This window comes from Chlorocebus sabaeus, chromosome 18, assembly GCF_047675955.1.
Source record: "Chlorocebus sabaeus isolate Y175 chromosome 18, mChlSab1.0.hap1, whole genome shotgun sequence".
Lineage (NCBI taxonomy): Eukaryota > Metazoa > Chordata > Mammalia > Primates > Cercopithecidae > Chlorocebus > Chlorocebus sabaeus.
The window spans coordinates 24,381,976-24,454,064 of NC_132921.1; the positions used below are offsets into that span (position 1 = coordinate 24,381,976).

The following is a 72,089-nucleotide window of genomic DNA, read 5'->3' on the forward strand; positions in this document are numbered from 1 at the left end:
GTGCATTGTAGGATGTTTAGCAGCAAGCCTGGTCTCTACCCACTAGATGCCAGCAGCATACCCTCAGCTGAAACACCTGAAAATGTCTCCAGATTTTGCCAAATGTCCCCTGGAAGGCTTGATGGCCCCTAACTGAGAATCACTAATGTAACCTGATACTGGATATAAAAGTTGCTTATTCCAGCTCTTTCTTGTTGGTAAACCTTATCTATTTTACTAGACTAAGAATTTGCAGGCAGGGACTAGCCTTATACACCACCCACTCACCCACCAGCACAGTGCTCGATCTTCAGACTTCACTTAAATACTTATTGCTTAATTCAAAACAGACAATCAAACTAGTTGGTTAACATTTTAATTTCTGATTTGTACTAAAATTGATTTAAATAAAGGTGACATCAAGACTAATTATTCCTGCTAAGCTTTGAAATGTCAATTACTTCAAAACACATCCTTTTCTTAAAATACATAACATAATTCAAACTGGGGTTATTTTTGTCTTTTCTCTGATCACAATTCCGTACATACTTCACACAATAGCTGGGATATATAAAGTTTAGTTTTAATTGCCATCTATTCATTTTCTTCTTTACAATGAATTGGAAATATCTCAAATGCACTGAGGACTTCTTTCTAGCGATCCCTTTGTCACTGGTGTCACGATGTCTGAATTTTAAATCACTAGAGATGCTCAGCCTAAGAAGAGGCAGGGGGATTTTGCTCTGTGCTTCACACACGGCCTGGCAGTGTCTGTTCATAATAGCCCTCGCAGCAATGCTCAAGGAAACTGTTTGTTCCCTTGTGAGGCTTATTAGCCTGACATTTATCACATTCTGATAAATACAAATTCCACACTCTGAATTTTGCTGCAATTTCATATTTTATACTTCTTTTTTTCTTTCAAATACGGGCACACATACGAATCTAAACACCGAGACGCACCCATGGGAATAAATGTGCATGACTATGCTCATCCCTACTGAAAACTGCTGCTCATTGTACTGAAGGTGTAAAGCTGTGACTGAGAAACACACTTGTGGTAACTTTCTACTGGAGTCCTAGAAAACTTCATAACATTGATGAGGGGGTTTGAAGGCATAAGTGTGAATTTCCAACAGACAGAGGTGTAGCATCAAGAGAAACCAAAGAAACTTTTGAGAGGGGGCATTTGCATAATGGACCTACTATGGGGTCAGGTGTGGCCCTCAGTGTTGGGGCTCAGGATTTGAGCTTTGCAATCACACTGATGGGGAGTGGTGTCAGAGACAAATTCACATGTCTGCAGGTCCCAAGGCGAGGCTATGCCAATAACTTGTTTGCAAGAAGCAGTGCAGTCAGCAGGGCAGCATCTTATCCCCCATCGGCATTGCTATGACAGACTAGGTAGTCATCAGAAGGGAATTTAATAGGCTTGAAGAAACTGTGGAGGGAAATAGATATATGGTCTAAAGATAGACTGCTCTCTAGCCAAAAAGCCCAAGACATCCATTCCCTTGACAGGGATACACATGCCACCCGTAACAACCAAGTGGAATTCTGCCCCTTAGGATCCTCCCCTTTGGCTTGGATGCTGGTGACATTTGACTCAAGGACACACCTTCACTGTTTCTGAAAGCCAACAAAACCTCTTCTGACTAATGCATTTTTTTTTTTCTTAAGGTAAGTTAGCCTTTAGATAGTTAATTCTCTCCTGGCATTCCACCCAGGAAGCAGAGAGAATGTGGGTGAACCCTAAGGCAAAGGAGATTCAAGTCTTGACCAATGTCCTGCTGAAAAGTAGGAGAGTGATTAAAAATATCAGGTCCATGCTGGACTGAAAAGAGCAAATTTGGACATCTCTTATTTTTTTTTTTTTCAAATTACTCTGAATATCTTTGCTTTGTTTCTTGAAGTGTAGAGTTGGAATTTAACTTTCAGAAGACATTTTATTTTTCTCTCTTTTAAATCTTTGTTTGAGGATGAAGATGGGAAGGAACCACATTTTTTACTTCTGTGACAATGAATGAATGTGTGAAGGGAGATGAAATTTATAAAGTGCCTGTCCCCAACAGAGGCAGTGCTGCAGAACTGTGAAGAGTGTGGACTCTTGAATTGGACTACTGGATTGTGAATCCTGGCTCTCTCACTTCTTACATTGGGTTAATCACCATTTTTATGTCTGTTCCTTCATCTTTATGTGAGACTAATGAGAACACAAACAAGGGTTATAGAGAGGATCAGATGTGTTCACAGAAATAAAAGGCTCAGATCCATGCCTGGTATATAGTACAAGCCTTTCAAAACATTATTATTGTTTTCTAATCTGATCAACTAAAAAATCTGACAATTTTTGATAATTTTTTTAGCAAAAAAAAGAAAGCCCATCATTAAACTTTGTTTTGAATGTTTTATGTGCAAGCCCGTATTGTCTCTCTCTCAAACACGGGTGAAGGTATATAAAATTACAGGTTCCAAGAGTCTTAGAGATCCTCTTTACTTTCCTCACTGTGTATCTCAGGAAGGTAGGAGCTCATGTTGAAGGTTACATAGCTGAAGTCAAGATGGGTGGGAGGACAGAAATAAAATTCATGCCTCTAGATTTCTGACTTTCCACCAAATAACTCTATCTTGCGCTATTGATGGCCACATCTGATGAAATTCACAGAGGAATTTGATCAGAAAATATCATGATATTAACAATTTTTCTTATTCCTCTTTATTAGACTTCCAGCACCAGAGAGAGAGAGAGAGAGAGAGAGACGCTCACTTAAGACTTTCTCATTGCAACTATGCCACAGAATGTGTGAGTTGTCTATGAAACCCACCAGTAATAGGAGCAACAGGAAAATGTGTAATCAGTAAGAAGAGGAGAAGTGAATGCTAAGGGGCACTGCTGTGACCTGTCTATAAGTAGGACATTATCACCTCAGGGTTAAGCATGTCTGCTCATGTCAGTACTTGATGAGAGAAAATAACAATATAAATAGATTCTTACCTGCACACGTTGCATTTAGAATGTATTTGGTGCTAGGATCTTAGGAACATTTAGAAGAATTATTTTATTTAAAGTCTCAAAAACTTTCTTTGAGGAAAAAAACAAATCTGAAAAGCCTCTTCTACCAGCAAGAACAGCAGCATCTGCTTAAGAACACATAGCAACCCTACATTCAGATTAGGACAGGAAATAAAAAAAAAATAACATATCCAATTGAAACTGCGGGAGGACACAGTAGACAGAATGTAATTAGTTGGGTTGACTGTCAGCCAAAACCTCAGGCAACCACCCCCTTGCTCTTATGAAAACTGCCTGGAGATTTTTAATGATGATGAGCAGTTAGGATCTCGGTTTTAAATCTTCTCTGAAATGCAGGGCGCCATCATTCCCTCCAGCGACGCTGGGATATTGGTTCTGGGTTGGCACTGAAGAGCTCTGGAAAAGGTGAACCCTAACTCCTTAAGCAGCAGTGACTTCTGTTGCAAAATGTTTGGTGTTGTCAATTCTTTAACTCTAACGAATCCAGTTGAATTTATGATGAGTTGGGTGATTTAAAAATGAAGACACTTTGGTCTATGGAATTTAAATTTGGGATTTTGGAACAAATATCTCCATTTTAGTGCTTTTCTCAGCAGCGAGTGATGGGAGGAATTCTGGATTAGGAATTACGGGGTCTATGGCCAGACCTGAAGATGCTCAGTGCATGATGTGCATGGGCAGGTGCCACCCAATTCTGCTGCTGTTCTTCCCTCAGGTTCCCAAAAGAGCCACTGGAGGGGACATAGAAGCCAGAACTGGCTTTGAATCCTTGCTCTGTCTCTTACTAGATATGTGATCGTGGGCAAGCCCCTTCAGCAATCTAAGCCTCAAAACAAAGAAGGCAGAAAAAGAGTTGGGCCTCTTAGATTTCTCAAATCCCTTTAAATGATAAAATATGTTACCTTTATATATATATACAAAGGGTGCTGTTGATGGTGCTTTCCTGTGCCTGAGATTAGAGATCTGAAAGACCAAGCTGATCCAGGCCTCCTTCCATGAAGATTGTGTGTTTAGTCTGTCCTATGGCTAATGACTGCAGCTGCTTCCTGCAGAGACTGTTATAAGATCTATAAAAGGCCGAGATATTATGGTTTCAGAAGCAGGTAATGAGCATACACAGAAATCACGTGGTTTTTTCTTTCCATTTGGATTTTTAGTTTGTAGGCTTTCTACACAGGAGTTCATGGGTACGATGCCAACTCTCACAGACAACAAGGATTTATTGTATTAATAATCTGCAAATTATGGATTGCAAAACCAAAGACATTTGGGGATTTCATTGAATTTCTACCAAAAAAGATGCCTCCATGCTGAGGTTTTCAAGTTTTTCACTGTGCCCAGTTGAAATTAATTATAAACTATACATCTATTTGCATATTAATTATGAAAACACACCATGGAATATATTTAGGATAAAGTACAGCAGGAAAAGATGGCAATTTATGAATACTGTGTACCAAATCAAATGAAACACCCAACTAAGAGTATTTTCCAAAAATAGACTTTAAAATGTATTTTTCTTCAATGCTATAGGAATTCAGTCCATTGAAATCTGCAAACAAAAAGTCCATTTGCTAATTTCTTGATTTCAGATTGTTTGGGACAGTATCTACTTGAACTATGATGGTAAACCAATTCCAAAATTAACCTGAATTTTTAAAAATTTTTTACTGATAACCATAACCATGGTCAAATCTGTTCTATGGATGTGGCTCCACAAATGTGGGTCAAAAAATATGAATCTAAAAATTGAATCCATAGTCAAACAAGTTGTGAATATGCTTGGTTTTTAAAAATGAATTCTCTTATTGCATATTACCTTTGATGTGCCATACATTATTTTAAGTATTATGTGAAGTGTTTCACAAATTTCTCTGACCAGGGAACACTTTTTCACAGAGCATCTTCCTGGACCAGTGTTCTTTGGGAAATCCTGGGTCTGATGACTTGCCATTGTTGTCATGTGTCTCCATTCTCTGGTTTCTTCTTGGCTTCCTAGGTTCTGCCACTGTGGCCATCACCTGGGATTGGAGAAAGGCAAATGGAACAGACCCACTCAGAATTACAGTCCTTGTTTATTTCATCAGAGGCTGGCCTAATACTTACATTAGCATTAGCTCTTTCTGGCTAGAGCTTCATGTTTCACTCACTGTCTGTTCACTTCTGACCTGAAACGATGTGACTGCAGAAGACAGAAGGAAAATATCTGGTGGTCAGGCCAACTCTGTATACCCTGTGATGAAGATGTTTTCCATAGGAGTTCATTGTCACAGGTGAAATTTAGTAGCCATAGCCAAAGATTTCTTAAGCCTTTCTTCCAATCAGTGTGCCACAGCTATTTGATATGTCAGTCTCAGCAGATGAGTTCTGGGAAGATTCATCCCTTTCGTGAGCAAAGGGAGAATGGAAAGGGAAATGATCCAACTCAAAGAGGGGAAAATAAAGGACAGAGGGATATAACATTTTTTAAGCTTCTAGTATGTAACCAGCACAGTGCCACGTGATGTGTATACCAATTTCAGTTCCAATCCCCATATTAGGACTGAATTTTAAAAAGCTACAGAAGTTAAGAAAAATAAGAAGAAAGAATGATGCGGAAGCTAAATGAATATTTCTGTCTCAAGGAAAGAACTGCGACACTTCTTCCAGAATTCCACCTGGGCCTTTTTCTGTCCCTTCCCACTGGGACAGTAACTTCTCCCTTCATTCATGTTCCAACCTCTTTTCTCCACTTCTTTCCCTCTTGCGCACTAAAAATCCAACTCCTCGTCATCAACCCACCACCACCTATGTCTCTTTATTCACATTAAAACACCCTCATGCCCCTAGTTTTCCACTGCCTTTTATGCTCAGCTCTCTGCAGTCTGACTTTGGCTCCACCATGTCATACCCAGTTTAACCAGTGGGATCCTCAATAACGTTTCAATAGCCAAATCCTAAGGGAAATATTAAGTTCTCCTCTTACTTGAAGGCTGTGTCACAACTTGCATTCTTGACACTTTGTTCTCTCCTGATTTATTACAACTGCTCCTTTGTATTTCTCTTAACACTTTGATTCTTTCTGAATCTTCTTGCCTGGTTTATCTTCCTTCTCCTCCCTTTAGATGTTGATGCCTCCAGAGTTCCTGTTCTTATCCCTCTTCTTATTTTACATACTGTCTTTGGCTTATCTCGTCCACTATTCTCTCTCTAATCTTTTAATCATTACAAGTTCCTAGTCTACAAATGTTGATGCCTTTTGGGTTCTGTCTTAATTTTTCACATGTTTGCTGGATATTGCCATGAGGAAGTTCCCAAAGCAAACCCATTTTATTTCCCCTCATTTTTTTTTCCTCCTTCAAGAATCCTGTCCTGAATTCAATGGAACTTTATTTGCCCAGTTACCTAAATCAGAAACCCACAAGTCCTCCCCAACTCCAATTCAGCTTTCAACTGCCTCTCCTCTCCCAAGCAAATCTGATCTTGTCTTTAACACACAATCTTTAAACACATCCAGGGCTTCTCCATTGCTTGCAGTTTAAAAAGCAGATGTCTTGTATGGCACTCAAAGCTCCTTAAAAACTGGCTCTAACCTATGTTTTCAGTCTCGTCTCACATCATTCTCATTCCCAAATTCTCATCATGATTTGCAGAACTTAAAACATCCTTCCCTGCTGGTAGCTCCCTAAATATTCTGGATTTTCATTCATCTTGTTGCATTTCCTGAGGATTGCTTTCTTGAACATGACCTTTTATGTGTATTCTTCAAGATCTACCTCCTCTCGGAGAAACTCTTCCAGTTTTCTCCTTCCTCTTGTCCCGCAAGTCCTGGGTCGCTCTGAGTTCTTTCTGAACCATTATAGGGAGTTCTAGTGTAGGGCTTCTTACATTGCATTGGAATTATTTGTCTGAGTGTCAGCCTTCTCAACCGGACAGTAGACATTCTTTCCTCTGCTCCTTTCTGGCCTCCAGCACAAGCTGACACAGTGCCTAGTTACATGCGTCATCGATTGAAACCTCTCCCTTAACCCTGGTTGTCTCAAGTGTCACTGATGTCCAAATTATATGGGTGTATCTCTCCCTTTGTACCTCTTCTGCCTCACCTCATTACTCCTTCTCCTTTGCAGTTAGTAGACACAAAATGTGGGTAACTTGCATAATTTCTCTATGCTTCACTTCCTTTATCATTAAATGAGAAGAATAACAGAACAGAACTCAACCCAAGGACTTGTTACAACAAGGATTCAATGAGAAAAAGCATGCACCATTTTAGCACAGTGCCTGAGTTATAATATATGCTCCATAAATAATAGCTGTTGGTGTTGCTATTACAAAAGGAAGACTTTTTTTTATGATTCAATGTTTTATTGTAGCCTATAGCAGATTAAAAGTTATCCTTACTTATGTTTTGTTTTACCCTTTTTTCTATTGCCTTTATTGGATTTGTATTGACAATACCATTTAGCATAGAAATTTCATTTTAGATTTCATTCATGTGCATTGATCATTTTGTCTACCCAGTATTTCTACATCTTTTCTTTGGTATGAGCGTTCTAGCTGTCTTTTGAGAAATTACTATCCCTACGTTTTATGTGATTCTCCTAATGGACTTGTCAATCACAGTGTCCTCCTAGCTACATCTTCCATTCACAAAGTAGGGACATGACATGGCCTAAGCCAGGATAATCTCTATTCTAGAATTTTGTCACAGGACCAAATATACTGATACTAACTCACTCATAGTCAATATTATATGCATCTCAGAAGCTCTCTATTTTCTGTTGCTTGACTGTTACTTTAATTGTGGGAGTTTTAAGTTCACTATCTTTCTAACAAATTAATTCTTTCCCTTAAATTGGGCCAGACTGTTATTCCGTGGCTTTCAACAAAGTAACCATAGCAGGTAAAACATTGCTCAGCTATGTCAACACTGAATGAACTATCTTTTGAGCAAGTGAGAATTGGAAAGTAGAAGGTAATTCAAAAAAGCATGAGACATAGTTCTGGTTTAAAAGAAATTGCAATTCAAATAGGAAGAAAAAACAAACATGGATAGAAATTAACTCAGGAACAACTAAATGATAAATAGGGGACAATTAAGTATTAGGTTAAATCATATGCAATTTCTCTTTTTGTAAGTAAAAAAAACTATTGCAATTTCCTGTGAATTAATGTAATGGAATTCTAATGGAACATAAGAAAAGAAGGGAAAAACAGAAACAAAAACAAGATGAGCACTCTGCAATGGGAAAAGCTCCATGTAGGAGGTGAAACTTAAGCTGGACCTAAACATGTGCACAGGCTTTGAAGAAAAGGAAGAGGACTTAGTTGGAAGGAAGAAGTGAATTAGGAAAGGCATAGAGATAGAAAAAACCATTCACCTTGAGGATCAAAAAGGAGCTCAGCTTGATGTCAGAAAAGGACATGTTTGGGAGATGGGTAGAAAGCATGCAGGGAGAATTGCATGAATAGCTGTAGTAGACAGAATAATGGCACATAAAGGAGTCTGTGTCCTAATCTCCAGGATCTATGAATATGTTAGGACACAGGACAAAGAGGAATTAAGGTTGCAGATGGAATTGAGATTGCTAACCAGATGACCTTAAAATAGAGGGATTATCCTCGTTTATGCTGTTGAGCCCAATGTGTCACAAGGGTTCTATAAGTAGAAGAGGAGGCAAAAGAGAAGTTTGCAGTGACATGCTGTGAGAAGGACCCCATCCACTGTCGCTGGCTTTGAGGATGGAGGAATGGCACTACAAAATGAGAAATGTGAGCAGCGTCTAGAATAGGAACAGGGCAGGAAATGGATTCTTCATTCCCTACAGCCTCTGTAGGGAACACCTCTCTGCCCAAAACATGATTTTAGCCCAGGGAGATCTGTGTTCGACTTCATAACTATAGAACTGCAAGATACTTACGGTATGTTGTTTGGAGCCACTAAGCTTTTGACAATGTCTTACTGCAGCAACAGAAAACAAATATAATGATATTTAAAACAATTAATTAAAAAAAATAAGATAAGGCTACTGACCAGTCAGAATGAATGCCCAACCAATCAAAAGTACCTGCTGAACATCAGCTCAGAGTAGATGGGCTATAGCAACTTTAGAGAGGGCTTTGAACTCGATTCCATGGGGAACATGTAGTCTATTGAGGTGTTAGGTATGAATGTATTCTGGCAAAAACAATAAGATCAATGGATGTTATCAGTGGCCTCTCTAACACATCTCTGTCCACACTGGAGTAAATTTTCATTTAAAAGTTGCCTGGTTTAAACATACCAGCATTTTTTAAACTCTGTATGATTCACCTGTGGGACCTGCCAGATTATTTTGTTTGATTATTTTTGCTTAAATTATTAATGCAGCAGATAGTGTTGATGTTTATTGCTCGTACTAGGCACAGTTCTTTGGCAGTCACTTTTCTCAGCAAGAGAATCAACTAAATGAAAAAAAATTAAAAATTCATAACACTTAAAGCCTTCTTTTTTGTATAAGTCATAAATTAGATGGAAGAATGGAGCTTTTTCCTCTTTCACCAAAACATGAGATGAAATGGCAGAGATTAGAACATCAACAAGGGACCACTTCTGAGTCTAAAAGTAAAAAAGGATGAGATTACTTCCAGGAAGTTCTGTGGCTTACTTTGGAGTGTCATCCTAGAAGAAAGGCCGAGTTTGTTACTTTTCTTCTTCTTTTCTTATACACAGTCAATAACTCAATCTTTTTTTGTCCCAAACTATTTAATCCTATTTACACCATTAGTGATTAGAAAAATGCCTTCCAAATTAAAAAAAAAAAAAAGAAAAAGCTACTTATGTGAATGAAACTCTCATACATTGGAAGTTATTTAGTCTGTGGCTTCTATGATGGGGTGCATGCATTTCTGTATGTTTGACTATTAAAAAGAAAGCCACGTGGTATAAGGGATAGGGCATGGGCTTTAGAATCCAATGGAGGGGTTTCAAATTTTAGCTCTTTCATTTACCAGCCATGCTGTTGGAGCATGTTAGTTGATACCTTTAGGTGTCCTGTATATAAAATCAGGATTAAAAAAGGACTCAGCAGGCTATTAAGAATAAAGTTCACATGTATATAGCTTACTATGTGCCAAGTACTATTCTACTTTTTACACTGATTAGCTCATTTAATTCTCGCAACAAAACCATGTGCTTGATACTATTTTACAAATGAAGAAACCCAGCCTTAGAGAGGTTTCTTATAATTTGCTTAAAGTCTCACAGCTAGTAAGTGGCAGAGCTGGGATCTGAACCCAGGCAGTCTGACCCCAAAGTCTATGATCTTAACTATTTAGTCTAATTACTGGTTTCCTTCCTTGTTTCTTATCTGAAGGATTATACAGGCAATATTCAGCTTAAAAATAGGTTCTATTTTAAAATTGCCTTTGAAATTGGTGATTTGCCTCTTTGGATTTATTTTATCCCAAAATTGTGTTACCAAAATCTTAAATCTATTCCAGGTTATTAACAAAAAACAAACATATAAATAAAAATCTAACCTTTAATGGAAATAAAATATTATATATTTGTAATGCTAAAGAAGAAAAGTACCATAGAACATAGTATAAATGACACATAAAGGTAGTATAAATCATGAAGATGATTGAACATTTCTAGCCCTCAATTATCTTATTTGTGAAAGATCCTAGCTGTCCCTAAGATCTAAATTAGATGAGAATAAGGAAGTAAATGGAAGTTGTGGTGGGAAATCCGAAGGGGGAGTTTAGGGAGCATGAATACACTCCGAATTTGATGATGTGGTCTTTTATTGTTTAATTGTTTAATTTCCCTTTAAAATGTATAAATTTCCTTTCCCTTCACATAGATTCACCACCAGCACTACTCTAACTATTTTTCTTCTTGAGAAAGAGGAGAGGGAAAGCAAGGAAGAGGATGAGAAAGAGAAATAGATAAAAACAAGGTCAAGTAGAAGAGTCTGTGGTGAGTTGAGGAACAAGACAAGATGGAGGTGATAGTTGGAGAAATGGAGGATGTGCGTGGAGTAAGAGGGAAGTGGGAGTAAGAGGGAAGTGAAGTAGGACAACACAAAAGGCACCAGAAAGACGACTGAACATTTGCAAATCCAGACTCTCTGTTAAGTGCATCCATATCAATAAATTCAATTCAATCCAATGTTAGATTTCATCATCTAACACCCTTAGAAGTCATTCCCACACCTATGCTAGGTTTCTATCCTTATAAATTAACAAAATTTTATTTGTTTTTGTGTAGTGGAAGCTAGCTCTTTCCAGATCAGACTTTGTTCCCCTGGCACTTGCTGAGAAACGATCTTGGTTATAGGTCTAGAGATAGTAAGTGGTAGTTGGGGTAAGTTTTAAGGAGAACAGATATTCTCTTGCAAGGCAGCTGCCCCAGTGAGGTTATTACAGGGTCTTCAAGCAAAGGGAAACTAGTCTTCTCAAACTGAGGGGAATAAGCTGCTTCCACTGGGAAGGGAGGCTCATAGCCGTTTGGTGATTCAAGATTCTCAGCTTTGATTCAATTGATCCAGATGCCACATCCAAAGAGTCAGGGTCCCACCTCTCCCCAGTCAATATCCTAAATTTCACATAAGAAGGCTGGTGAGTCTGTGTAATTTTGCAGTCCACATAATAAGAATCTGAGTTTGATTTTCAATTAGGTCAGCTCTGTGGTTATAGGAAGAGAGTCTTTAGGAGCAGCCATAGCAAAAGTTTTCTAGTTCTCTTACTATAATTTGAGCGTTTAAAGCCCTGAACTTGTCATTGTCCTCCTATAAGTCCCCCAGTTCATCTGAAGCAGCCCTCATACCTCATAGTTCTTGAAATCATCATCACTGCCATCACTGCTACCATGAAGGCCAAGTTCAGCAGCTATTTGGTCCCCTAAGACACTGGTTCAATTGGCACTTTTATCACAATTAGTCACAATTAGTCGAGATAGCACTGCATGCCATAAAATACTGATATTTCATTTCCACGAGCAGGGTGCAGCATTGCACTCAAGCCCAGGGATTTAAACCAATCCCATAACTCCATTTGGAGGACCTCTCTTCTGGGACTACTCCTAATATCAGTACTGTACATTCAGGGTCCATGAGAGAAATAAAAACCACATTGGGAATTTCAACTGAGAAATTTAGTAAAGGAATTTAGAAAATTCAAGAACAAAAAGGCAATCCAGCCAGAGATCTGGCAGTTCAAAGGAGGGGTCAAATGGAGAATGTGATGCAGACCCAGCAGAGGAAGTACCTGGATGCTGCACTTCCTTAATGGGGTATGAGGAAGCTGGTTCTTTGTGCTAGAAGGAGTAGGACATGCCGTTCCCAGAACAATGCTATTGGAACAGCTTAGACCCTGAAGGAAGAAGTCTCTTTTCTTCTCCTGGCTTTCTTTCTCTAGTATCATCTATTGGAAGAACCTAACTGGAAATAAAGGAAAAATAGTTATCAGAGTCCTGGTTGCAGTATCATAGAACAGACCACAGAAGGCCAGGTTTGGAATGAAAGACAGTAACTAAATCACTGCACCATGAGTGCAGGGTGAAGGAGTTGGCAGTTACATGTAAGGAGCGTCTGTGGCCAAATCATTCACAAAGTGTCTGTATTTACATAACTATAGCCATGGACTAAGATAATCACACCGTTAATCAAACCAATGTAGCCAAATTGATTTAAAAGTTTATTTGTACTAAACTGATAAACTATTTTTCTTCATTTGAAATTGTTTTGGAGATGTTGCACATCAAGCTTGTAGCTAGCCATGCGTACAAAATCTTCCAGCCTAGTCTAAGATGAAGAAAAAATACCTGCTGCCATGATTCCCCATGGGCAACTGATAGACACCATGAGTAACAGGACTTGGATTTCTGAACCTTTGCTCTGTGGCAAAGCCATACAGCTATCCCCACGTGACCTGGATATATCTTAGGCTAATCCACTTTATCAGTGTAAACCTGAACCTGAGTCTAGTGTGAAGTACAGTGACAACTTAAACTGTGTTGTTAGATAAAATATCTGACATAAATGTATAGATGAATGAATAATTTAGAAAGTGAATATCTGATCCACTTTTGTTACAGATTTCACGTGAATCGAAATTTGGAGCTTGAATGACCCAAATGCTTTGCCTACGTTGATCCTACATTCAGGCTGTTTACATCTCTCTTGACTTCTCTAAGAACCAGATGGTCACCACTTAAAGGTCTGCCGGAATTTTAACAACACCTTCTCAACCAATTTCTTCTTCATGGGAAAGTAAAAGCAATAAAAATGCCTTCAAGTTAACCAGGTCTTATTAGGTACAAATTGTTGCAAAGAAAGTGAGGTGGGATGGAAGTAGAAGGTTGTTTTGAAATCATCTCACAAATGTCAGCATTCAAGACCTGAATGATCCAAGATAGCAAGAGCAGATCAATGATCTCTACAGAGAACACTCTACAAAGGATTTGGAAGGAAAAGTAAATCCACAGGGCTTTCAACCCTCTTCCTCTGAACAGTGGGGCTCATAGAGTTCTCAAGACAGAGGAAGAAGTTCCTGGAGATGCCAGACAAAGAAGGAAAGGTGATCCATCGACCTCCACCTGGTTTACAAACTGGCCAAAGAAAAGCCCTGCTTAGCAGCCACTTGTAGATGGGGCTAAGCTGAGTGAATGGAGTTGAGTGGAGATGTTCCCGCCTCATGGGGCTTCCTACAGCGGCTGCTGCTTCCTTCGACGTCACAAATTGGGCAAATCCTCCAACGCTAAGGGACCCCAGACTGTGCTCCAGCTTTCAGACGGAGCCTTTCATAGCAGCTTCCAGCTGTGGGCCGTAATGGTGCCACATGCGTCACTGGGGCTAGGATCTGTCCCCTGAGCACTGCTGTCAGAGGCCTAGTGAGTGATGTGGTCTAGGGCCGTGGGTGCTCACTCAGATTCTGCTTTGGTCTTGACCACAGCAACAGAGATGATTTGACGCATTGGGTTTGAACATGTTTTGAGTTACTCTGTATTGCATACACATGTAAAACAAATCTGGGAACCCACAAGTGTGTGACCAATTATTTTGCTCCTCTGCAAAGTGTTTATTAAATTTTCAAAAACGAGATGATACAAAGAGGCAAACAACAGAAGCAATCACAAACCCGAAACAGTTTTCAAATCTATAAACAAGTTTTGAAAAAGATTCAAGTAACTTTCCAACTGTGTTGCCAATGCAGTGAGGAAAAACAGATCTTTCTTAAGGTTCGGGAAATTTTCAAGTGTGTCAGAGTGACCCGCACACGTCTGTTGGGATGTTCTGAGTGGCAATGAATTCACAGAGAAGCTCTTGCTCCAGACTTTCAGGATACAAAAGCAGCAAAAGCAAGGCCTTGCATCTTGGTGCCCTTTAGTGACTCTAGGTCTCTCAAGATTGGAAGCCCAGAGACCTAGGTCCAAAACCAACTTCTGCCCCTAGTCATATAAGGGATATTGGAAAAACCACATTGAGCCCTACTTCTTTATCTATAAAAAGAAATGCTTTGTCAAACCATTAGCAGTGACTCATTAAGAGGTTTTAAAGACGATTTGGTGGGTCTCACCAATATTTTAGAAGAAAACAAAACAGAATCAAACCAAAGAGAAAATATCAGAGTGTATTACAGGTAGTGAAAGTAGGCTTTGTTGTAGGAAATTTCTGTTTTAATATGTGTGTGTATTGAAATTGTTTTGTTCTTCTATAACATGCTTATTAACTTTTAAAAATGAAAAAATATAAAGAGGTAAATGTCAGAAGCAATCACAAACAAGCCCCAGTTTTTAACAATTTCTGAAAAACATTAACTTTCCATATTACTGGCAAGTATATTTTTCTGTACTAGGTTATACAATAAGATGTTTTTCTTAATAAACATTTGGGTCAAGAGTTTTGAAAAACACCCCTCTAAGTTTCTGTCCAGCTCTAATCTTCTATGATTCCCAGAAATAGAAGGGACCTGCTCACTGAGCCGTAATGATAATACTCTCATGTAACATTTTTTAGCACTTACTACGTTTCCAGGCACTGTGTCAATTGCTTTCCATGCATCATCTCATTGAACACTCCCAACAACCCTATGTGTTAGGTAATCATGATGCTGTTTTACAAGGACTGAGGAAATTAAGCAATCTTGGAGAGGTTCAGAACATATAGTTAGCAAGAGAGCCAAGATTTGAAACTTACAGGCTGACTCCCAAGTCTTTAATTTTTCTTATGATTTGCTGCCAAACATGTGAGATTCTGAGCATCAGTTAGTAACTGGGCCCCTGGTACAGATGGGCGCAGGTCTTTTGCCTGAATTTCCATGTGAAGGAGGATGACCAATCATTTCCCTTCCTCTTGACTAGGAGAAGGTGCATTGTGCATTTCAAAAATCTGCCTAGCCCTGGGAGATAAGGGGGGTCACTTTATCTGTTTGCATTTCATTAAATTTCACTCAGTGTCTTCCAGAGTCCTCATGAGTATCAGAGAAGGCATAATCTGTACACATGGTTTCATTTAAAATGAAAATATCAAGCAGTGTCATTTTCACAAGTATCCCCACCCTGTCTGAGGCTGAGAAGAGTGTAGCTACGCATACTGCAGTGAGAAGAAAACTTTAGCTCAATTGGAGAATGTAAAGGTACAAGTAAGGTTTCAGCAGAAGCACTCATAAACCTCGCATGAAGTCTTCCTTCTTTCCTAGCTCATATCCCCATTAATGCATGGACTCTGGCTTGACTTTATCAGGTGTCAGAATAGGCTTCTGTGTGTATTCTTGACTAGAAGTAAAACAAATATTTTCTTTCTAAAGTTATTGAGTCCCATTGATCTGTATGAAATTTCACCATTAGATAGTCATTCCTTTTGCTTGAAGGCTCTGGGTCTGCTTAAAAATCAAACCTTTGTATGGTTCACAAGCAAAGTAATTAATTGCCTAAATGACCATTAGGTCATTCTATAATCGAATAAAATTCCAATGGTACACAAACAGTAAATTCAACTGGGAGCCATGGGTAAGATTCACAGTGTACAGCATGATCTGGAGAGGCAGGCTTAGCTGGGGATCTAAGTGAAGCATGAAACTCAGTGGGTAGGGTCATAGCAAAGCATTGAAGACAACTCTTGGCCACTTGTAAAATGTTGCAAGAGGTTGCAATACTCCAGAATAATCACAATTTTTTCATACAGTGCTTCCCAGTTTATAACATGTTACTCTATTTAACACTCCCAGCATCCCTTGGGGTAGATATTTCTGGAGGAGGAAACTAAGGAGAAAAGGGATGTGACGTGCCCGAGGTCACCCACTGTGAAATGGCAGGTCATATAACTCCTGAGCCCTTCTGAATCAACCACACTTTCTTCCCAAGCAGAGGGGCTCATTCTCAGTGCCCAGATCTGAGCTCAACCATTCTCTTTCTGGAAAAAGACATCTCATGCCACTTTCGACACATGTCAGGGAACACAGAGATACATCAAAGAATACAGGATTCTGGCTTTAATGCCTACCTAAATAAAAGACTAGAGATCTGCACAACACAACACACATACAGCACACATACAGGATCACTGGGAAGAGTGTCTGTTCTAGGTTCATAATTCAACCAAAATTTATCGGTGATTAAAGCAATTGAGCTTTGCTCCCATCTCTGATTTCGCCTTGACTTTCAGTCCTCAGCTTCTTTCTCCTTTTCTCCCCGCCCACTTTTTAGTGGCCTTTGTTCTTCGTTCCTGAGCCATCTGGTTGCAAAGTATGGTAGGAGCACAGTGCAGCAGGCACATGAAAAAGCAGTACAAAAAAAAAAAAAAAAAAAATTAGTAGGAGTGAAAACAAAAGACATGAAGATCCTGAATTTTAAATTTCTCTTTTCAGATTGAAATATCACTGCTCCTAGTTCTGATGCAAAATTGAAAAGAGTGCACTGGGTCTTCGAATGGCAGATTGACATGGAGAAAGAGGGAAGCATGCCCAAGACAGCCTGGGGGTCAAGGCTGGGCTCAGTCATGCCTGGACAAGCCATGCGAGTTGTCTCTGGACTTGGACGACATATCAGAGGAGCTTTTTGAGAAGCCACATCAGCACCCCTGCTTCTATGGGCCACCAGGCTGTGGTGTTCAGCCCTTGCACCATGAAACTTTTTTTTTCCAGAAGCCAAAGCTTTGAGCATCTCCTCCCGTATAGAGAGTGTATATGTTTATGTCCATGTCTTCCACCATGTGAACGCATGAAACCACCACCTCAGATATCATAAATCCTCTCTCTCCCCCTTTCTGTCTGCCTGTTTATCTACAATCTGTCTATTTAAATTCTTTTTAAACAAGAAGGGAATATCTTTATGCCTGTTTGTAGGGATATTCTACATCCATCTGTTATTTACATCATTCGTTTTCCTGAGGTGTCTCCAACAAATCCTGGCTGGATGCACTGTATGTGTTATTAATAAAACAGCTGTAAAAATATTAACTGTACGGCCTAATTGTCAGCCCTGATTGGGAGCCAAGTTTATCCCCGGACGGATGCGGAGACTCAGAATTTGGGCTTCCATCCAGATCTGACCCTTGCAGCTCACTTTACATTTGATTCTTTGACCATTTAAGCTGTTCTGGCTTCTTTTTCCTCCCAGGGATCTGTGCACATCCGGCCTCCTGGCCTCCTGGCTCCTTCAGGTGGCGCTGGTCCAGCTTCCTGAATGTTCATGGCCAGGCCTCTCTCCTCCTCTCCCCACTTTTGTTAAACTTAACAGCCATATGCTAGAGAATCACCTTCCAGTAACTTAAAAGATGAGTAGAAATATTGTCAGCATTGCCTCTCCCTGCACACTAGTAGGAAATAGCATTTGGAGAGTCTGCATTGGAAAACACATCTCTATTAAAAGCATTGGGTTAGGATACCAGAAAACCCAGAGTGATTGGCTGCAAAGTGATACTTCCTTAGTATCTGGAATCAGATCAATCTCTCAGCCAAACCTTCTGGATAGGGAAGATAAATGAAGAGGTGATAATACATTTTATTTTTAATGAAGTGCTCAAAATAAACCAAATGAGGGCAGAAGTTGGCAAATGAGGCATTTTTTTACTGTGCCCTCCTTGGGATAGTTGGATTAACCCTGATTGGCTTATATACCTAAGTGAAGCTAAAGTGTTTACTGTGGGACAAGACTGGGAGGACAGACACTGCATAGAAAACAACTTGGATTCTGCCAGTATCCAGAAAGCCTTGGCGTCGTCTGCATCTAATTCTTAGGTGATGGCATAGAAGAACATTCTTAGGTAGGGTGGTGTGGTGGTTTGCTTCATTAAATGTGAAATACATAAATTATCTGCCAACATTTCACAGGTGAAAGGATGAATGGCACCATTCAAGCTCACAGTCCCAGTAACATTTAACATGGCTGTGATTAGCTGTCAAAAAGTTGGATAAGATTTGATGCTTTATTTTATTTTATTTTTTTTTTCTCTACTGGGACTTTTTTTTATGATTGCAATACTCCACTCAGTGAAGGGTTTTGGAAATTTTATAGGACTGGCCTTTGATTTTGCTTATTTTTCTAGAAAGATTTCAAGCAGGCTCTCCTGCCATATAAGATTACCTCTCATATTCTCTTAACCTCACATTTTCCAGGGCATCCCTGCGAATGTTTCCAAAAAGACTGCTTGTGCTGGGGTCACCATCCCAATTCTCATAACTATTAGTATTGACAATGTGGTCAGACGCTAATTGTTTGTTTGACTTACACATTTTTAAATAATCACTTGTAAGGGGAACCCATATTTTTGTCTCTAACAGAGGTAATGAAAATTTAAAAAAAGAAACCAAAAATTCGAATTACCATTCCTTAAAAGAAACTGCAGCAGGATGTCAATGAATTCATCAAATGCACTGCTGGACAGCTGAGCTCAACAGAAAATTTAACACTCCACTATCTTGCTTGAAAAATACAGATCTTTTTTTTATACATGGTCAATTGTCTTCTAAAAATGTCTGCATTGTAAAATGTTTTTGTCTAACAATTGGACTAGATTAAAATGACTTCATAGAGACAAACTGTTTTTAGCCCTGAAATAACTAGAAATTATTAGATATTTCAACAGCAGCTCTCCTTCTTTTTCTGCCTTTGCTTACCATATAGTTACCTGAGTTTAAATGTGTTGATGTTTCCTGACCCATATCTTATAAATGTATGACAAATTAAATGTCTTTTCAGTGAAGCAAAATGAAAATATTTAATAGAAATCTTAACTTTCATGAGAGCAAGAACTTGCTTTATCTACTATATGTGTCTCCCATAGTGCTTAACAGATAGCTGTTTGCCCATAGAGCTCAATATTCGTTGACTAATGACCAAGTTAATAAAATTCTCTACTTGGCATAAGAGGGAGGTCTAAGTTTCTTCCTGCTTTAAGCTTCTATATTACACTGTTAAATGGTAAAAAGACTTTTAGCAATTCTTTATTTTATTTAGATGTTAAACAGTGTTTGCTGAGTATTTTCTATGGCACTTAGCACAGTGGTAGGCACTGGGATGGATTCATAAATAAACATAAGACCTGCCTCCCACCAATAAAAATTATATAATTTGTTTGTGGAGCCAGGATATCACATAGCAGAAGCATTGTAAAATCTGGAGTGGAATGGTAGTAACTGCATGTAGGCAGATAGGGCATTCAATTTCAGAGAAAAGGGCTGTGGGATTAGTTACAAGACAAAACTTCATATGAAAGACAATGGAAGAGCTGGACCATATAGAAAGCAGAAAATGAGGAAGAAATAAGCAGTTTAAGATTGAAGACTTGGTAGACCCAACATATTCATTGCTGAACTTTTTGTCCTAAAGCCTAAATAGCAATAACAGATGGAGACTAACTGGTGAGCTCAAAGTTTGGTGATAATTCCAGCTTTTCTTATAATCAATGTTTATGATGTGAAAAAACGTCTGCACTCAAGTGTGTGGTATGCATTAATAAGTTACTGAATATGTTTAAGACGGAACAAACTTTATGTCATTGTTAATGTCTATTAAAATGTGGCATTCTGAGAAGGTGAGAAGTTAATTTTTGGTGATGGCTTCCAGAGGTAGATGGAATGAATAGTCCTAAAGGTATTCAATTACCAGAGAGAAGGCTACTGAGGAGATAAGTTCAACTCCCATGATTCTGGAAATCTCAAGTGAAAACAACTTTAAAAATGACAAATTCAGCAAATATTTACTATTTCAAACAAAACACCGACTTTCCATTACTTTTGATGGCAAAGAAGTGGAATTATTAATCTCAGAGGAGATAGCTTTTTGTTCAGGAAAATATTCTGATGCACTTTTTTTTTTTTTTAAATGATGCCCCTCTTGTCTTAAAAGATAGGATTAAAAAAAGAGAGAGAGCTAAACTGCACTACATAAAAAATTAACTGGAATTTGGGAACTGGTCACTGATGCCTCATTGGTGGTTGGAGAGGGCTGAGCAACTTGGCAAGAGGCTGGCAAGAAGCCTAGAAAGAAAAGACAGCCATGCAGACGTCCAGGCCGAGTGGATAGCTGAGGGGCTTTTAAGTGTAGTGGTGATTAATATTCAGTTGTCAGTGTTTCCTATTCTGAGTTGTGCTGAAACCATTCATTTCTATCTTTAAAGCTTTAGTTAAGATTTGCCTAGAGATGTATTGGGTGTTGGCAGAGAGTGGAGCAGTACTGAGCCTGGGTCAAAGTAGCGTAGAAAGAGGATGTTGGTTATGGGAGCTGAGACAGCTAATTTAGGGCAGGCTGCCCAATGACCAACCCTGGAGAACATCAGCCTTCCCTTGGGAATCCTCAAAGGTTTCAGGAAGAGTGTGGAGGACATGCATAGAGGCTTGAGCCATTTCATTTGGGTAGTAAAGAAAAGGGAAATATCAGGCTCCTGACATGTAGGTAACTTTTAGCCTTGCTGAGACAGCTGGATGAACAGAACAAGGACAACATATCTATCCATCCGTCAATTGATCCAATTATTCGTCATTCAGTAAGTACCAAGAACCTATTATATGTGAATCACTACATTACAAGAGACATGGTTTCTTTTTTTGTGTGCAGATTTTAATTTTGATAATTAATGTATACACAAAGCACATTAAAGAAATAAAACCCAAAGCTTCCAGGATGAGGTTGACTTTCTATGGGCCTCGGAGAATGACTTACATTTGAATAAGAATCAAAGGAGAGATTCCAACGTGGATACCCTGAGAAGTCACTCTCCCCAGGCTCTGTCTAAATGGCATAGGGGAGCATATGGTCTCATCCCAGGATGTACAGTCCTTTGCCACAAGTTAGAGATGAAGCTGGGCCTGGTGTATGCACCTGAATATTCCTACAGCTTCTGAGTCCTGTGGACAATGACAGAGGAGACAAACCACGCAAGAAATGTATCTAGTATAAAACAAAACTTTAAAAGAAAGAATTAAAGGAGGGAAGAATAACATTCATAGCAATTCTTGATATTTAGATACTAATTTGTAATTTTTCATGAAATTGCATGTATAATATCTGATCTGTCATCACAACTGCTCTTTGAAGCAGGTATTATTATTCCCATCTCTCAGAAGACAAAACTGAAGGTTATAGTTTGAGTAATATGTTCCAAAAACATAAAATTAGACCATGTGAGTGACTCAATTATCAGAGTAATTGTTATTAGTTTTCTCTCAGATCCAAAAATATTCCCTGACTTATTCATCATTTTAATAGTTTATATTAAAAGTGCAGGACATATAATGAAATTTAAACTAATGAAAGGCAGAAATAAGGAAAGATTACTGATTAAATCATTCATTCTTCATCTAAATAGCCAATTCCCCATTTTATATGATACAATTCTCAAAAATGTTACGGTCATGTCATTTTTCTGGGATGCATCACATAAGTGAGAAGGTATTTAACAGAGTATTTGGGTGTTGCTAAATGCATCTATTGCACACCACCTCTGCTTATTCCTATCCTAACATTATGAACAGTACTAAAGAAATACAAACTACAGTCTCTGCCCCAAAGAAACTTCTCATCCTCTACGTAGACGTTTTCCCCTTTCATGAAAGAACTATGGTGACTTTAACTTCCACCTAAGAGCTCAAACATGGAAACATTTTACCAAGTTAAAAATAAGCAATTTCTAACATTATGTTAATTACACCACGATAAGTTATCAAGAAAAAAAGCAGTTGGTGTAAGCATTTTCTTTCCTTACTCCCATTTTGAGCAGAAGTTAGCATTGTATCTCCAAATGTCCAAGTTATCCTTATTCCCATGTCTGTAGGGGAAATGGAAATTTCCTTTCATGACTTTATCCTCCTCATCCCACTCTCCTTTGGACCTTGAGTGTCATTAAGTTGGGTAAGGAGAGGCAGAACGTTGGCGTTTTGGGGATGAAACTGGATAGGAACAACTATATCCACCGGAAAGACAGAGATTCCTTAGAATTCCTCCAGCACAGAGAAGCCATAGACTTTCCAGCAATGGGCCACATTGTGGGCCACTCTCCAGTGAGGAACTGCTATGGGGTGCTGAGAGGTAGACACTGGACACATGCACAGCACTGACCTTGAAGGCAGCAATGAGCTTCCCAATGGGCGTGACCATAGCCAGTTTTGTTGGCTGCTGAGAAGGACCCCTCTGCAGCCTCCTGGAGCAGCTGCCTGAGTGTTGCTAGAATACCAGCACTTGACTAAAGGGACAACAGAAATAATGGTGACTCTAAGGAAGGAAATGTCCCTTGATTTTTCTCCCAGCACACACACAAAATCAATATCTTTTTAAAGGTTTGTGAAACTAGTTTCACTAGTCAGATATGTGGTTGCTCAGGGCAAATTTAATTTCATAAGGACTAGAAACTCCACATGTGCCATTCCTTGCCCTCAAGTGTTGTGTGGTAGAGTCACCTACATTTACAGGCAGTTGATCCTCACAAATCACGGATTTCCTATTTGGGGATTTGCCTACTTGCTAAAATTTATTTCTAATCCCAAAATCAATATGGGGGATACTTTCACAATTACTCATGAACATGGCCAGAGCAGTGAAAAATTTGAGTTCTCACACTCACGTTTCTAGCTGGATCAAATAAGATGATACTTCCCTTTCTTGTTTCAGCTTTCTCACTATAAACATGTGTCCTTTACATGGTCTATTTAGTGACACATTTTTTTATAATTTTCTGCTTCCTGTTGATGATTTTGCTGTTTAAAATGGTCCCTAAACATACTGCTGAAGTGCTATGTAGTGTTCCCATGTGAAGGAAGGCTGGGATGTATCTAATGGAGAAAATATGTGTTAGATAAGCATCCTTTAGGAATGAGTTATAATGCTATAATGTTATTGAGTTATGAGTTCAATATTAACGAGTCAACAATATATATTAAATATGGTGTCTTTAAACAGAAACACACATGAAGCAAGGTTACGTATTGACTGGTGGACAAAAATGTTGTAAACAGAAGCTTTCAGGAATTTAACCCTGTATTTCTCCTAAGAGCAATGACTCGGCATTTGCTGATTCAGTGTTTGTGGACTTTATAACTATCATGAATAATAAGAATCTACTATATTTACATATTCTTTGATTCAACCTATTATGTACAAAACATCCCATTAAGCAGCAAAACAAAAATAGGCAATAAATTCTGCAATTTCCACCAGATCCTAATATACTGTAACCATACCATGCACCACAGAACAGAATTCAGTGAAGGTTTTCTCATTCAGGAAGTGTTTTGGGCCTCATGATTATTTCTGGAAGTAAAGGAGATAGTTATAAGGCAGTCTCATTTATACAAAAGCTCTGACAAGAACCCTGAGGACAGCTCCGAGGATGTTTGTAGTGTGGCTTCAGTGTATTTGCGGTCAATGCTTCCTGTTATAAACACAGGACTCAGGCTTTCCAGGGGGCTCTGTGAGCATCTGATCCTGGACGAGACTTGGCATGTTGCATCCCAGCAAAGGAGTGTATGTAAACAGGTTGTAAAATAATCATCTTGAACCCTTCCAAATGTAGGCAAGGTTAACAAACAAAGAAAATGAATACACCTATGCCTATGAGAATGTTGCTTTTGCACCTGTATAAATTGAAAACTGATGAGTTTACAAAGTGAATGTGGCTAATGATGACTGATACTTGACTTACAAGGGTGGAGCCAAAAATGTCAGCCATTTGCTATGGGGTCAACTTTAAGTTCTGGAGAACTTAAAAAAGCAATTGCGGAAAGAAACAATTACAGTCTTCAGGTGAGCCTCATGGGTAACTGGGTTGAGTTCTAGCATATTTCCAAGACTTGGTAGCAAAATTATAACTGAACAGTAAAGAAGTAGTCTAGAAGGTAAGCACCAGAAGGATGAGAATTTTTGGCTGTATTGCTCATCCCTACATCCCTGGAGCCTAGAACGGAGCTTGGCATAAGGGAAGCACTCCATAAATACTTGTTAAACTAGGTCCATTTAACACTTGAATATGTTGTGATACAAGTGCTAGTGTTTCTGGATATAGAGCATCATGTATCCCTGTCCTGCTTCTCATACCTATGTTATTTCTCTCCCCAGACCAATCTGTCCCAGTCTCCACTTTGCCCTCTAAGCAGCCAGTGATTTTAACCCCAGAAGAAACCAAGAGAAGAAGCAGAAGCTCCATTGCTGGGCAGAAAGTCACCAAGTACTCATCCAGTCCCATGACCTGGGCCTCTATTCCCAGTGGTCCTGCTCCTGACCACTTCCAGAGGAGAGTCTATTATTTCAGAGCAATCACACCTCTGCCATGTAGAGGACAGACTATTTACTTACAGGTAATTGGTAGTATTTTGCATAAGGATCTTAGCTTATTTTAGCAAGGATGTCTTTGAGGTGATGGAGTTGTTGATTTTGTGGCTGCTAATGATATTTTTAAATTTAGAAATTTTTCCCTTTTATGTTTCATTACCCACTCAGAACCCAAATTTCTCTCCAGAAGTTTTAGGAGGCAGTAGGCAGGCTATTTGGGATAAGAACGCATGTTGTTCTATGCAGTTTTTCTCCATCCCCTATTTCAAGGATTCCTCCTTATAACTGAGTTTCTCTAAGCCTCTGTTTCTTGTCATACTTTTTTTTTGGAGACACAGTCTTGCTCTGTCACCCAGTCACCCAGGCTTGTGTACGGCAGCACAAGAGTGGCTCATTGCAGCCTTAACCTCTTGGGTTCAAGTGGTCCTCACACCTCAGCTTCCCAAGTAACTGGGACCACAGGCATGTGCCATCACACCCAATCAATTTTTTTTTTTTTTTTTTTTTTTTTTAGAGATAGGGTCTCACTATATTGTCCAGGCTGGTCTTGAACTCCTGGGTTCAAACAATCCTCCTACTTTGGCCTCCCAAAGTGATGGGATCATAGGTATGAGCCACTGCACTGCACCCTTGTCATATTTCTCTGGGGCAAACCCCCTTGTCATGCAGGTGATATGACTTTGCTATGAATAAGTAAAAATTTACCATTTGCACTTATTATTCACTTGCTGTATGCTGAGCTCTTGAAGGGTACCTGGACTGAATTGTGCCTCTCCCAAATTCCCATGTTAAAGCCCTAACCCCTAATGTGACTGTGTTTGGAGATAATCCTTTAGGAGGTAATTGAAGTTAAATGAGGTCATAATGGTAGAACCCCAATCTCACAGGCTGGTTCCTTGTAAGAAGAAGAATGAACATCAGAGCTCTCTCTGTCTGCAACGTGAAGACACAGCAAGAACGCAGCTGTCTACACGCTAGGAAGACAGCCCACACCAGAAACTAAGTTGGCTGACACTTGGACTTCTCCACCTCCAGAACTGTGAGAAATAAATTTCTGTTAAGTTACTCAGTCTGTGGAATTTTGTTATGGCAGAGCCAGCTGATTTAAAACGAAGGGATTTTCTACTTTCTATGTAATTCAATAAGTTTACAGATTAATTACAGAATTAAGAGTTACAACCTATATGTCGTAAGAGCATTAAAGCACATACAAGTCCTCTCATCTGCCATGAGATCTTATCTGTAGACCTCTCATCACATTCATCTTCAATTACAAAACCTCCAATTGTTGCAAAGCTCTCACCCAGACAAGATTTTGCATACGCTCATAGACAAGTTTTCTTGGCTACTACATGGAGCCTTCCTCTTGATTTCTTCTTGCACCTCTCTGGCAATTTTCACAGTGCATCCTCCAGAGTTCACAGCCTGCAGCTGTCTCCCTCAAGTTTCCTTACAGATTCCAATGCTGTAGAAGCACTGGAGTCTTTGAGGGTCCAAAATGGTAGGCGCCATGTTCTCTGGAATTCTCAGGCCACCTACCTACACCTCCTCTTACGTCCACTCTCCTTAATCACCTTCCACCCTACAGGAATCAGACATCGATCCATACTGAGTTGGGCCAGAGACAAATACAAATCTGAGTCACAACATTCATGCTGTCTCCACATGGAAACCTTCTCTCTCCAAGAGCCAGGCTTTTTTTCTGATTCTATCTTCCACCAGGTTAAGTTCTCTCTCAAGAGCTCCCTCACTTCTCCCTGCTACATTTAGTTGCATGTCTGGAGGTTACCAAAAGTTCAAATTATATATTGTTATGACCTTAGTTCATGCCTTTGAGATATATGTGTGTGTATGTGTATATATACACACGCATATATATACACACACATATACACACATATATACACACACACATATGTTTTAATATGTATAACCATTTTGATGATTTTAAAAGACTACTCAATCAGTGTGGGAAATTTGTAAAACACAAAAAATGTAAAGAACAACATAAAAAGATTAGAACCCTATCCTTGTTCTCCAGCATTATATAATTTCATCATTACATATTTCAGTATGTGTCTCTAAAATGTAATAACACTTTTAAAATACCACCATCACAATTTTAAAAAACTAACAAAATTAAGGCTGGGCATGGTGGCTCACAACTGTAATCCCAGCACTTTGGAAGGCCAAGGCGGGCACATCACCTGAGGTCAGGAGTTCCAGACCAGCCTGGTCAACATGCTGAAACTCCGTCTCCACTAAAAATGCAAACATTAGCCAGATGTGGTGGTACACCTGTATTCCCAGATACTCAGGAGGCTGAGGCAGGAGGATTGCTTGAACCTAGGAGGCAGAAGTTGCAGTGAGCCACTGCACTCCAGCCTGGGCAAGAGAGCAAGACTCTGTCTCAAAATAATAATAATAATAATAACAATAATAACAAAATTGTAGTTGTATTATTCATATCTAGTTAGTGTTTAAATATTATCAATTGTTTTGTAATCTTTTACAGTGTGTTTGCTTGTATCAAGATCCTGTTCTTAGATTACAATTGATTGTATTTCCCTAAGTCTGTTTAAATCTCTAAGATTTTGTATCCAATAGTTTTCCCTTACTATGTATTTGTTGAAGAAACCAGATTATTTGTCTGTCATAGTTTCCCACAGCTTGGATTTTGATAAATTAAATCATCAGGGTATCATTTAACATGTTCTGCTGTCCCCTGTGTTTCCTGTAAGTTTGCAGTTAGAACTAATAATCTGTGGTCTGCAGCCCGCAAACAATTCGTGAATATAATTCAGGGACACACTTGGGGAAAAAATGACATATGTATTTTTACTAACTTGCAACTAAAATTTAGTATGCTCTTCAATTAAAATAACAATAATTTTAATAGTATATGTGACTTTGCCATCAATAGAAATCCTATTTTCCTATCATATTCCAGCTGTTGCATAATATACCTAAATATTGTTTCATCTTACCATGACTTCAAAATTATTACAGCTATTGGACCTGCCTGTAGATCTTATTATTGAATATGTTGATGAAGAAGCCCCAACATATTGTGTGTGTTTGTCTGAATGTGTGTATCATATATATGGGTGCATACACATGCACACACATTTTTTTTTTCTATTATTTGAGTAACTGTATTTAACATAATCGAGTTTAGTTACTGACAGGGTTTGACTCTGTGTTCTCACCCAAATATCATCTCGAATTTTAATCCCCATAATCCCCAGGTGTTGAGGGAGGGACCTGGTGGGAGGCAATTGGATCATGGGGGCAGTTTCCCCCATCCTGTTTTCATGATACTGAGTGAGTTCTCATGAGATGTGATGGTTTTATAGTGTATGGTAGTCCCTCCTTCTCTCTGTCTCTCTCTTTCCTGCTACCTTGTGAAGAAGGTACTTGCTTCTTCCTCACCTTCTGTCATGATCGTAAGTTTCCTGAGACCTCCCCAGTCAGACGGAACTGTGAGTCAGTTAAACCTCTTCCTTTTATAAATTAGCCGGTTTTGAGTATTCCTTTTAGCAGTGTGAAATGGACTAATACCCTTAACAACTTTTGTGTTTTATTTTATGTCTTTGAAATATTATTATCAAAAGGGGTTTAACTGAACTCACTAGCTTGCCCAAGCCATTTGGAGCACAAACAAGTGAAGAATCCCTGGGTCTTGATCCTATGTGAGTTCTGATTTTTGTCTGGAACACTTTATAGGAAGTATTGTGCAGCACTCTTATGGACAGGCATATAATGTCTTGTTTCTCTTTTTTTTTGTAATATTAATAACCATTGATGATCATTGCCCAATCCATTAATGGTTACCAAATGGTGATATTCTAATTTTATAATTTCTTTTTTTATATATAGTTTAAATGTTTCTTTAAAAGAAAACATTGTAATCATCTATCTAATGACTTTGAGATGAATTTCATATAGGAAAGCAAGATAAATGCTGATTCTTTCCTTTCATTTTTCAGTTTTCAAAATATTGGACCGACTCCATAGAATCCTCCAAAGGGGGATTCCAATGAATTTTTGTTTTCTTCTCTTTTGTTTTCAATATCATTGTGAACTTATAGATGTAAATATGTTTTTGTGTGTTTTCAATGGTTGCACCTCTTATTCTTAGTGATACTCAACTGCCCCATGTTTGGCCAGAGGAATTTCTCAAAGTTGTCTCCTGAGTCCTTTTAACATGACCATTATCCTTGATAGCATCATTGCTCTCCAGAATGGCAAAATGTTCCAGATTCATATTGTTTATTTTCTACCCTAGACATGAAATCGTGTTCTGTTTATTTCAGTATGATATTTAGAAACCACAATCTGTGTGTTAAGAGTACCAATTGCTATTGTGTTGACATTCTCCCACTTCTAGTACTTTTTATCATACAGACCTGGAAAATATTTTTAAGATAAAATACAGCAACAATAATTTGGTCAATAGGATACTTTATCCTGTAAGTATACAAAATACAATCACAGAAAAACAGTATCAATATTATCATCACTAACGTAATTACATAAAACAGTTTAGCATTCTTTTGCTGTTCTTTTTGTTCTCGAACAGTATCACCCTAGGGATGAACAAATACATTCTCGAGTTTTAACATCATTTGAAATAATTCCTTTTTGTATATTTAGGCTATCAACTCAAAAACTAGTTTTTTTTTTATTTTGCTTTAGATTTTTAATGATCACTTTTTAAAAACACTTTTCTATAATTGTGTAAACATATTTTAAGTTTCCAAAAGTCCCTTTAACAAAACAAGATATAATCCGATAAGCCAAGCTCATACCCAGCCACCTCTACCTTGTTTGCTTACCATCCTTACAGATAAATACCTTTTAAAGTTTATTCTCTCATTAATTTTCTTAAATACAATTATTCAAATATGTGTATATATTAGCATTTCCCCTTTCTTAGATAAATGGTTTTATAATATAAACACTTTCTCCTCCTTGCTTTTTCCCTTGGGATTGTTCCAATGCAGTTTTGTAGAGATTTTTAAATCCTCTTTACAGCTGCATAGTATTTTGTCATGTGGATTTAGCAATTGTTTATTTAAACAGGTCCCTCTGGGTGAATATTTGGTTTATTTCTGATCTTTTACTATTACAATTGGGCTGCAGTGAATATAGAATGTATTTGGGCGGCATTTCTCTTTTCACGTCTGCCAGTGTGTCCTTATGATAGAGTCTTAGAAAGTGAGTAAATGTAAGTTGGCTAGATGTTGCCAAATTCCCTTCCACAGATGTGGTATCATTTTGCTTCCCACTAGCAGTGTAAGAGAGTGCCTGACTCTCCCACAACTTTGCCAACTGAGTATATTTTCCAAACTTCTGGATTTTTGCCAATCTGGTATGTGAGAAATGGTCAGGATATTATATTTTGCTTTTCTCTTATTAGGAACAAGGCTAAGCATATTATAATTAGGAGCCATTTGCTTTTCTTTTTTAAGAAACAGTCTGTTCATTTCCCTAGCCCATTTATCTACCAAGTTGCAGTCTTTTTCTTCTCTATTTTTAGAAGCTCTTTATATATTAGGCATGTTCAACCTTTGTGATAAAAGTTGCAGTTTTTTCCATTCGTCATTTTTTTACATTGCTTAGAGTATTTTCTCCTTGCAAACGTATTTTTTAAATGCCATCAAGTTTAACTTTTTCCTTAATGCTTCTGGATTTTGATAAGTAGGATGAGGTTTTCCTCATCCTAGCTACTGGAGGAAAATATCCATGTCTTCTCTTCAAACATGTATAGTTTCATTTATTTCACATTTAGATCTCCGAGTCTTTTGGAATTTATCCTGGCTTACAATGTGAGAAATGGATCCAATTTTATCTTTTTCCATATGGCTATTCACTTATCCCAACACCACTTATTTAAAAGTCCATCTTTTCACCACCAATTTGAAATGTCACCTTTATTGTGTATTAAATTTCCGTACGCAATTGGGTCTATTTCTGGAGTTTCTATTCATTGATCTATCTATTGGTGTGTGTATATCCTTCTGTATTAATTATAAAGGCTTTATAATGTATTTAATATCTGATATAGCCAACCCCTCCCAAACTCATTGCTCCTCTTTTACAAGAACTCCTGACTACTCTAGCTTATTTTTTCTTCTAAATGGCATTTTTGAATGACATTACATTTATAAATTAACTAAAGGAGAACTGACTGTTGTCTATCCACAAAAGTGGCATGACTTTCCATTTCTTCAAGTCAACATTTACATTCTTCAAGAGTGTTTTTAGCTTTCTTCACATAGATTTTGTACAATTTTTGTTTCTTTTTATGCTTAGGTTTATCATTACTACTATCTTAAATAAATCTTCCATATATGCTCTAACTACTTTTAGTTTGTATATGAAGGTTGTTTATGATGATATTTTTTCTATCTACTACTTTACTAAATTCTTCTACCACTTGTGGTTCTTTTTCCATTGAGTTTTTTGGGATTTCCAGATATATACATGTTTTCTGCTACTAGATACGTTTTCACTTTTCCTTTCTATTTTTTATGTATGACAGATTTTGTCCTATTTGATTTTTACTAAACACCCTATGAGCATTACACAAAAATATTAAATGGTCTTTGAAGCACAATTTTAATGGTTGCATGTATTTTACTATTTCGATACACCACAACTTATGTAGTCATTTCCAACTTGAAATTCAGGTTTCCTCTTTTTACTCTTATAAATAAGGATGCAATGAACGCCTTTTGTTTAAATATATTTGTGCTTCTTTCTGATTAGATCTTTAGCGAATATTCATATAAGAGGAGTCACTACATCAAATAGCACGCCAACTTTTAAGAGGTTTTAAACACATAATTGACAAAATTCCCTCCAGAACAGATGAACCAAGGTACACTTGAACCAGCAGGTGTGTCTTCCTTCACTATATCCTCACAAATCTAGGTATTTAAAGAGTTAATGACCGCTCAGTAGGCAAACAATATCTCATCATTATATGACAGGTTAGTTGAGCAGTCTCAACTCAATGTGGCTATATCCATGAAGCAACTGTATCAGAGAAAGGGAGTGTGAGGGAATATGGCCAGTACATTCTACTTATAGGGACACAATAGCAATATTTTTCCTGTGGGGTGTTAGTACTTTTCTCATTTTGACTAACCAGACATTGATATCTCTGCATGGCAGGCATTCAGGTTCTGGTTCTTCCAAGGAGTGATGTAGTCTTTTTGGCCTTTTAGAGCTCCCATTGACACACTTCCTTGCTCCAGGAAATCAGGCTTAATCTCAATCTCTATAAATCCCTCTCAGTCTCCATCACTGGAATCATCTCACCCATTGGGCAGGCTTTTTGAGCATGTGAATACTAGCTACAGTTTCTGGTGTCCTCTTGACTCACCAGAAATGTGTGCATCCTTGGGGATACCCATTGGTGGAAGTGCAGGCTGCTCCTTGGCCACCACATCTTGTAACTTTCTTGCATTTCTCATCCTTAATTGGATAGGCACAGCAGCAGACCAGAAAGCCTGTTCCTCCAGAAGCGGAGTTCTAGCCAGGAAAGTGAATACCAGTCTGCAACTTCAACCTCAATGGGTGACTATCTGTGAAGCTCCTCTGCTGGGGGACAGTAGGCAGCCTCTCCCTTGCCCATTGGGAGAAAAGGGAGTGACCTTGGGTGAGTAACAGTTCCACACTGCCTGACCACTCCCAGGGTTGGTCGTGTCCCTCATGCCTCCTTCCCAGTCCTCTGCTTATATAATGATGATGTGGGGTTGGGGTCTGGCTGTTCTTTTACACGTCGAGCACTTAGCACCTGTTGTTTTTGGCTGTGGGCCTAGTGCTGACTCCAGAGCAGCCGTAGAAGCTCCCCTCCACATCCTACTACGCTTGTTTTTATTTCTATTTCTTTGCTTAGTAGTAACATTAGATGTTTTTCACATGTTTACTAATGATCATATTTCTTCTTTTATGAATTGCCTGTTGTTTATGGCTGGTGATTTGTTTTTTATTTTCTTTCTCTCTATCTAGCGAAGTTTTCTTCTTGGGAAATAAACTCACTGAGTTTTCCAGGCTGCATAACTTTATAGCCCCACTGGTTCTGAATTTAACACAGTCGCTTTCCAATTGTAGTTTCTGCCTTTAGGGTGAGAGTATTAATATTCAAGACACAATGAGCTAAGAAACAGGATACACAGATCTACTATTTGATATTCAGCATCTGGTTAATAAATTTGTGCTAAATATGCACAAACAGTGATATACATATTAACATGTATGCATGACCACCTATTATATAAAGATACGACATGATGTTCAATATCAGCTTTTGCCTCCCATTAAATTTTTCCGTAGCCTCTCATTCATTCTACCTAATAACAGCAATCTTAATCAGAGTATTGATTTATAACTCTACCAGGTGGCAAAAGGCTTTTCCAAGTGACCTCTTGGGGATCCCTTCTGGCTATCTTCTGGAAAATAGGAGATTAAAAACATGTGTGTTCCCACAGTGTTGCATTCTGAAGATGTTTCCTCTCCTAGTCCTGCTCCATGTAAGTTATGTAAGACTATGGAAATCAACAAAGAGCAATTCATGCCTTGACTGGGATTATTGTTGTTATTGTTTTTAAGGACAGACCTAAAATTGGAAGAGCAACTCAAATGCAAGCAGTTTGTACATACTGCCAAGCTCATAGAAAATTCACTTCTGACTTTTCTGCAAAGGATAGAAGTGGATAAAAATTCTTGGTATTTTGTGAGTCTATTAACTCTTGGAGATGGAAATAAAATGGATTTAATATAATATCCTTACATCTTAAGCCATCAGAGCTTAACCTGGGAAGCTGAACCTGAAATGTGGGAGGACTAGGAGAAAGCCCAGGGCTTGCAGCACGAGTGTGTGTGGCATTTTGATGTTACTATGGGGATTGCTATAGTAACAATTCCACTCACCCTTAATTTATTAAGTTATTTTATTGTGGAACCAAAAGGTAAACCAAACATTCAACGAAACAATAGCTTTTAAAGAGATTTTGCTGTTTCTGCAGCCCATGCCAAATGTTTCAATGAAAGTACTTTGAGTGGAAAAGACAATATTGGCAGATAATTTAATACAATTGCAGGAATGAGATTCCTCAAGGTTTCCTCTGAGACTGAAAAAATAACAGCAGATCTATGTCATAATACAGTGTCGAATCTGAGAATTTACCAGCCCTGAGACTCAACCCTCTGAGACAACAGTGGAATTATCCTTACTCTCCCATACCCACCCTTGTTCTTTTATTCCTTCACTCCTTTAGAAAACAGCCTCTTTCCCCCACCTCCACCCCATAGACAGAATGAGAAAAATTCAGCTGACCAGCAAAAAAAAAAAAAAAAAAAAAAAAAAAAAAAAAAAAATGACCTTAATCTTGATGGGTTTAAAGGCTTTAAGTGCAGTATCCCACCCCTGGAGCCTCAGCAGGCCTACAGTTAGAATAGAGGGCAAGAGAAATAGGGAACTTTGGGAGAGGGATTGAGGTGAAATTTTCCTGCCCTATCCTTGGATCCTGTGTTCCTGGTCCCTTGAGGGTCTCTACCAGGGTGGGTGGATTCTCCTGGAAAATGTTCATAGACTTTATGAAAGCAAAAATAAAAGTAGGGGGGGTGTTGAACAAAAGCATGTGTTTTGAGGTCTGCCCTACTGTCATGGAGCTTCATGGTAAGAAGCTCCTTGGGGGGTGGGGTTGCATAAAGGGAAAAAAAAAAGGAAACCAAGTAGTATCTAGGAAAGGCAACTCTGAAAAACCAACCCACATCCACGTAAGAGCACAATAATATGAAAAATGCAAGCAAGTGACCACTTCGCTTGGCCCCTGCACCTCCCCAATTCTAAGGGAGAAGGCTTCACTGCTTTTTTGCTTGTCATTGTTATGATTCAATCAATTGTTTTAGCACATAGAAGACAAGGTTTACGAAGAGAGGCTGTCACCAAGATCAAAAACATGGATAAGTGGAGATAGAATCCATTTAGACATGGTGAGCAAAGGACAGTCTAAAAAAGAGTTTCGGGAATCAGAGCAAGTGGTGTTCTGAGCCTTTCCCACGCTGATTCAATCAACTCACACAAGTAATGGCCCTTAGAAGTCACTGTTTTCAGGACCGTCAACATTCAAATGGGAAAGCTAAGACACAGAGAGGATAAGGGGCTTTTCTACAATAAAATGTTCAATAAAGAAAGGAGCCTGAGGTCAGGAGTTTGAGACCAGCCTGGCCAACATGGCAAAACCCTGTCTCTACTGAAAATACAAAAATTAGCCAGGCATGGTGGTGCGCACCTGTAATCCCAGCTGCTTGGGAGACTGAGGCAAGTGAATTGCTTGAACCCGGGAGGCAGAGGTTGCGTGAGCCAAGATCATACCACTGCACTCCAGACTGGCAGACAGAGTGAAGTTAGACTCCGTCTCAAAAAAAAAAAAAAAAAAAAAAAGGAGCAGGATCAGGAACCCCAGCAGCTGACTCCAGAGTCCATATGCTTACCTAAGACTCTGTCCTGCTCCTCTAAGTCAGCACGTGAAAAACAGAAGCAAATTGCAAAGCTGCTTTCTACTAAGTTGGAGGAAGAGAAGCACAATGGGGAACAAAGATTTGGCTAATGAAGGTACGTGTGCTCTAACTGTGGGCCAACAGCAGCACATGGCCTCCCAGGGGCTGGAAAGCCAGCCAGGCAGAACACCCTGAATCTCAAATGAGGAAAAGCAGGCACAAGACTGCACCCTTAGGATGCTCTAAAATGCACTGAAGCCTAAGCAGACTTTCTCCTAAGCCAAACCAAATCTTTTGGGCTCCCCTTGTATATCTTGTTTATGGGAATAGAATAAGATATTATTTCCGTTTTTTCCTCCTTCACAGGTTGGAAAAGTCAAGTCCTATAGAAAGAAAGAATCAAACATTTGGATTCTATATTGCAATCATCAGAGGTAGCATGAGAAGCCTAGAAATCTCTTCCTGCAAGTCGGTAGTAGAAGCACATTTAAAACCTCACATGCAAATTCTTGGCAGCTTCGAAGAGAAACAGAAAACGTCTAAAAATCCCAGGCTCTATTCTACTTTAGTAAAAAGTTTAAAAGGCTCCTGGCCTCATTTTGGCAAGCTCCCAGTTATTTTATTTGGATCATTTGGTTATATTTGGTCTTGAAAAGTTTCAAGGTTTTCTCCACCAGTGGCTTAAAAAATTAAAGCAAGGTCAGATTAGGCTTGTCTGGGGAGCTGAAGATAGAAAGGATAGGGTTTAAATGTGCCAGTGTTAGGACCCAGTAAGGGGAGGAAGTGAGAGGAAGCAAATGAGCTTCCAAAAAGAATTCACATATGGACGATACATGAGTGTTTGCTCGTGCTTGCGTGTGCACACGCATGTGCAAGCACGTGGGCAGAGGCGACTGCCACTAAGGAAGGACTAGTTTCCCTCAACTATAATTAAGCTTCCTCTGGGCTGGGGTGTTTGCTCGTCAGGCATATTTCCTTGATTCTCAGAGCTCTACTAATCATGCAAAGTCTTTTGTGCCTCAGAGACCCCAGCTCTCCTTTCCCCATGGCCAGAGTCTGGGAAGCCCCACATCATACTAAGTAGGAAATTACTGATCTCCAAGGATGAGTTAGTATGGGAAAAAAATTACAGTACTTGGGAAGTATCTAGAAGTCTCATAGTCCCATGCCTGGGGATATAGCATTGGGGAAAGAGAAAGGCCAGGAGAAGGAAGACAACAGAGAATTAAGCACGCTAAATGTCCTTACGTTTTATAAGGTGCAAACATGAAGCTAGCTGTACTTTGCCACCACACAGTAAATATAAGATTACTAGGCAGTTATATTTAAACATTACAGAACCTCTGAAAATAATTGCCATGTTCAGGGCAGTTTCTCAATCCCTTGATAACAGTATAGTTTAATGGATAGAAACAACTATATCATTTATTCCTCTTACATAAAACGCCACCAACCATGTAAGTACATGATCAATAATAGAGGTTTACAGTGGGTGTGCAGTCGTCCTGAGAGCTACAGCTTCGTGTAAAGTAATCAGAGGTAAAATGAGAAGCAAAAAATATGGAAAGGAAGTGCTTCAGCAGAGCAAGGACCCAAAGGCTTCTCAGTGTCTTTATTTTTATGGTGTACAAGGAACAATGTGAAAGCTAAACTTGGAACTTTTAAGAGATTTGTAAATTAGCTGTAAAATGTGACAGCTAATTGGATTCTTCCATTTAAGGTTTTGGATGTAATCGAAATGAGGATTGGGGCTATAGGAGGGATTTGGGGGTGGGTGGAAAGAGGGGACACTTTGGAGATGAGATTTCTCTTTTGACTTCTGACCATTTTCCTTTCTCACAGACCTGGGTGTTAGGAAGAAAATTAAAGTGGTTTGGTGGCAAGCCTGGAGCCTTTTGTAGGTGTTAATTTAACTGAAAGAGATATTCCCAGGTCAGCCATTATGTAGTCTGAGCAGCATTTCTAATATTGAGTCAATAATTGACCGCTCTTCTGAAAAACAGATTGCAGTTTCTAACGGGAAGAATGCGGGAGGGGTTGCTTTGAAAGAGGTGAAGGAAGCAGAGTTGAAGAACTTAACCTGCTCCCAGATGTCCACAATGAGACTTCCTTCATAGAGAGGCACAAACCCCCTTCTGAGATCACCTGGTTGCACTGTATCTTAGAAGCAGACAGCCTTTCCTTTTTTAATAATTACTAGAACCTATTGAGGGCTTACTATGTTCCAGACCCTGTGGTAGCCGCTTCACTTGATTGATATCATTATTCCAGATTATGACAGAGGGAATTGAAGTTCTGGGAGGTCACGTTGTGTGGCCAAGGTTACCCAATGTGTTAGAGGTAGGGCTGAGGTCCAGCACACATCCTCCAAATTCACAGTGTTCACTCTTAACCAGAACTGCTTCCCTTCTCATCCAATGCAATAATTGATTCCATTTAGTCAAAGGAGGGCAAGAGGGACCATAACATACCTTGATTTGCCTAGAGATATCCTACCATATAGTTTTTTCTTTTACATTTGTGAGTTTATATAAAAGTTAGAAATTACCTAGGGAAAAATGTATTAACCCTACTGTACAGAAGAGGAAACTGAAACTCAGAGAGGTTAAGCCTCACATCCAGTAGGTAGTGAAGCCAAAGTTATACACCTGACTCCCAAACATCTACTGCCTTTGTAGTACACTGCCTCCTACAAGGCTAAAGTAGCCAGCCCAGCTAACCATCAGGAGCCTATTTGCTCTAACTCACATTTACAGTAAGTGAAATAAAAATCTACCTTTTTGACTTGTATTCTAAGATGTCAATGAGCTATGAGATATCTCAGAGTTCTCCATGGGGGAGGCTGATTCATCTCTCAGCTCTGTCTCCTCCTCTGTGGTCAGGCTAATGTCTTCATTGGTAGTCATAAAGAGCTTCTTTGCTTTTAATATTCCCTCTGTCCTTCCTTAAGTCCAAATTCTACCCATGCTTGAAGGCTCCGCTCAAGTTTGCCTTGCTCCTTGAAGCTGTCCAGGATTGCTTTTCCCATATTTCCCATATAGTTTCCATTCTTCCCTGGAGCTCCTGCAGTGCCTATCAGCACATTGCCTGTGACGGTGCCCTGGTTTCCATTTCCTAACTCCTCAAAGGCTCCAGGAACTCTGTCTTGTACTTTCACTTTTTTGAGCTTTCTTTTAAACATGTTTTTAATTGACATATAATAATTGTACATATTTATGGGCTACAGAGTAGTATTTTGATACACACAATGTGTAACAATCAAATCAGGATAATTAGCCTTTCTATCACCTGAAATATTTATCATTGTTTTGCACTGGGAACATTTAAAATCCTCTCTTCTAGCTATCTGAAAATATACAATAAATTATTGTTAACCATAGTCACCCTATAGTGCTATAGAACACTAAAGCTTTTTCGCCCTATCTAGCTGTAATTGTGTGTCTTTTAACCGGCCTCATTCTATCTTTCCCTCTCCCCTACCCTTCTCAGCCTTCAGTAATCACAATCCCATAACATGCCTATGACAAGATTGGGTGAGTTGGGATTGAATTAAGCTGGCATCCCGCAAACCCTTAATATATATACGGTATGGAAATAAACAGGAGGGAGAAAAATAGGAAATAAATTATGTTCTAAAGAGATCATTAAAATAGTAAGGAATAAGATTAGGATTTGATGGAGAAAATGGTATCAGAGAGGGTACCTGGGAGTCTTCTTTAGTATCTCAATACAGAACTAATTTCCCTAGCTCAATAATCCTCAAACTTGAGTGTTCATCAGAATCACCTGCAAGGTCTCTGACAACATATAGCACTGTTTTTTATTTCCCCCTGCTGCACAGAGCTTCTGATTCAGTAGGTCTTGGGTGGGGCCTGAGAATCTCCATTTCTAACAAGTTATCAGGAGACGCTGTTGCTGCTGGTCTGAAGACCACTCTTGAGAACCACAATGATTCTCTACTGTGGCTGCAGATTATAATTACCTGCGATGGGGAACAAGTGTAAGCAGCCTACTCCACATCAGGCCAATTAAATCAGAATCTCTGGGGAGAGATCAGTACAAGGAAGCTCTTCACAGACATGATCCCTCCACTGGCTCACCTCTTAAAACTCCGAAACCCCTGAAGTTTCCATTGTGTTGTTTGTTTTCTAGGAATGAACTTGGTAAATAATCGTTCAGTAACTGTTTGTTGAAGAAAGAGAAGAACTATGGTGGGTCAGATGAGAGGAAAAAATCACTCTGCAGAGATATGGCACGCAGGGGACCACCTCTGAGACTGAGGCAAGAGTGTACCTGAAATGCCAGGGATTCGATCTAGGTCCTGCTGTTCCCTGGCACAGAAAGCCAATGACTGACACAATGAGTATTGCCAAAGAAGGCTTTCATTGAGTGCTGCAGCCAAGGAAATGGGAGATCAGTTTCAAACCCATCTCCCTAAACAACTAAAAGTAAAGGTTTCTACAGCAGGGAAGAAATGTAACTATGCATGGGAAAACAGGAACTAGGGAGGGGTCTTGAGGCAATCTTGATGAATGAGGGCTCTGGCATCCCATTGGCTGGATACAGTTATATGATGAGTTTCTGTTCTTTGACACTTTTTGAAAGGCCTGAGGGGCCTTTCCTTATGAAGAAACTCAGATAAAACAAATGTAAGTTTCAAACTTTAAGACTAGAAGGGTCCATTTCTATGTTACTATAGGAAAAGAAAAAAGCTGCCTATGGGACTATTGGGTTGGTTTCAAGAGGTTATCTGAAAGGCAAGGCAGCCTCCATAAGTGCTTATTTTATTTTCTTTTGAAAATGTCATTGTGTTCCCAAGATCTAGGCTTATGATCATATGGGTAAGCTTAGATCATACAGTCTGTCCACTCTACCCAGACCTAGAATCATACAATCAAAGATATACAGAGTCAATGGGGTAATATAAGTGAGTGGAGTTGGACTGGAGTAAGGTCCATGGAGGACTGCAACTAAATGGGTACATCTTGTCTGGAGCTGGACTAAATCATTGTGAAGCATTAAGTCAGATTTTCTTAGTGTGTTATTTATACACCCTCCTGGCATATGAGTGACAGGAAAGTCAAAGTCATTGACTTTCTAATATTTATTGAGCACCTTCAAATACTTTTTGAGTGTCTACTATTATTGGGCAGCTACAAACACTTATTGACCATTTGCCAAGCACAGTGCCTAGCAAGTTCTTTTTTTCTAATCAAATCAACAGGTTCGACATCCCAAGGCTCAAATGATAACAAGTCCATGCCTTACTTGTGTCAGTTCTCTTATTGAAAGAGCATCTCCTAACCATCCTACCAATAAGGTAAAGGTGTTATTTTGAATCTGAATCAAAAAGAACCTTCTCCATAAATCTCTTCCTCACTAACTGCCCCATACCTTATTACCTTTTCTGGGTCCTTCCCTTAATAATTAGCACTGAGCTCACAATTATTGCTTTTTCTCTTAACACGTTGCTTTGTAATTGTCCCCAAGATCCCCTCCTATTTTTATATATCCAGTTTACTAAATCATTCCTATTTCTTCAGCAGCCCTGAATGCAGCGCACTGTGATTCAATAAATATTTGTTAATGAAGGGAACTACAAGCTGGTTGGGAATCCAATCTTTTCCTATAGGAGTTACCAGGGATAAAGTCAGTCAGACCCTTCTAGGGCCTCGGAAGTGCTGAGAGTAGCTTCCTTTAGAAGCTCAATAAAAACAAGTCTCTGAATTCTAAACTTGTCTCCACTCCATTGTGATATGTCTCTTCAACCATGACTATTCCTTTTTTCCGGGATTACTTCCCAAGTAGATTCCAAGCGTGGGTGTATTAACTTTTCTCAAATCATTAGGTTATGTCTCATAAAAATCTGCATCTCCAAAAGTGAAAATTTTCTTTGACACAGTAAATAATTTACATCTAATTGATAGCCCCCATTGGATATTTAACATGAAAAAACTTCTATAAAATCTGCAACATAGTTCTTTTATTGAGTTCTATACTGACTGCTTTTGGCTAGAATCACACCCTAAAATTCCAATGGGTGTGAGCCAAAGCTGCATCGTTTTGTAGCTAATAATAACAATAATAATGAGCACATTTCAAAAGTGCTAATTACAAATTCAATTGGATTATGTTCTCGTTATAAATGCTACAGGTTTTCTGCCAGGTTGGTACTTCACAACAGTATGTTTTCAAACACCTGTTTACCTTTATCATCACTAGATATATCCAAAAAGAGAAACTTTTAAAAGTTGAGATGCATATTAAATCTTATATGTCTTTATACAATTTGGAATTCTTTACCCAGAGGCCTTTACTGAACAAACTGAAGCAAAATGAATATTTATATAAATCATATGCAGATAAAAAGCACGGAAATGTATAAATTATTTACTTATCCAGTAGGCTTCAACAGGCTGAAGGGATGAGGGGGAAGGGTAGAAAATAAAACAGAATTATCCCGGTAATTTCTTACATCAAAGAAAACTTTACTAAATGTTAACCGTATTTAAATCTCTATTCCATTTTATTATGAGAATGTAAGACCACAGGGGTCTTACCTCCCATACCATCTATTGAGGGAGATTTTCCTGTAGACAAATGTTTTAAAGTGGTAAACAAAGTCTGGAGACGGAGGCAAGACCAGGAACGAAAGGCTGGATGTGGACTACAGATAGCAAACAAAGGCAATAGGGTTAAGGCAGGATGGTAGCTTTGCTTTTTTGTTGTTGCTGAGACAGTGTCTCTAGTGATCTTGGCTCACTGCAACCTCTGCCTCCCGGGTTCAAGTGATTCTCCTGTTCTCCTGCCACAGCTTCCCAAGTAGCTGGGATTACAGACATGCACTACCACGCCCCCATGCCCGGCTAATTTTTGTCCTTTTAGTATAGATAGGGTTTCATCACATTGGCCAGGCTGCTCTCAGATTTCTGACCTCAAGTGATCCACCCACCTTAGCCTCCCAAAGTGCTGGGGTTACAGGCGTGAGCCACCACACTTGGCCAGTTTTGCTTTTTAATTCAGTTCTGGGAATGTGGTTAATGGCAGAATCTTTGTTGAATCTGGAGGCAAGAAAATATATGATGAGGCACCCTTTTAATCTTGCTCCATGTACAATCAATGTTAGGCTTCTACCTGCAGAAGGCAAAAGAGCAGGGCTTGTTTTTTTTAAAAAAGTAAACATCTCAGAGGTATAATAGATGCATTGGACAGTGGTTCTCAGTCCTGGCTACACACTAGAAGCACCTGGGCAGTTTTTGAAGCATCTTAATGCCCTAATCTAAAGGAGTGAATCTCAACCTCACGGGGTGGGGTCCCAACAGAAGTATTTTTTAGAAGTTCCCCAGAGGATTCTATTGTGAAGTTACAGTTGAGAGTTACTATATTAAAAAATGGGAAGATGTTAGGCTAAGTATCTTCATAGTTCATTTTTTTTTAGAGTGTGTATGAGACGCACACAAAGGAGACCAGGAAGGAGATCAGCATTCCATCATTGATTGTTATCCTTCAGATCCACAGTGCCCCATCTTTACTCAGTTGCCAGGGTTATTCGACTTTTCTAAAGCAGATCAAGCCTAGAGGGTCTCCCCTGAGATTACAGATGGGACAGTTTAAGCATCAAAAATGATGATGACTATAATGAATTGAAACTTATCAAATATATGAAAACTGATGAGTTCATAATGATACTTCAAAAATAAACAAACAAAAAAATCTCATTGATCACCTCGGAGGTTGCTAGGGAACCAACTCATTATTCTGAAAGTGTAACAATTAAGGGAAAAATCTCAAGCATTCCTCTTGTCTTTCCCTACTTGGAGTAGAACTCAGGCTAATCAGCTAGTTGATGAGGAATACAGTTGTTCTTTATATAGAAGAATCATGCGTAATACATGCAGAAAAAAATTATAGAATTAGAAAATCACTATTTTCCACTCACTAATGAAATAATGAACCTAGACAACAGTAATCAATGGCAGCTAAAATTATTACAGTAGTCCCCGCTTACCTGCAGTTTCGCTTTCTGAATTTCAGTTACTCGTACACACAGTACAATAAGATATTTTGAGAGAGAGACCACATTCACATAACCTTTTATTTTTTTTTTTTTGAAACAAGGTCTTACTCTGTTGCCCTGGCTGGAGTGCAGTGGCCCAATCATAGTTCACTGCAGCTTTGACGTCCCAGCCTCAGTTGATCCTCCTACCTTAATCTCCCAAGTAGCTGGGACTGCAGGTGCATGCCACCACATCCGGCTAATTTTTGTATTTTTTTGTAGAGACAGGATTTCGCCATGTTGCCCAGTCCGGTCTCTCAAACTCCTGGGCTCAAGCAATCTGACAGTCTTGGCATCCCAAAGTGCTGAGATTACAGGCGTGAGCCACCTTCCCCTACTCACATTCACATAACTTTGATTACAAGTGTATTATTATAATTGTCCTATTGTTGCTAATCTCTTACTATATCTAATTTGTTAATTAAACTTTATCAAACGTATGTATTCACAGGAAAAGACATAGTATATATAGGGTTTGGTACTATCCGTGGCTTCAGGCACCCACTGTGGGTCTTGGAACATATCCCCAGAGAATAAGTTGCAGGGTGGGGTTGGGGAGTACTATTGTGTTGAAAAACTTGATGGGGACATTTTAATGGATGAATCAGGCAGTTAGCTCATACTTGTATTAAGGTGACTCTTGAATATCACAGATGTGAACTGTGCAGGTTGACTTATACTAGGATTTGCTTCTGCCTCTGCAGACTGCAAGACCAATCCCTCCTCTTCCGTCTGCTCCTCCTCACCTACTCCACATGAAGACTGCGAGGATGAAGACCTTCATGATGATCCACTTCCACTTAATGAACAGTAAATACATTTCTGCTTTCTTATCATTTTCATAATAAAGTTTTCTTTACTGTAAGAAAGAGTATATAATACATATACAAAATGTGTATTAACGAGCTGTTTACATATTTGGCTTCTTAATATGGGTTCTTAATAATTTCAACAGTGGGTTCTTAGTAATTAATATTTAGAGAGTTAAAAGTTGTAGACTGGGATTTTCAAGTGAGGGGATGTTAGCGCCCCTAATTCCTGCGTTGTTCAAGGGTCAACTGTAGTTTCCTAGAGCGTCTATAACAAATTACCACAGACATGGTGGCTTTGAACAACAGGCGTTTATTTTCTCACAGTTCTGGAGGCCAGACATCCAGGATCAGTTTCACTCAGCTTCATCAAGGTGCTGACGGGGCTGCACTCCCTCTGGGGGTTCCCTCCACTCTTTAATTTGCCGCTGGCTCCGTTTGTGGCTGCATTACTGTAATCTCTGCCTCAATGGTCACACTCTCTTCTTTTCTGTATGCGTCTTTGTAATCTTCCTCTGCCTCCCACTTATGAGTTGTGAAACCAGAAAATCTGAGACAGGTTTCAGTTAATTTAGAAAGTTTATTTTGCCGAGGTTGAGGACACGCCCATGACGCAGCCTCAGGAAGTCCTGAAGACATGAGCCCAAGGTGGTCGGGGCACAGTTTGCTTTTATAGCTTTTAGGGAGACATGAGACATCAATCAATATATGTAAAAAGTACAGTAGTTCCGTCCAGACAGGCGGAGACAACTCAAAGCAAGCCCCACCCCCACTGGGGACTTTCAGGTCACAGGTAGCTGAGAGACAGACGGTTGCATTCTTTTAAGTTTCTTATAAGTCTTTCCAAAGGAGAGAATCAGAATATGCATCTATCTCTGGGAGCAGAGGGATGACTTTGAGTAGAATGGGAGGTAGATTTGGCCTGAGCAGTTCCCAGTTTGAAGGGGCCCAAGATATTTTCCTTTCACAAAGGACACAGGTGATGGTGTCTGAGTCCCAGATCTGGTATTCAGATAATGCGGGATAATCTCTGCATCTCAAAACCCTTAATTTAGTCACAACTACAAAGATTCAGCTTCCTTTTCTCCCTATAAGTTAATATTTATAGGTTTTAGGGATTAGGATGTGGATATCTTTTGGTTCGGGGACCATTTTTCAACCTACCACATCACTAAATCACGGAGCAATCTTACTATTAAGGAAAATGGGGTAAATGCGTGATCCCTGATATGCCTCTATACGAGACGACTAGAATAAGGGGCAATACCACCTACGAAATCCCTCTACCCCACACCCCCAAGTCAACTTTAATCAGGCCTCTAGTTCTAACTACTGATTTTTGTAGAGATAGAGAAACATATTAAATGACACTGAAAATATATAATTAGGCAAATCCAATCATTGTACAAGACAATAGGCCCATTTCTCAATTTCTTTAATAAATACACCAAAGAGAGCAAACAGTTGCACATTAAAAGAAATATAAGAGCATGTTAACCACAGGCAATATTCCTAGAATCTTGTTTGGATTCTGAACTGCACAAACCAACAATTAAAAAAGGATATGTTTGGGATAATCATGAAAAATTGAACACAAATTGATGATATTGGGGAATTATTGAGGTTTGAGGGCTTTGATAATGATTTTGTGATTATGTTCAAAAAATAAAACTAGATATTTAGACTGAAATATGTATGATATTTAGACTGAAATACATATGAATGAAATGATATTATGTCTAGAATTAGCTTTAAAATACCCCAGCAACAAATAAATAAATAAATAAATAAATAAGCACAGGTAAACAACAAATAAAAATTTTTTAAATGTGATGGTAGGGCATCGATAAAATAAGAACAGCAGATGTGGATTATTGAAACGAGGTGACAGATGTGTGAAAGTCTATTGAACTAGCCTTTCTATTTTTATGCATGTTTGAACATTTCCAGAATATAAGTGTGTATGTATATATATATGTATGTGACTGTGCAGCCTGTCCCCGTGAGGCCACTTTTAACTAACTGTCCTCAGGCCTGGCCTCACTCTAGGGAGTTGTTACCTATGCAATAGTAACACCCACTTCATCTTTTAGGACTATTTTAGGGGTACCATAGAAACAGATGAAAGTGAAGTATACGTGGAAGTCATTAATGAACTCGTTTCTTAGGTTGGCTTTTCCAGAAAGGTATCAGCCTGAATAAGCACTAAAATTGGTAAGCACTACATTTTTGATAATTAAAAAGCACTAAACTTTCAGGAAGCATTTGAAGTCTGTTCGCAGACAGCATTCATAGCTCCCAGACTTCTGCGGTGTTTGCCCCTTGAGGTAACTCCAGTACAAATGGAAAAGAGTAGAGTGGATGAAGACAGAAAGTGCAAAATAGACAAAAGGTAGATGCAACTCCAATGTTCATCAAGATGAATGGATAAACAATATGCGGTATATTCATACAATGAAATATCATTCAGCCATAGCAATGAATAAAGTATTGGCACCTGCTACAATGTGGGCAAACCTTGAAGACATTATGCTAAGTAAAGGAAGTCAGACCCAAAAGGTCACATACTATGTGACTCCGTTTACCTGAAGTGTCCAGAATAGGGAAATCCACAGAGACAGAAGGCAGACTAGTGGTTGACAAGAACTGAGGGGACTGACTGTGTAATTGGTAAGGCATTTTCTTTTGGGATAATGGAAATGTTTTGGAAGGGAAAGGAGGTGATGATCACACAACATAGTGAATGTGCTGAAAGTCACTGCATTGCTCTCTTTAAAATTGTTAATTTTATGTCATGTAAATTTTGCCTCAAAAACAAAAAACAAAACAAAAAAAAAAAAACAAAAAAAACACAGAGGGCAGTGTTCCACTGTGCTTCCCAGCCAAACCACAATGTTCTGGTTGTGGAAAGGAGAAGTAATCAACCAATGCCCATTCATGAAGCATCTTCTATGACAAGATACTGGGATTGTACTGTAGGGGATTCAGAAGACAGAAGAAAAGCTAGCTGTGACTTTTCACTTCAAGATGCTCATAATCAAGTTGTGTTCAAGGAGGCCATTAGACAAAATTTAAACAAAATAAGACCAAACACGTAAGCTGTGGTAAAGTGTGAAGTGATGGAGTAATAGATGAGTGACACAGGCCAGCAGTTCTGAAAATTCTTCAAGTGGAGGGACAGAAAGAAGTCACCATGTCTTCATGGAACACTATGAGATATTGTGTTTAATATTGATTCATTTATTATACCTAGGATAAACAAATATCAACTTCATATTAAATAACATATCATCTGGCAATAAATTCCAGAATAGATAGGTATTAACAGGGAGCAGTGGTTTATGAAAAAGTAGATAAAATTCAGAATGGAAATCAGTTTACTTATTAATATTGGCATGTTTGTGAAAACTTGGAAAGCTTGATTCTATCTGACCCTTGCACCTTGGTCCAGCTGTGGACACCAGTGTTCTTAAGCATAGCTCATTAACTTACACAATCAACACGTTTTTATTGAGTGCTCACAATGTGCTGAGCACAGTGCAGCCTCTGGGTAAGTATAACAACTAAGGAGTAATGGTCTCTGTCCTATGTAGCCTGCAGTTGATGGAGGAAATGGAAAATAAATAAACAAGCAATTATACATTGTAGAAACATGGTGTAAAAAATGTCCAGGATAATATGGTGAGACAGAATAGTGGGGGAAAATGGTGTGCAGAAGACATGTCACATGCAGTGACCCCGAGGAATGGAAGTTCTAGAAATGTTTAGAGTTCTGAAGGCATGTTAGAGGTTGGAGGGGAAGAAGAATGTCTGGGCTAAAGCTAAAGGAGCCAGTTCAGCTGAACATTGAAGATCAGAGTAAGGAGTTCAAAAAGAAGTCATTAAGTGTGAAAATGGCATGATTATGTTTGTTTCTAAAAAGGATAACTCTAGTCACTATATAAATAAAGATGGACAAGATGAAAGCTCATAGAACATAGAAGCAACCAGGTCTTGGCAAGCTTAGATTCAACCCCTTCTTTCCCTTAAAATCAAGCCCAGAGCAGCCAGCTTTCAATGGCTCAACCCTGAACCTCATCCTGGCCCTTCTGAGTGTCCCAAGTCGCTCAAGAATCTCACAGGTTCTCAAGCTTCTGGAAGAGTTCCACGGCTAGAAGTGATGCTATCCAACTTAACATTCCAAAACATGAAGATATTCCAGTGAACATGAAAGATGTGGTCTGACTCCCGAGTCCTTTGACAGCCTCATCCAAGAAGGAGAGAATCTGTCTACAAAGTCTGAAGACAGTGTTTGGGCTTTTGGATGCCTTCGGCTTGTGTTTGAATCTGAGCACTGTATGATATTCTCCTGTAAAAGATGTCATGTAAGAATTACATGAAATAGCAAGTGCTCAGCATACAATAGGCACTTATTAATATTTTTCATTGGTGTTTCAAAGTCTTTGCTTGAGCCAAAGCTGAGATACAGATATGACTATATGTATGTGGCAAAATGTTGAGTAAAGTCAGCCTTATGGGAAATATAAAGGATCCAGGGAAATTGTTCATTCTAGGGTAAGAATGAGATCAGAAAATGCATTGAACACCATTAAAAGAAAGTAGAAGGTTTCATGACTTCAGGAGGAAATGATTTTAAATCCCTCAAATCTACTTTATAATCAATCCCATGGACTGAGTCCTTAGTCTTGGGGTGAGGGGAAGCTATAAATAAATAAAGCTGTAAATAAAACTGGAATAACTGCTTTGCTAAAAGTCAAAAACAAACAAAACAATAGTATTGCATCAATATTTCTCAGACTAGGATGATTTTCAAAACTTTTATAAACCGAGACAAGGGTATCATCCAATCAGAACAGAACAACAAATGTCAGCCATAAACAGACATGACCTGTGAGGAGTTCAATGTCATTATTACTGAAAGATACCATAAAAGGTAGAGAAAAACTGCCCCACTCCTACCACTTACTTTATTAACAGTCACAGGTATCCTCAGCAAAGCAGATGCATGCTTCAGTGTGATACCATTTATAGCCACAGTGGAGACAGCTTTGCGTTTCTGTTGGTTGGCTCTATAGCATACCCTAATTGCCCTGCTGGAGGCCCTCTTTAAGCAGGTTGGAAGAGGCTAGACTGAGAGACCTACCCTGCAAAGTAGTTTGTATACGTTACTCCAATTGAAGACCAAGATTTGGGGTTTAGGATTAAGGATTTTAACATTTTCATGTTTTGAAACCAAGGAAGGGTTTTTGGCTTTTAATGAAAAACAAAAAGATTAAATTGATGCATGAAATAGCTGCATTCTCAGACGATGTAATTAATTAGGATGTTTAACTCTTCAATGGTTGAGCTGCATTTAAAGGTAAATCCAAAGTGACTACTGAATGAAAGATTCAACTGGTTTTTTTGTTTTTATTATTCTTTTTTTTTACTTACAGTTTTGAATCACGATGTTGGACAGGGTCACTCATCTATCAATCAAAGACAATACTGAGGGAAGACAGGCAAAGACCTCATAATCCTGATATAATCTCTTTTCTAACCCAGCATCTTGAGACACTCATATGGGCTGGCACTGAATTTAAGCTCCAATTCACTTAAATCAAAAAGAGCCACTCTCAGTCTGTCATCAGGAAGCTAGCTCTCCAAGGTGTATTTTTATCCCAGCCTCATCTAAGTTATGACAACTCACCTGGTTGGTTTCTGCCATTTGAGTAGAGAGAGGCATCAGAGTGACAGGCCATCAGTCGTTGTGTTCCTCTTGAGGTATGACAGAGAGGAAAAACAAACCTGGGGAAACAGATTTCAAAGTGTTTCCAAAATGTCTCCGGATTGGAAAAAGAGATATAGGGCACTGTTGATGCTTTTTTCTACCCAGAGCTCTTCTGAAGGTGAAACTCCTCTCTCTTCTATAGGCACTTCAAAATTTATTTGTCTGTTTGTTTATTTGTTTTACTGCTTTGACCTCGACTCATCTCCCTATGCTTCTGGTTCTTAAAATGTGCAGTTCTAGTAAGTTGCACTCCTAGTCAACATCTCAAACTCTTTTTACATTGATTTCTACATTGAAGCACCCTCTTCCGGTGGCTGACTCAACTTACGGCTTGGCTAATCTTTCTGCAGACAGATCCATATCCTTAGGACACATTGATTTCCCACACTGAGAAATGCCTGCTTAATTTGCATAAAATATATAAACAAATATGAGATATTAATATAAATAATATAGACACATAAAAATATATAATTATAAATTTTACACTTGTCAGGGACCTTCCAATCTATAGCGTTAGTTGAACTATCTAATCTAGCTATCCCCTAATTTTCCAGATGAAGTATATTTTTGCTGCCACTGCTCAGTTTAGATTTACTATAATTGCACATGTATTTCATCTTTTTTGACTTTAGTTTTTGCTTTCTTATCATATTATACTATTCCTTTTTACTTTTCTAACTTATTTTGAATCAACTGAGTTTTCTTTATTACCACGTTTTCCTCTATTGGTTTTGAAGAGATACATTCTATTTCTATTATTTTAGTTTTTATTTCTACATTTTTAACATGTCTCCTGACTTAACAAGGTCTAAGTTTAACTGATCTTTTTATTCTGCTGTAATATGGCAAGTACCTTACAGCACTTTAACTCTGACCATCCCCTCCCACTTACATGCTATTTGGTCCAACATTTTAGTGTCATCATAGTTTTATATCTTACCAAATTATTCATTTGAATTATTATTATTGTTGTTTTATATAATTATTGATTGTTTATATAAACCCACATATTTACTGGTTTCTTTGCTCATGAGCTTGCATCCCATTCTTTCCTTTGAAGTTTAAATTCCTAAGTCTTGCTTCCCATTCTTTCATTTGGAGTTTAAATTCCTGCTTCTTGACATTGCTGTTATCTTGGAGTGGGGATAAGCTTAAAATGAGTGCTCAACCCAGGATTATAAAACACAGGAAGACATCATCCATGATGAGTGACAGGTATCAGATGCAAAAAACAAACAAAAGGATTAGAACCCAAAGAGCTTCAAGTTATTGATTATTAGAGGGATACTATAAAATAATATGTTAAAAATGACTAAAGAAAAAAATTAACATGTCAGAAAAGCATAAGACCTACTATAATTGCACATGGATGTACCTTATTTTGTGCTCCCAACATGGCTCTGATAGCGGTAAGCACTCAGCCTTTATCTGCTATATCTCTTTATTTCACTCTTATTTATAAACAATCATGTGGTTGGGTATAAAAATATGGATTAACAGTTATTTCTCCTACCCCTTTGAAGATATTATTCTGTTGTCTTCTGATTTTTCCTCTCATTACTGAGAAGGTTACAGTTAGTGTGGTTGTTCTGTTATAGGTTGTCTTTTCCTTCTCTCTTGCTACTCTTAAGATTTTGTGTTGGTCTCTGGTATTTCCATAAGATGTATCTATGTGTTGCCTTATCTCACTTGGAACTCCAAAACCCGAGGTTTCATGTCTTTCATCAAATCTCGAGGATTTGGCCAGGCACAGTGGCTCACACCTATAATCCCAGCACTTCAGGAGGCTAAGGTGGGTGGATCTCTTGAGGTCAGGAATTTGAGACCAGCTTGGCCAACATGGTGAAACCCTGTTTCTACTAAAAATACAAAAATTAGCCAGGCATGATGGTGGGTGCTGGTAATCCCAGCTACTCCAAAGGTTGAGGCAGGAGAATCGCTTGAGCCTGAGAGGCAGAGGTTACAGCGAGCCAAGATTGCACCGCTGCCCTCCAGCCTGAGAAGCAGAGTGAGGCAGTGTCCAACCCAATCCCCTCACTCCCACCCCACCAAACAAAAAAATCTGGAGAATTCTAGGTCTTATCTCTTCACATATTTCCTCCCCGTCTATTCTTTCCTTCAGGCACTCTCATTAAAACACTCTTTCTCCCTTCAATGTGTATTAACCATTTTTAAATATTTAATTGCTCTCTGCTATCCTTTAGGAAAACCTTTATTCAACTGTTTGAATGTTGAATATCTGGCTAAACTATCCCTTGTGCTTTTCCCTTCCAAGTTGATATTTTTTAATTTTAGAAATTTAATTGTTATTTTGAAAGCTTCCTATTTCTTATCGTATTTCTTATGCTTTTCCGATTTGTTAATTTTTCTCTTTAATCATTTTTAACAAATTATTTATAATATCCCTCTAATAATCTATTACTTGAAGCTCTTCGGTTTCTAATCCTTTTGTTTATTTTTTGTATCTGATAACTGTCACTCATCATGGATTACGTCTTCCTGTGTTGCATAATCCTGGGTTGGGCACTCATTTTCAGCTCCTCCCCACTCCAGGATAACAGCAATGTCAAGTTCACTTGGTTAGTACTTTTAATTTGGATTGAGAATTCTCTTACTCTCCTTATTTCCTTAAGGACACAGCTGTGTATTTAACGTGTTTATAAATACTTTTCCTACCTTGCCTAGGTGAACTTGTTCAAATTATCCAATCCAAATTATTCCCAGAAGCACATATCCCATCCTCAAGAATTAAAATGACAAGAACAAGAAGATATGACTACAACTAAATAAAATAAATACAGAGAAAGAAAGAGGAAAAAGAAAAAGGAACGAAGGGAGAAAAAGAAGAATGGAGGAGGAATGGAGGGAGGAAGGGAGGGAAGGAGGTGGGAAAGGGATGGAGACAAAGGTGGTGTTGCTCCTTCCTGGAATTCTTTTCCTGGGCTTACTTCACCCTTCAGGCCTCAACTGAAACAGTACCTCCTCCAGAAAACCAATTAGTTCTTCTTACTATTCCCATGACTCTTTCCTTCTCCTATGATAACTCTTACCATGCTTCATCGGAATTATTTGTTGCCTATCTTTCTTTCCAGGTAAAATTAAAAGGATGAGAGCAGCATGATTCCTTCATTTATTAACAAATATTTATTGAGCCCAATGGATACAGCAATACATAAAATAGACAAAGTCACTGCTCTTCCAAAGCTTACATTCTAGGCAGGGAAGACAGAAAATGAAAAAATACACAGTGTGAATAATACACATAAGTGATGATAAATGCTATGGAAAAAAAATAAAGTGGTGAGAGGATGGAGAACTATGTAAGGGAGAGGGCCTAAATGAGATAAGGCAGGCCAGGAAGGCCTCTCAGTTTTGATGACTTGATTGGAAACCTGAGTGGGATAAGTGAGCAAGCCTTGGTTGTATCTTAGGAGAAGGACACAGACACCTTCAGTGAAGCATGCACTGGGTTTGGGAAGGAGGGAATGAGATCAGAGTGGGCAGTAGGCTCAGAGATGGGGCCAGGCAACATAACACAAGGACTTTCCAGCCTCTGGAAAGAGTCTGGGATATTATCATGAGTGAGATTTGATGCCACTGAAAGGTTTTGAATGATCTTGCTTACATTTCAAAAGACTACCTCTGCAACTGCACTCCAGCCTGGATGACAGAGCAAGACTCTGTCTCAAAAGAAAAGGAAAAAAAGTCTATCTCTGGTTGCTCTGTTGTAACAAGAGTGAAAGCAGAGTGGCAAACTAACAAGCTAATGCAATTGTTAGGCAGATAAAAGACTGTAGACTGGAATAGCAAGTGCAGAGGTGGTGAGAAGAAGGGGGTTGGATCCTGGATTTACTTTGAAGATAGAGCTGAATGGATCTGCTGATGGTATCACCCTATTTCATGACTTTTATAACCAAATCCTGCATAGAGGGTCTTGCTTTCTATTTGTGGAATATATGAATGAGTAAATGAATGAATGCATTATTTACAGGCCCTCCTTCTTAATGATGTCATTTCCATCTGTGAAACGAAAATTATCAAACACTATGAAAACTATGCAGGTTTTGCTGCTACCGCTAAAGTGGGTCTAATGTAAATAATATTAACCACATTTTGTAAGCAACAGATCCAGCATGTGTACTAGTTCTTCCTACCCCAAAGCTTTTGTTTTAGACACAAATGTTGCACACATTTTTCAGCTTCTGCTAGGATTTAGAACTGCTCTATATCAGTTTTGTGACTGACCCTCAAACAGGCCATCAGTAAATTTACCTCACCCATACATTTGATCTGAAATCCAAATCTATTTTCAAGAAAAATATAATTGACCAAATAGACAAGACTTTGATTTCAAAATGAACACTGGACAGGTCATATTTTTCTGTCAATTTATTTCAAGACAATGTTCAAAGGAGTTGACTGATAAAATCCACTACTCAGTGAAAGACACCAAGACACATCTTAGGTATTGTTTACCTCTTGAAACAATGTGGTGGCTATTGAAATGTTACTGTGGGCGTAACTACCACCACTTTTAACAGATTTCAATGAAATTTAAAAGTGACAGAGATAAATGTCTTAAATGAATCTGTAAATTCATTGATAATTTTCTAATCAATCCTACTTTTATTAGATTGTCTTTTGAAAATTTAATTAAAATTATAATTAATTCCATTTATGAACTGCAATAATGTCTTCTAATTATGTGATTATACCAAGTAAAGTCTGCTGTTCATGGAAGTCATGGTTAAAACGTCTAAAATTACAAAGTATATATTTTCCAGGTTATACGTGCTATGGAGAAAAGATAATTACCAAGTATATATGATCTTTTCTCTATAGTACATACAACCTGGAAAATTGCCCTTGTGATTAGTACTCTTTATGCTTCCTATCATGCATTAACAGAATCTAGAGCACTGATACTATAACAAGTGTACAAGTATGTAAATTGTGCCAAGGGAAATGGGTGCCAAACAGGTCCAGCTTTCATGGTGGCAACTTCACAGGAGACACAAGGTGGTTAAACAACATCTATTGCAAGGAAAGCTTCAAAAATCACAACATCTTGGGTTGGAAAGAACTTGAAAGATGGTCTCTTTCCAGCCCTACATCCCTCTTAGACTTCATTTGATTTGGAATTGCAGTCCCTTTGCAGCAGTACTCTTGATAACACATTTCAATTCCAGCAGTCTGGCAGGCTCTGCATTGGGGTGATTCTAGAGAAGGATGGGCAGGCAGCCTGCCCTTGAGGATCCCAGAATCTACCAGAGCCTCTGCAAGTTTCCCACAGGTTGCTTGAATTTGGCAGTTTGCTTGCCCACAGAAATCAAACAGGAGCTATGAGACATTCTCACTTAAACACGCGCGCGCACACACACACACACACACACACGCATGCACGCACACATTAAGGATAGGGTCCAGGTTTTCTGCTGCACTCACTCTAGGTTGGAGAGATAGAGAAGAGGCTGATGAGACCATCTCCAGCATACATTTAAGGAACTGTCCTTCTGTAATAAGCCACATGAAAGCAAATTAGTCTTCTGTTCAGTCCTTGAGACAAACGGAGTGGCCTCTGCCAGTGTACACTTTCTTCCCTGTGTAAAACATTTTACTTTGGCACTACAATCGCAGCCTGGACCTGAAGCTTGTATTCTTTCTTCCCTCCCTCCATTCACTCATCACTTCAGTGATGTTGCCCATGATTTCACAGTGGTTAATTTTCTACCAAGAGAGAGGATGCCCTAAACCAATCTTTCATTAGTGACAGTAATCACTACATCAGTCTCTTATTAATGACAATAATAGCTAACATTTATTCCCTGTTAATCATAGCATAATACTATGTCATTGAATTTCACAGTACCCCATGAGGTAGGTGGCATTGATATGCCCTCTCTATAAATGACAGAATAGAGATTCAGAGAAGTTAAGAGACTTGGTTATGGTCCTATTGCCAGTCAGCCCTGAGCCAGAATTCAAGTCAGGTGTCTGATTCCTCAACCAGGCATTTGACCCCTAACGACATTGCTTTGGTTGTAGCAGGAGGATGGGAATGGCTGGAATGGGACCACAACCACCTGGCCTCACACCTGGCCCAAGTTCTTGGAATTCCAAGACACCCCTCAAAGCACAGGCTTATGTCAACAAGAGTTTTCTAGAGGAGCTGAGGTTATCTGGGAATCTGGCTGCCAGTGTTCGTTCTCTGATCTGCTGCGCCATCCAACAACATAGACCCGACTTTCTTGCCAGCAGCCAGCCGCACAGGGCAGCCAAGACTAACAAGTGTAGGCACTGTGCAGGGTACAGGGCGCATGAATAGCACTATTCTTTTCTGGCCAACACTGGCCCCATTGTTTTAGGCAATGAATAGAGCTGTGTGGAAAAAAAAATTCACACATGAAGGAAAAGCAGCAAAATTTGTCTCTTTGTGATGGTTTCAAGACTGGGTGAAAAAGTCGTTCTTCACCTGGTGCTATTTTACATACTCTTTCACAAACAGAAAGCCCTTTCTGGCAAGGGAAGAGCCTTTCTCTCAAAATTAAAAAGTTATAGGTCACAGTGCAGGTGGGAGAATTGGGAGTAGACCTCAAAGTTTTAATGGCACCCATTCATTACAACATTGGGGAGATGGAAATGATGAGGCATCATTTTGATTTAGTGGAATTAAGCTCTGTCCCCAACAATCATCTTGATCTCTTTGGGACACACAGTTTTTGCCTGCATTTTTCCCAGATAACAGAGGGAAAGAGCACAGTATTAACTACAGTATATATTAGGACTCCTATTCAAGGCAAATAATTGCCAAACTTTATATTTCTTTTTGATAGGGCTAGACTTGTTTAGTCCCAGACCCATTTCTGGGGTTGCGTTGCTGGCTGCTGTAACTCACCACCAGGGAATCTATCCCTATTTTTGTCCTGGCTGCACCATTAGATGAAGTCAGAATCTCACAAAACCATTACATTCATTTAACTTCTGCATATGGAAAATGAATTCCTCTCTTAAGAGCAGACATTAACACATAGTTCTGATACAAGTCCATGTCCCATATACATTATCTCCTTTTCATTCTTACACCACCCATAAAACCACCATTGGTGGTAGATGCTCTGTGGTACAAATCATCTTGGATGTTGATTGAATTATTATTTTGTGTATCTTGGTATCATAAAGTTCTAGGAATTCAGTTTCTTCAAAATAGGTCTCTATTTTTGTATTTAAATACAGAAACTTCCAGAGGCAGATTAATACAGTGGGAAGAATATCATGGGCTTTAGATGCAATCTGATTTAAATTCTGGTCTATATGGTAGCTCTGTAGGGTGACTCTATGTGCTATGTTGTCCTGGAAAGACCTTGCTATATCTGTTATCCTGCTGTAACTGTTAATATTGCCCTCTTTCACTTTAAAAGGTGTACGGTTTAAATGGTAGAAAATAAGGTCATCCTATGGTTAAGTCACCTTGGGCAAGCAACTTAACTTCTGTCAGCCTTGCTGTCTTCATTTATTGAATCAGGACAACACTGTCTGTCTGTTAGGATTAGTATTAATTAGTATTAATGTTAAAGAGAATATGTAGAACTCTCTGCATATTGTCTGAAGCATAGCAGGGACTCAATAAAGATGGCTATTACTAATATTTCCTCCGGAGACACTGCCTTAGAACACTGTTTCCAAGTGTCTTCATCCATTTTGTGCTGTTATAACAGAATACCACAGACTGAGTAATTCATAATGAACAGGAATTTATTGGCTCACCATTCTGGAGGATGAGAAGTTCAATATCAAGCTGCTGGCATCTGGCAAGGGCCTTCTTGCTGCATCATCCCATAAAAGAAGGGCAAAGAGAGAATGACAGAGAGAAAGAGGCAAAAGGGGGCTGAACTCATCCTTTTGTAAGGAACCTACTCCTGTAATAACAAACCCACTTCCACAATAATAGCATTGATCTATTCATGAAGAACCCCCATAGCCTAATCACTTCTTAAAGGTCCCTCCTCTTAATACTGTGACAATGGCAATTAAATTTTAACATGTGTTAGGGAGAGGACAAACATTTAAACCATTGCACCAACTGTTTGAGAAATTATGGACTATTGAAATAAAAAATAAAATAATATAATATAAATCAAAGGAAAGTATTAAAGTCACCAGGGTTTTACCTTGCCTAGTAAAGACATTAGAGAAAAAGAATAACACTGATTACAAACATGTTTCCACGAAAGAAAGGGGTTTTAAAAGCTGAAAATGTAGAAAACAAACTTGAGACTAAAAGACAGTTCACTTAACTGAAAGTATTTATCATCATTTTTTAAAACAAAGTATTACCTTTTGAAGGAAATCAGAATATCTCACCCTCAAATATGCCACTTTGGCATACGGATTATTGTGAGTTGAAGCCAATTAAGAATCAAGAAATGCAGGAAGAGTTTACTGTCCTCTCCTTTTCTGCCTAAAAACCTATACATAAATTTCCCTTTGAAGAAGGTTCTCTCTTACCCAACAGAGAGAATAGCAGCTCTTAACATCAAAGACCAGAGTCAACATTAAGGTGAGTTCACATAAACAGATCTTACTAAAGTCTTATTTTCCATTAGTTTCTCCCCATGTTTCCTAGTCACTTCTCCACAACTTAATGTCACTTGAGGCTCACACTCCTTTCCTTTGTTAAAATGGTATATAAGTCCCCGAGTCAAATCACTTCTTTGCATTTTATTTTTTTGTATGTGAACTCTCATGCGTGTAAATATTAATACAAATTGTGTTCTTCTTCTCCTATTAATTTGTCTTTTGTAAGTTTAATTCATAGGCCTCCAGGTACTGAACTTAAGAAAGTAGAGAAAAAGTTTTTCCTTCTCTAAACTTTTATTTCTTTTAGCAGCAGACCAGTGAATGCTCATAGACTAGTAGTGGTCCACAGTCAGACAGCTGGGGAATCGCTGCTCTAGAGGCTTATAATCCAATCTGTCTTTTTCTGTCTGCTTCCTTCCTGACCCTGTCCTCCCCTTCTTCCTGCCATTTTATTCCCATCCTTCTCAGACATTATTTTTATTTGTATCATTTGGCAACTTTGTGATATTAAGCATTCTTCAAGTGCAGTGCTCATTAGGCTATGGGTACTTTAAAAATATGCAGTGGATTTTTAACTTCATATCTTCCCAGAAAAACATTTTAGTTAAACCTGATGGTTACTCTAATTCACCTGTGTATTTTTCTGTAGGTTTTACACACTATTGGAGATCCAGTCAATATAGAAAAAAAGTAGATGATTCAACAAAAGAATAGAAAGAAGTTTTGCATTATACCTGTTAAGAGAGTAGCCATATACTTCATGTATTCATTTTCAGCAGTTTTGGTAAAGAATGGGCTTAATTTGACTCCTGAGCTGCACATAAGTCACAGGCAAAAGCTCTCCTTTAACTCTTTTTTTCCTCCAGGTTTGGAAAATACTCATATTTGATTAAAAAGTTGGGAAGAACTGATTCACACAGGTGATTTTATGGAAGGACGAAGAAGCTCTCCAGAAGCCCCCCTCACCTCCATTCAATTTTTCCTCTGAATACCATTTAATAGCTACAACGAATTTCCTAGCATTTAACCTAACAATGCTTCTAAAGATTTAATATTACCCTCTTTTCCCTCAAATGATATTTGCATAGGCCATAATTAAGTTTTTGGAGTCTCATTAAAAAAAAAAGCTATTGAAAGAAATAAAGCAGTGAAGCAAACATTATAAGTTGCAGTAGCTAATCACACAAAAATGATAATAGCTTCCAAACTGTAAAGTCAAAATTTACTTATATTTCCTGAATATTATGACTATTAATATTTTAAGATCTATTTATACCAAGATATAGCATTGCTTTCTAATTTGCTCTTTTATTCAAGATGATCTTTAACAACGAAAATTTTGTAACCCAATATCATAATCAAGCCATTGAACTTTTAAATGGAAGCCAGGTTCTTTCTAAGCACCTCATTTTTAAACATCAGGAGATGAAAAACCATTTATTCTAAGATGCAAATTTTTAATTATTTAAGAAAGTAGAAGCTTCTTTGGACCTAAAATACCAAAATGAAATGTCCCTTAACAAATATGAATTTTTTTAGAAGATGCAAATTCATCATTCTTAGTTTAACTCCGCCATGAATTTTCTCTTTCATGCAAAATAGTACATTGCATTGTGTTACCATTTTGTATTTTGCTCTATTAAAGTCCTCAGCAACTTTATAAATTCTTTAAGGAGTGAAAGTGTGTAATTTGTGCTGTGCCAGAAACAGAACTCACAGTTTGTGATCACATAATTAATATACATGAGGTTAATAAGCAAATGGCAAGGAACACTGTATGTTTCGGCAACATTTACCTCAATCAATCCTCTGTGATGGGAATGTTTTTTGCAGGGCTTACTAAAGTTCACTGGATGATTGAAATAATAAGGAGTTGGGGGAATAACTAGGATATATGCAAAATATGTAAAAAACAAAGGAAAACCAGGGAGGTTGAGACAGGATTGTTGTCCTTCCTTGGACCTGGTCTCATTAAAGTCCTCCTCAGACAATATTTTCTCAGAACTTTGGATAAGAATTGTATTACTGGCTTCTTTTTGAAGGTAATGGTTATTTTCAACATTTTATGCAACTGAATGATAAAATGACAAGAACTTTAAATGAAATTTTCGCATGCTACAAAACTGAGCGCTGTGGGAGGGGCTAGGTTGGGAACAGCCCGGCAGACGCTTCTTTTCTTGCTTCCCTTTTTTTTTTTTTTTTTTTTTTAATCAATTTAACAAATGTTTGTTTCCAATTTGTTTTTGACAATGGACTTAATAAACTCTTTTACCTAGTTAAGATTTATGAAAAGTGTTTCTCTCTCCACTTATCTCATTTATAGAATTTGTAATTTGCATAATGGTAAGACGGGCATTTTCATTCCTGCCTTTCAAGCACCTCCATTCTAATTTTCATGGTAATAGTAAGTGCACTTAACAACAATGGTTCATTGATCCAGCATGTCTCCTACCTGCCCTGGAGCAACTGGGCAATTGTTAACTATAGAAGCCACAAAACAGATAACCCCATCGACCATTTGTGCAAAAGCGCTGCCTATAATGGTTTCAATAATAATTAATATGCAGGATAGCTAGTCCTGTCACACACCATTTCAGACTAGAATTGCATCTGTCAGTCCAAATCCTGACTCCATTTGAGGCATCCAGCACCGAATCTAGTTAGACAGCTAACTGAATTAAAACAAAAATCTACAGATGCGTGATAAATGCACAGGATGCTATGTCACACATCAATGACTCCTGCGCAGGCCAAATGACAGATGTATTTCCGCGACTCCAGGCCAGGCTCCAGCACAAACCACTCTTCATTTATCAATAATTGGGCCTTAATTTCATTTGGCAGTGGTGGAGCAGCATGCTCAGCTTCCTCTCCAATAGACGAACACTAATTAGACTTTTTTTGGGGGATGGGCACCACTCTTTTGGTTTTATTTCAAATACTCAACCATCAGCAAAGTTAGAACTGTCCTTTGGAAGCAAAGGGTCTGTTTCAACCACAGCTCATTATGAGTCATAATATCTTGCAATGGGAACTCTTCAAGTATTAATGTTCCATTTCAATAAAGATGAGAAACATAGGAGATGCCATGTGGAAAAAGAAACATGGGGAAGGATTGTGGTTACACACTAAGTCTCTTAAAGTACTTGCTAACTCTTCTTACTTATTGAAGAGTTTTGCTTTGCCTTTTACGTTAATGTGTATGTTTGAGGGAGAAAGAGAAAGAGAGAGCGAAAGACAGAGAGATTCAGACATAGACAGTTGGAGTGGCAATGCAAACAGGAAAACTGCAGAACAATTTTTAAAATTTTAATTGTAAAAGGAGAAAACTATTAGGATTGTTTTCTCAGGTTATCATATTAATTTCCAGACCAGTTTTTTGTGGTTGCTTTAACATTAGATAAATCATTGTAATAATTAGTAAAATGTCTAATCAATTACTAAAACGAAAAGGCCTCCCAAAGGAATTCCAATCATGTGTACAACAAAACAAACAAAGTCTACCTTGAATCTTATAAACCAGCCCCAGATTTACCAAAAATACATGAAAATATCCACATATTGGCCATTTTCCTCCTTAAATCTACATTATGGGGATTCATGTTCCCTCCCTCAGTGCCTACAGAGACCAAGTGTTCATTTGTTCCTTTATTTAAGCAGGAGGAAAATTGGCATGGCAGATTGTGTACTGCGGTTTTACCCATGGGTGGATCTTTCTCCATTTAAGGAGCTGTGGCTAGTTGCTCATTTGGGCTTAGAACTAGCTATGCTTTTCAGGTTCTCTTGAGCTTCTTGCCTCTCCTTCCAAATCCTGTCCCAGAATGAGTGACAAAGGGGTGCTCTGCTTGTCCTTCAACTCCCACACACAAACTTACTTTCAGCAGGGCACCCTATTGATCCACTCTTGGGATCTTGCTGTTCTCTGCCACTCAGACACTCTTCAGTGTCACATTTTTTATTCTTTATTGGCGTAGGTGAAGGCAGTGATGTTGTCCTGAGGACTGATTGCTATGCCCAGATGATCTGTTGAAGTTGGCTGCCTGATCCAACATACAGCATAATTGAAGAGGACTAGGAACAGAATCCGTTCCCGTTTCACCCCAGTAACTATGCCAAATTCAACAGAGAGCTCTCCATATGGTCTAACACAAGTGAGGTAATGTGTATATTATGCCATAATAAATGAAGTCTCATAGGTTTCAATGGCTCATAGTAGCTATCAGGAATTTTTCCTAGCAACTCATGGGAAACTGAGCAGCATGCCATAAATGGGAAAGCCATAAATAATTTTGCAACTCAGCCACCAGGGCTGTGGTGAAATGCTGTGCTTGCATTATCAACTCTAAACACTGACAGACATGTGAGCATGTCTGCCATTTTGTAAGCAGGCTCCCCTGACGAACAGAGGAGTACTGACGGATTGGCAGTATACTTGGAAGAGATCCGGAGACTTAAGGAGTTATAAAGACTGTGGTCTGGATATCGTGCTACTTATAATTTCAGAGTAATAAGATTTGTACAGACTGTTGGCACTTGTACTTCTTAGGAGATATTTAATGAGAAAGATAAAACAGAGTACTCGTGGGGTCTATTGTGTTATTCAAAACATGCTTTGACCCTATCTCATTGACATTAGGCTTGGCCATGTGATGTGGCTGGTCAATGAAATGTGAGTGGAAGTGTCACATGCCAATTCCCAGCATGAGCTTTAAAAGCCACTGTGTGATTCTGCCATGTTCTTTCTGCCATGAGACCAATAATATACCAGATAGGGGCTGCTGTATCAATCTGGGTCCTGGAATGAAGACATGTAAAGCAGAGCTGTAGCCAACCTGTAATGATGATGTAACAGGAGAAGAATTAAACTGTTATTGCTGTTAGCCACAAAGATTAGGGGATAATTTATTACTGCAGAATAATTTAAGATGGCTAATATAAATCATAGCTCATGTTTAAGATAATATGGACTTTTTAATTCTGACTACTTTAACATAGGCACTGGCAATCCAGTATTCTGAACAAGTAATGATAAGAGGATTGGTCTTTAGGTTCTGCTAGTTTCTGCTACTCTTGACTCTTCCACTTGCACATGCTTCCTTGAACTGACCTACAGAAGTTTGCAACAAGCGTTCATCTGCCTTTACTCTTGCATTTAAAGCTACTGGTATATAGCATTTCTCCTACCTGTTTGACCACCTATGCATGCTTCCAGTACTTGCTTAGCAGTCTTTTTCCCTCCTGACTCCCATAAGGAAAGGATTCAGAGACCTAATACGAAGGATTTGCTGACTTACATGAATAGAGCATGGTGATAGTATGGTCGTTGCTATGTCTGAATGTGTGTGTTCCCCTAAATTCATATGTTGAAATCTTAATCGCCAAGGTGAAGTTATCAAGAGGTAAGGCTTTGGGAAGTGACTAGGTTATGAGGGGAAAGTACTAATCCCTTGTAAAAGAGATTCCAGAAGCTGCCTTGCCCTTCCCCCATGTGAGGCAACAGCAAGCCACCATCTACAAAGCTCTTACCAGATACTGAATCTGCCAGTGCTTTGGACTTCCCAGGCTCCAGAACTGTTAGCAATAAATTTTTGTTGCTTATAAATTACTTGGTCTATGGTATTTTGTTACAGCAACCAAATGGACTAAGACAATCAAATTGAGCTCACAATCTGTCATGGCCAGAAGGGATCGAGTTGATTGTCCAAAATCCCTTCTGAAAATGTAGGCCTGGGTATAACAGAAATGGGCAGAGGTTCCTGGAACTTAGGATAGGGTTAAGGGTATTGCTGAGTTGGCTAAAGATCTACAGCAGATAGAACCATGGCTTGGGACTCTATCTAGGGATAAAACCAAGCACCTATTTAAACACACTGAGCAGAGGGGTGAAGTTCAGGTATGAAAGAGTAACTAGAGACCAGAGGCCAGAAGGAGCTGGAAAAGGGTTCCAAGAGAGTTTCCCAGGGACTCTCCAGTCTTGACCCCAGGGCATTGTGTAATCATGGCTTTGCCCTTGGGTGTGGAAGTTTCTGTTAAGAACACGGAGCCAGTTCAGGCCCTAATCAGTCCAGCATGTTTACATGTTTACATAAACAAATCTTTCTCAGCCCTTGGATCAGTGATGGTAGTTGTGGTCAGTCTCCAGAAAAGGTGAGTCCAAAAAGAAGAAAGCTAAACCTTTGTGTGTCATCTGGTTAATCTCAAGGTGAGGGACCTCTGCCTCCAGGGTGCTGCTTAGAGGCATGCAACTATTGGCTATTTCTTGAGCCAGGGCTTGTTTTTATACAGTGGACTTAGAGAAATAAGGACAATATAACTTCGGATTTTCCTAGAGCTCATTGAATTGGTTTTGTGTGGTGTATGTGTGCGTGTGTGTGTGTGTGTGTGTGTGTGTGTAAATGTAAGTTCTGCTTGCTTTTTATTTTTAAATTTATCTTTAAGTGTCAGTGGTGATGGTATTTGGTGATTTCTTCAAGTTTAATATTCTTAAATGGTGTAACAAAAAAAAATAACAATTACAAATTAGTCTGATTTTTTTAAGCTTTACTGGCATGTGAAGTCTAATGTCTGGGAAACACTGAGCCACACTGATATGGTTTGGTTGTAACCCCACCCAAATCTCATCTTGAATTGTAGTTCCCATAATCCTTATGTGTCATGGGAGGAACCTGGAGGGAGGTAATTGAAGCATGGGGGCAGCCCATGCTGCTTTTCTCCTGATAGTGAATTCATTCTCAAAAGATCTGATGGTTTTATAAGGGGCCTTCCCCACTTTTGCTCAGCACTCTTCTCTCCTACCACCATGTGAAAAAGGACATGTTTCCTTCCCCTTCTGCCATGATTGTAAGTTTCCTGATGCCTTCCCAGCCCTGTGGAACTGTGAGTCTATTAAAATAATCTCTTTCATTTGTAAATTGCCCGGTCTCAGATATGTCTTTATTAGCAGTGTGAGAACAGGTTAATACAGTAAATTGGTGCCACAGAGAATGGGGCCCTGCTGTTAAGATATAGAAGATATATTCTACAAAAATGTGGAAGAGACTTTGGAACTGGGTAACAGGCAGAGGTTGGAACAGTTTAGAGGGCTCAAAAGAAGACAGAAAAATGTGGGAAAGTTTGGAATTCCTAGAGATTTGGAGGGCTCAGAAGACAGGAAGATGCAGGAAAGTTTAGAACTTCCTAGAGACTTGTTGAATGGCTTCGACCAAAATGCTGATAATAATATGGACAACAAAATCAAGGCTGAGGTGGTCTCAGATAAAGATGAGAAACTTGTTGGGAACTGGAGTAAAGGTCACTCTTGCTGTGCAAAGGGACTGGCAGCATTTTGCCCCTGCCCTAGAGATCTGTGGAACTTTGAACTTGAGGGAGATGATTTAGGGCATCTGGCAGAAGAAATTTCTAAGTGGCAAAGTGTTAAAGAGGAAGCAGAGAATAAAAGTTCAGAAAATTTGCAGCTTGACATGTGGTAGAAAAGAAAAGCCCATTTTCTTGAGAGAAATTCAAGCCAACTGCAGAAGTTTGTGTCAGTAATGAGGAGCTAAATGTTAATCACCAAGATAATGGGGAAAATGTCTCCAGGGCATGTCAGACACTTTCATAGCAGCCCCTTCCATCACAGGCCTGGAGACCTAGGAAGAAAAAATGCTTTTGTGTACTGGACCTAGGGCCCCTCTGCTCTGTGCAGCCTCAGGACATGGAGACCCATGTCCCTGCTGCTTCAGATTCAGCTATGGCTAAAAGGGGCCAACATACAGCTCAGGCCATTGCTTCAGAGAGTGTAAGCCCCAAGCCTTGGCAACTTCCATGTGGTGTTGGTCCTGCAGGAATTGAGGTTTGCGAACTTCTGACTAGATTTCAGAGGATGTATGGAAATGCATGGATGTCCAGTCAGAAGTTTGCCACAGGGGCAGAGCCCTTGTGAAGAACCTCTGCAAGGGCAGTGCAGAAGAGAAATGTGGGGTTGGAGACCCTACAGAGACTTCCCACTGGGGTACTGCTGAGTGGAGCTGTGAGAAGAGAGCTAACATCCTCCAGGCTCCAGAATGGTAGGTCCACTAACAGCTTGTACCATGAGCCTAGAAAAGTTGCAGGCACTCAACACCAGCCCATGAAAGAAGCTGGGAGAGGGGCTGTAATATGCAAAGGCAAAGGGCCAGAGCTTCCCAAGGCCATGGGAGCCCACCTCTTGCATCAGGGTGCCCTGGATGTGAGACGTGGAGTCAAAGTTACATTCTGTAACTTTAAGGTTTAATGACTGCTCCACTGGATTTTAGACTTGGATGGGTCCTATAGCCCCTTTGTTTTGGCCAATGTCTCCCATTTGGAATGGGTGTATTTACCTAATGCCTGTATCTCCATTGTATCTAGGAAGTAACTAACTTGCTTTCAATTTTACAGGCTTAGAGGCAGAAGGAATTTGCCTTGTCTCAGATGAGACTTTGGACTTGGACTTTTGGGTTAATGCTGGAATGAGTTAAGACTTTGAGGACTGTTAGGAAGGTATGACTGTGTTTTCAAATATGAGGACATGAGATTTGGGAGGGGCCAGGGTGGAATATGATTGAGCTGTGTCCCCAACCAAATCTCACTTTGAATTTTAGTTCCCATAATCCCCATCTGTCATGGGAGGGACCTGGTGGGAGGTAATTGAATCATGGGGACAGTTACCTCATGCGACTGTTCTCATGATAGTGAGTTCTGATGAGATCAGATGGTTTTATGAGGGACTTTTCCTCCTTTCGCTCAGCATTTTTCTCTCCTGCCGCCCCATGAGGAAGGATGTGTTTGCTTCCCCTTCTGCCATGATTGTAAGTTTCCTGAGGCCTGCCCAGCCCTGTGGAACTGTGAATCAATTAAACGTCTTTCCTTTATAAATTACCCAGTCTTGGGTATTTTTTCATAGCAGCATGAAAAGGACTAATACACACACTATCCCAAGGTTTTAGCTGGATCACTTTCCTGGTGACAGGACATCTAAGAGAGCTCCTGAGATTTACTGTAGATACAAGTTCACCTAGGAATTGGGAAGATGAAGGTTATGGGGAAGATGAAGTCTTTTCTTTTTCCTGCCTCAAGACCCTCATAGTTGGGAAGATTCAGAACACTCAAACTCATTTTATTTGGGCTTTCAAGGTCTCCGAGAAATGAAAGATTTCCACTGAAGACTTTGAAAATGGTCTATGGATTTTCTAAAAAAAAATGAGAAAAAATAAGTTTATAGAAGTCACTGAACATTGTGAAAGCAGAAGTCTATGTTATTGGAGTGGCTTTACCTTCATCAAAGGTAGACCAGCCTGTGCAAGGCTGAAGGATGTATATTGCTGTCTTCAGCCACCTTACTGTGCACCTCTTGCCCTTGTCTGGGTAGAGCTTCTTCCCAGGCTCTCAATGACCCATATTGTGTACATCTTCTTAGGAATATCTTTTATGGTTACAATTCTTTGTTGTTAGCAACAGAAAATAACTGTGACTACTTCTAAATGAAAGAAATTTAATTGATGGATAAGGTATGGGGCAGTTCCTAAGATAAAAAAAAAATATATGGAGAAAATAGACCTTGGAATGAGGAGTAGCTCTAGAGATCTAAGTGGCAGGAACTAAGGGACAGTCTTTTCAATATGCCACCTCTGGGATGAATCAATAGCAATAATTTTTAAAAACTATTGTCACGCGGCTTAATGTTCAAATTCCAGAAAGAGGCTTATATGCTGGCTAATGTTATTTGCCCATTCCTGACCTGATGAGGGCAGAACATCTCAGTTTACAGTTTCACCAGGAGTATTTGCAATGGGGGAGGGAAAGTCCCCAAAAGGGGGACAGTGGGGTTGTTACCAGAGGGCCAAGGATTGATTCTGGATGAGCAGAACAGATCTCTACTTTAGTCTCCAAAGAAACCTTTCTTCTCTGCATTCCAAACTTAAGCCTCAACGTGCCCCCAAAACAACTGATGCTCATGAAGATGATATCTTAGCTATAAACCCATAAGCTCACAGGCCTGAGGAGCACTTGCCATGATAGCAAAACTAACATCTTAACTTAAAAGTTATTTCATAGCAAAAATTGATTCTGCCTAAGGGTAAGGCCAATTCTGTATGGCAGGTGGAATTGCCTTGGGTTTTCTCATGAAGAAATTTAATAAATCAGATTGATGACCTTAAGGCAAACCTTTGAATGTTCATGTGAAACAAAATTCTGGTTTCTTATCTTGTTACCACTCCCAAATCATTCACCAAGCTGAATATTTTAACTAGCCAAATAAATGTTGCTAAGGCTCATTAGGGCTCTTAACATTTGGGTCGGATAAATCAAGGAAAAAAAAGTCCTTTTGGAAGACTCTGTAGTGATATTTAACTGTTTAAGACAATATTCTGAATGTTACTAGTGTTATCTGAAAGCTAACATAGCTTTGTATTTCGTATGACTGAATAAACGCTCCACAAATTATACTATATAACCCAGATCAACATATGTAGCAAACCTGGTCCTAAATTTAACCATAACAGAGGATTTCTGAAGGAAATACAATTCTGGTACTGAAAGAGTCTATTCCATCTCATTCAGTTTTAGATTATTTAAGAATACTTGGATTTCACATTATTTTATAATATTTTGTGCACTGTCACCAAAAAAATCTTAATGAGATTTTAGTGCCATGGGCCTTTATTGTCTGTTTTTTTGTACACATGGCCAATTTAATTTTCAGCATAGTAGAAAGAAAATTTTTTCACATTGCAAAGGGGAAAACAGCTTGTTAGAATTGGATGCATGACTTTTACAAACGGAAGTAGGTGCCTTGTTTAAATGTATTATAATGGAATATGGTAATGGATTAATTAGTTCTGGATTTTCCAGCAAATTATTTTGTACTCACCATTCCTCCTACAGGTCCCATAAGATTTTAACAGAAGTTAAAACATGTAGTGATAACCTTTGCCTTCTGTGCCCGTGATACTCATCTGCTGTCTCTCCTATTGATTACCTCACCAACCTGTCAACTTGGATGACTTGTGCAAAAGACAAACATGCTAACAGCCAGCAAGCAGGCAGGAAGGTAGGGGAGAGGGGCTGTTAGCAGGAAGACTACCCCTGTCCCCAACAATCAATTGAATTCTTCTTAGTTCTGTTCTCAGGGTGTGTGGTTTGAGCTTGGAATGAGTTACTTACAGTCTGCTCAGAAATACAGAGTCATATGGAAAAGCGGATGCACACTGGATGAACAAAGATTTCCAAAGTATTCTATCTTGGAATTACAAAAGAATGGGGGAGGAAGGGGATTGTGTCTTTGCAAAGCTAAAGGCCTACAGACATTCACTACCATCCTTCCTCTTCCCATCGTCTTAGCCATTTCAGTGTTTCCAAAAGAAGTACAAATACCCAAGATTTGAGAGTCAGACCCATCTTAGTTTAGTCCCTGCCATTTTATGACCTGGCCTTGTGGGATGCTCTGGGCCAATGGCCCAAATTCTCTCAGTCTGAGTTTCCTTGCAGTGGAACTGTGAGGTGAAGTGAGACAATATATCAGAAGCATTTGGTCTACATAAAGTGTTCCTTTAGCAGCTTTAAAATTAGCTACCGTTTAATGACAGCCCATGTGTCCCAGACACTTTACATGTACTAATTCCAGATAGTATCCACAGAAAGAATTCTCATTACCATTTATCGTACAGCACACTAAAGTTTAGAGAGGCTGAATAATTTGGAATTTGAACTCAAATCTTTGGACTCCAAGGCCTATGCTCTCTACTAGGTTATACATTACTTTTTCTTATAAAGAATTAGAGCCAGTCTGTTCAAGTCCTATGCCCCCACACCAAAATTGGGAGTGTCTAAAACAAAACATTCAAATTCAACATTCTCTAATGGGAAAAAAAAATCAAGAAAAGGCACACATAATACCATAGTATATTCTGGCTGAATTATATTTGAAGACTTTGGCTTCAAAGGGGCCTTTCCATGACACTAGTAGAAAGATCATGCTGTCTTTTTATACCTAGTACTTTTACTGTCTTCAATCATGAAATTAGATATTATTTAATAGTTAAAGATATGACAATTTAATAATAAAATTTGAGACTCCAAAATTTAACCATGAAAGCAAATTGGAATTCCAGAAAACTATACCAATTATCAACATTTCAGAAATATTCTCTTTGTCATCTTAGTAATAATAACCTTTCTAAAATCATTATTCTAATGTAGAAACAGGCAATTTACGACTTCTACCAGAAATACTCATTGTTTTAGTACCAGGTATATTCTACTCATGTTTCTTAGAACTTTGGGAAATTATTCAAGAAGAGAGGCATGGTGGTATGCTGGAAAGTCTGCTGGGCTTAAAAGTAGGCAACCCAGGCTCCAGTTCCTGTTCTCATTGATGAGTTCCCTGACTTCAGGTGAGTCACAGCTTCTCTGGACTTTCATGGCCTTTTGCAAAGTGAGTCTGATCATTTCTAGGATCTTTTCCAGCCCTGAGATTGTACGACCTGCAATAGCTAAGAGATATGGGAAAGTGGCTCATGCAGTTGTTTTATTAACTCCACAGGCAACAACGTGCCTCATTTTTAGCCATCAAGGGCAAATATGAAGGGATGGGAAGCACTCTCTTTACTGCCCATTTGCAAGCAGAATGACTCTTCCCTTGATTGTCTGGTGTTTGTATGGTCTCTCACAGAGCCCAGCACATGTGGGCACTCTGTAAACGGCCATTGAGAACTGCCAGATCTGTGGCTGCTACAGACTACAATGATATGATAATGGTGTTGATGATCATGATGATGATGGGCTGGTGTATTGAGGCACAGACCCAAGGAAGGCTAATGAGAATGTTTCTAGGGAAGCTTCCTGCATGTCACTCTTCTTCCTTCTACTTCCTCTAGGTTCATCTTCCTTGACAAATAGGAAGCCAGGGCTATAATAACGGGAAGGAAGTCATCATGTGATTCTACCTAGAAATGCAGGCATCAATTTGAAATGTTTTTGTCTTGTAGCTCTGGAATTTGACTCCTTGGATTAGAGGTGGCAAATACCATGGGTTAAACAATGCCATTTTGAGCTCTTTTAGTACTGAATGATACAACATATACCATATTCTACCCTCTTAAAGAAGGAGTATATCAGCTATGTGCCTGATATAGTTTGGCTCTGTGTCCCCACCCAAATCTCATCTTGTTCCTCCCATAATTCCCAGGTGTTGTGGGAGGGACCCAGTGGGAGATGATTGAATCACGGGGGCTAGTCTTTCCCGTGCTGTTTTTCTGATAGTAAATGGGTCTCACAAGATCTGATGGTTTTTGAAAACAGGAGTTTCTCTGCATGAGCTCTCTCTTTGCCTGCTGCCATCCACTTAAGATGTGACTTGCTCCTCCATTGCCTTCTGCCATGATTGTGAGGCCTCCCCAGCCACGTGGAATTGGGAGTCCCGTTAAACTTCTTTCTTTTGTAAATTGCTCAGTCTTGTGTACGTCTTTATAAGCAGCGTGAAAATGGACTGATACAGCGCCAAACACCATGTTAGGCATTTTCACATGTATTCTTCTCATTTAATTTTTATAAAACCCTGTAAAATAAGATTTATTATTATTAAAGTACAGTCGGGGAAATTGGGGGTCAGTGGAGTGATATTC

General features: G+C 38.9%; 1 long non-coding RNA gene and 1 other non-coding gene across 2 annotated transcripts; one reads left to right on the plus strand and one right to left on the minus strand.

Moving 5' to 3' along the window:
- Positions 1-4,794: 4,794 nt before the first annotated feature.
- Positions 4,795-57,721, minus strand: LOC119620479 (uncharacterized). Its single transcript, XR_005236965.2, has 4 exons — positions 57,655-57,721; positions 49,807-49,904; positions 12,245-12,413; positions 4,795-5,034 (listed from the first exon to the last, which is right to left on the minus strand). It is a non-coding gene; the product is annotated as an uncharacterized lncRNA (long non-coding RNA).
- On the plus strand, positions 21,165-21,365 carry LOC119620542 (small nucleolar RNA SNORA73 family). Its single transcript, XR_005237022.2, has one exon. It is a non-coding gene; the product is annotated as a small nucleolar RNA SNORA73 family (small nucleolar RNA).
- Positions 57,722-72,089: the final 14,368 nt, after the last annotated feature.